Source organism: Engystomops pustulosus, chromosome 2, assembly GCF_040894005.1.
Source record: "Engystomops pustulosus chromosome 2, aEngPut4.maternal, whole genome shotgun sequence".
Taxonomy (NCBI): domain Eukaryota; kingdom Metazoa; phylum Chordata; class Amphibia; order Anura; family Leptodactylidae; genus Engystomops; species Engystomops pustulosus.
The window spans coordinates 171,892,811-171,964,899 of NC_092412.1; the positions used below are offsets into that span (position 1 = coordinate 171,892,811).

The 72,089-nt window shown below is 41.6% G+C and overlaps 1 protein-coding gene and 2 long non-coding RNA genes across 3 annotated transcripts in view; 1 reads left to right on the top strand and 2 right to left on the bottom strand.

Moving 5' to 3' along the window:
• Positions 1-9,798, bottom strand: part of LOC140118879 (uncharacterized) — a 10,575-nt gene extending 777 nt beyond the window's left edge. The window contains exons 1-3 of the long non-coding RNA XR_011853278.1: positions 9,642-9,798; positions 8,452-8,597; positions 1-1,744 (exon numbers count right to left, since the gene is read on the bottom strand). The exon at positions 1-1,744 is cut by the window's left edge and continues 777 nt beyond it. This is a non-coding gene — a long non-coding RNA (uncharacterized lncRNA). The remainder of the gene's footprint in view (positions 1,745-8,451; positions 8,598-9,641) is intronic.
• Positions 9,799-16,197: 6,399 nt separating this feature from the next.
• On the bottom strand, positions 16,198-27,240 carry LOC140118880 (uncharacterized). The gene is made up of 3 exons (XR_011853279.1): positions 26,977-27,240; positions 16,487-16,614; positions 16,198-16,399 (listed from the first exon to the last, which is right to left on the bottom strand). It is a non-coding gene; the product is annotated as an uncharacterized lncRNA (long non-coding RNA).
• TMEM167B (transmembrane protein 167B) lies at positions 26,953-53,936 on the top strand. Its single transcript, XM_072137290.1, has 3 exons — positions 26,953-27,101; positions 36,017-36,148; positions 53,636-53,936. Exons 1-3 carry the CDS (start codon positions 27,092-27,094, stop codon positions 53,716-53,718), a joined length of 225 nt encoding a protein of 74 aa, XP_071993391.1. The 5' UTR covers positions 26,953-27,091; the 3' UTR covers positions 53,719-53,936.
• Positions 53,937-72,089: the final 18,153 nt, after the last annotated feature.

Sequence of the window (72,089 nt, forward strand, 5' to 3'; positions counted from 1 at the left end):
GATAACAATTAAGCCCTCGGATAAGGGTGGCAACACGGTGGTTATGGACACATTTTAATGCAGAGATATGTGCCTGGATCTGCTGAGAGACAGGGAAGCTTATGAAATCCTTCAAAGTAATCTAACGGAAGGATATCTAAAAGAACTAAAATCTCTATTGTTACAAGCCAAATCTGAGGGACTAATAGATGACTCTGAATACAAATAGTTGCTACTGCAGAATCCAGTGGTGGCAACATTTTACAGTCTCCCCAAGATTCCCAAGGGGAGGACCCCTTTAAAGGGTCGCCCAATTGTATCAGGAGTGGGTAATATAACCCAGAATCTGGGGATATATTTGGAAAAGGTCCTACGGGACTTTGTAGAGGCACTTCCCTCCTATACACGTGATACTCTTGATCTTTTGTCTAAACTAAAAGGAATTACCCTCGATAAAGAACATATATTGGGGTGTATAGATGTCGAGGCCCTGTATTCCTCAATCCCCCACAAGATGGGTCTGCATGCAGTAGCCCACTTCTTAAGATCAAGAGGTATACAGCAGGAGAGGCATAACCAATTCATTTTGAAGTCACTAGAATTCTGTCTGACACAGAATTTCTTTGTGTTTAATGGCAGATTCTTCCACCAGCTCAGTGGCACTGCGATCTGTTGGCCTTGTGCTCCAACCTACGCCAATTTTCTCCTGGGCTGGTGGGAGGAAACATGTGTCTTTTCAGAAACAAATTCACAAAATACCCTAAGCATCGATGCCTGGTATAGGTACATCGATGATGTCCTAGTCATATGGCCCGCCATGTGAACACGGTCCACAATGGTAATGCAGATAAAATTCGCTTCCATGGCATTCAAGTGATCAAAAGACCTTTAAAGGGAGGCAACTCGGAAAAATTGGTCCTACAGGTGGATTTTCCTGTTAGATACCGTAACCCCCCCCCCCCCCACCAAGGGACTGAATGGGATGCAAAACTTTGGGTGTTTTTTGTAAGAAACTCTGGATTGACTTAAAAACAAGCTTGCCTAAATTCTTGAGTAAGCATGAGTATACTATATAGGCTGTAGGTGTTCTATAACTCTATATCTGTAAAAAGAGCCTTGTATACCCCTACATGCAGGGCCAGATTAAGGGTCCCAGCGGTATGGAGCACCTCATTTAAGATGGGGCCCCCCAGCTCGGCAGCCAACGCGGGGCCCCCTTCCACAACAATATAAGTGAAAAAAAGATACCACATAGTTATCCTATTACAAATATCAGCGCCATACTACTACCAGATAATGATACCACAATACTGTTACAAATTAAAACTATCATAAAACCAATATTCCAAACTATTCCAAACAATGCCTCGAAACTGCAACCCACAGCATCACCACAACATAAATAAAATACCAACATCCTGATACTGAGCACAAGACTCTATACACAGACCGGTATTACCAATAATTTACCACATAGAAACTCCATTTATTGATGAACTTGATGAACACCACCGAGCAAAGGGCAATATCACTAATGACACCTCTGTACCAGGCCCAAATAATAACATTACATCCTGATTATCACCACTACATAATGACTGGATAATACTGCAATACTATATGATAACCTATACAGACAGACCAGTATGTACCAGCTTATAGTAACTATATAGTAGTAGATCCCAGTCCTCAGGTGACGCCCCTGATGTTGTCTCTTCCCTCCTGTCTAATCTTCAGGGAGACTTCTTGCAGCCAAGACTCATCTCTGCAGGTTTATAAAACAGAACTGGTTGGCATCATCCTATATACATATATTTAATACCCCTTACACTACAACTGACCACACTGTGCCCCCACATATATCATATATACCCCTCACACTACAACTGACCACACTATACCCCCACATATATATCATATATACCCCTCACACCACAACTGACCACACTGTGCCCCCACATATATCATATATACCCCTCACACCACAACTGACCACACGGTGCCCCCACATATATCATATATACCCCTCACACCACAACTGACCACACTGTGCCCCCACATATATCATATATACCCCTCACACTACAACTGACCACACTATACCCCCACATATATATCATATATACCCCTCACACCACAACTGACCACACTGTGCCCCCACATATATCATATATACCCCTCACACTACAACTGACCACACTGTGCCCCCACATATATCATATATACCCCTCACACTACAACTGACCACACTATACCCCCACATATATATCATATATATACCCCTCACACCACAACTGACCACACTGTGCCCCCACATATTTCATATATACCCCTCACACCATAAATGACCACACTGAGCCCCCACATATTTCATATATACCCCTCACACCATAAATGACCACACTGAGCCCCCCATATATATCATATATACCACTTACACCACAACTGACCACACTGTACCCCACATATATATCATATATACCACTTACACCACAACTGACCACACTGTACCCCACATATATATCATACATACCGATCACACTACAACTGACCACAATGTGCCCCCACATATTTCATATATACCCCTCACACCACAACTGACCACACTGTGCCCCCACATATTTCATATATACCCCTCACACTACAACTGACCACACTGTATCCCCCACATATATCATATATACCCCTCACACCACAACTGACCACACTGTACCCCCACATATATCATATATCCCCCTCATACCACAACTGACCACACTGTACAACCACATATATCATATATATCCTCACACCACAACTGTCCACACTGTGCCCCCACATATATCATATATACCCCTCACACTACAACTGACCACACTGTGCCCCCACATATATATCATACATACCCCTCACACTACAACTGACCACGCTGTGCCCCCACATATTTCATATATACCCCTCACACCATAAATGACCACACTGAGCCCCCCATATATATCATATATACCACTTACACCACAACTGACCACACTGTACCCCACATATATATCATACATACCCCTCACACTACAACTGACCACAATGTGCCCCCACATATATCATATATACCCCTCACACTACAACTGACCACACTGAGCCCCCCATATATCATATATACCCCTCACACTACAACTGACCACACTGTGCCGCCACATTTATCATATATACCCCTCACACTACAACTGACCACACTGTGCCCCCACATATATATCATACATACCCCTCACACTACAACTGACCACACTGTGCCCCCACATATTTCATATATACCCCTCACACTACAACTGACCACACTGAGCCCCCCATATATCATATATACCCCTCACACTACACTGACCACAATGTACCCCACATATATCATATATACCCCTCACACCAGAACTGATCACACTGTGCCCCCACATATTTCATATATACCCCTCACACCATAAATGACCACACTGTGCCCCCCATATATCATATATACCCCTCACACTACAACTGACCACAATGTACCCCCACATATATATCATACATACCCCTCACACTACAACTGACCACACTGTGCCCCCACATATATCATATATACCCCTCACACTACAACTGACCACAATGTACCCCACATATATCATATATACCCCTCACACCATAAATGACCACACTGTGCCCCCACACCACTACCATTACCACTGCATCATGTCTGAATAATACAGCCCCACCACTACCATTACCACTGCATCATGTCTGAATAATACCGCCCCACCGCTACCATTACCACTGCATCATGACTGAATAATATGACCACAACACTACCATTACCACTGCATCATGACTGAATAGTACCACCACACCACTACCATTACCCCTGCATCATGTCTGAATAATACCACCACACCACTACTATTACCACGGCATCATGTCTGAATAATACCACCACAACACTACCCTTACCACTGCATCATGTCTGAATAATACCACCACACCACTACCATTACCTCTGCATCATGTCTGAATAATACCACCACACCACTACCATTACCACTGCATCATGACTGAATAATATGACCACACCACTACCATTACCACTGCATCATGTCTGAATAATACCGCCACACCACTACCATTACCACTGCATCATGGCGGAATAATACCACCACACCGCTACCATTACCACTGCATCATGTCTGAATAATACCACCACACCACTACCATTACCACTGCATCATGACTGACTAATACCACCACACCACTACCATTACCACTGCATCATGACTGAATAATACCACCACACCACTACCATCACCACTGCATCATGACTGACTAACACCACACATCACTACCATCACCACTGCATCATGACTGAATAATATGACAACACCGCTACCATTACCACTGCATCATGTCTGAAAAATACCACCACAACACTACCATTACCACTGCATCATGTCTGAATAATACCACCACACCACTACCATTACCACTGCATCATGTCTGAATAATACCACCACACCACTACCATTACCACTGCATCATGTCTGAATAATACCACCACACCACTACCATTACCACGGCATCATGTCTGAATAATACCACCACAACACTACCCTTACCACTGCATCATGTCTGAATAATATGACCACACCACTACCATTACCACTGCATCATGTCTGAATAATACCACCACACCACTACCATTACCACTGCATCATGACTGAATAACACCACCACACCACTACCACTGCATCATGTCTGAATAATACCACCACACCACTACCATTACCACTGCATCATGACTGAATAACACCACCACACCACTACCACTGCATCATGTCTGAATAATACCACCACACCACTACCATTACTACTGCAGCATGTCTGAATAATACCACCACACCACTACCATTACCACTGCATCATGTCTGAATAATACCACCACACCGCTACCATTACCACTGCATCATGACTGAATAATACCACCACACCACTACCATTACCACTGCATCATGACTGAATAATACCACCACACCACTACCATTACCACTGCATCATGACTGAATAATATCACCACACCACTACCATCACCACTGCTTCATGACTGACTAACACCACACACCACTACCATTACCACTGCATCATGACTGAATAATACCACCACACCACTACCATCACCACTGCATCATGACTGAATAATACCACCACACCACTACCATTACCACTGCATCATGACTGAATAATACCACCACACCACTACCATTACCACTGCATCATGACTGAATAATACCACCACAACACTACCATTACCACTGCATCATGTCTGAATAATACCACCACACCACTACCATTACCACGGCATCATGTCTGAATAATACCACCACAACACTACCCTTACCACTGCATCATGTCTGAATAATATGACCACACCACTACCATTACCACGGCATCATGACTGAATAATATGACAACACAGCTACCATTACCACTGCATCATGTCTGAAAAATACCACCACAACACTACCATTACCACTGCATCATGTCTGAATAATACCACCACACCACTACCATTACCACGGCATCATGTCTGAATAATACCACCACAACACTACCCTTACCACTGCATCATGACTGAATAATATGACAACACAGCTACCATTACCACTGCATCATGTCTGAAAAATACCACCACAACACTACCATTACCACTGCATCATGTCTGAATAATACCACCACACCACTACCATTACCACTGCATCATGTCTGAATAATACCACCACACCACTACCATTACCACGGCATCATGTCTGAATAATACCACCACAACACTACCCTTACCACTGCATCATGTCTGAATAATATGACCACACCACTACCATTACCACTGCATCATGTCTGAATAATACCACCACACCACTACCACTGCATCATGTCTGAATAATACCACCACACCACTACCATTACCACTGCATCATGACTGAATAACACCACCACACCACTACCACTGCATCATGTCTGAATAATACCACCACACCACTACCATTACCACTGCATCATGTCTGAATAATACCACCACACCGCTACCATTACCACTGCATCATGACTGAATAATACCACCACACCACTACCATCACCACTGCATCATGACTGAATAATACCACCACACCACTACCATTACCACTGCATCATGACTGAATAATATCACCACACCACTACCATCACCACTGCTTCATGACTGACTAACACCACACACCACTACCATTACCACTGCATCATGACTGAATAATATGACAACACAGCTACCATTACCACTGCATCATGACTGAATAATACCACCACACCACTACCATTACCACTGCATCATGTCTGAATAATACCACCACACCACTACCATTACCACTGCATCATGACTGAATAACACCACCACACCACTACCATTACCACTGCATCATGACTGACTAACACCACCACACCACTACCACTGCATCATGTCTGAATAATACCACCACACCACTACCATTACCACTGCATCATGACTGAATAACACCACCACACCACTACCATTACTACTGCAGCATGTCTGAATAATACCACCACACCACTACCATTACCACTGCATCATGTCTGAATAATACCACCACACCGCTACCATTACCACTGCATCATGACTGAATAATACCACCACACCACTACCATCACCACTGCATCATGACTGAATAATACCACCACACCACTACCATTACCACTGCATCATGACTGAATAATACCACCACACCACTACCATTACCACTGCATCATGACTGACTAATACCACCACACCACTACCATTACCACTGCATCATGACTGAATAACACCACCACACCGCTACCATTACCACTGCATCATGACTGAATAACACCACCACACCACTACCATTACCACTGCATCATGACTGAATAACACCACCACACCACTACCATTACTACTGCAGCATGTCTGAATAATACCACCACACCACTACCATTACCACTGCATCATGTCTGAATAATACCACCACACCGCTACCATTACCACTGCATCATGTCTGAAAAATACCACCACAACACTACCATTACCACTGCATCATGTCTGAATAATACCAGCACACCACTACCATTACCACTGCATCATGTCTGAATAATACCACCACACCACTACCATTACCACTGCATCATGTCTTAATAATACCACCACACCACTACCATTACCACTGCATCATGTCTGAATAATACCACCACACCACTACCATTACCACTGCATCATGACTGAATAACACCACCACACCACTACCACTGCATCATGTCTGAATAATACCACCACACCGCTACCATTACCACTGCATCATGACTGAATAATACCACCACACCACTACCATCACCACTGCATCATGACTGAATAATACCACCACACCACTACCATTACCACTGCATCATGACTGAATAATATGACCACACCACTACCATTACCACTGCATCATGACTGAATAATATCACCACACCACTACCATCACCACTGCTTCATGACTGACTAACACCACACACCACTACCATCACCACTGCATCATGACTGAATAATATGACAACACCGCTACCATTACCACTGCATCATGACTGAATAATACCACCACACCACTACCATTACCACTGCATCATGACTGAATAATATCACCACACCACTACCATCACCACTGCTTCATGACTGACTAACACCACACACCACTACCATCACCACTGCATCATGACTGAATAATATGACAACACCGCTACCATTACCACTGCATCATGTCTGAAAAATACCACCACAACACTACCATTACCACTGCATCATGTCTGAATAATACCAGCACACCACTACCATTACCACTGCATCATGTCTGAATAATACCACCACACCACTACCATTACCACGGCATCATGTCTGAATAATACCACCACAACACTACCCTTACCACTGCATCATGTCTGAATAATACCACCACACCACTACCATTACCACTGCATCATGACTGAATAATACCACCACACCACTACCATTACCACTGCATCATGTCTGAATAATACCACCACACCGCTACCATTACCACTGCATCATGACTGAATAATACCACCACACCACTACCATTACCACTGCATCATGACTGAATAACACCACCACACCACTACCACTGCATCATGTCTGAATAATACCACCACACCGCTACCATTACCACTGCATCATGACTGAATAATACCACCACACCACTACCATTACCACTGCATCATGACTGAATAATATGACCACACCACTACCATTATCGCTGCGGTATGACTGAATAATACCACCAGACCGCTACCATTACCACTGCAAAATAATACCACCTAACACATACTCAATAAAAAAACATTACCAAAAAATGCATTAAAATTAAAAATGAAATGCTCTGCAGATAAACAAAAATATTAATATAATTATATCTGATTACTCACTGTTTACTGTCTTCTTCATTACAACCTCATTACAGCCTCTATAGCGCCCCCTGTAGACTGGGATCTCTTCTTCATCCGGTGTAACTCCTCCAGCTGTGATGAATTCGCCCCTAGATGTCTTCAGCTCTTGGCAGCACATCTGTGCCCTTAAAGATACCTCAATTACTGACAATATCATGGCACCTGGATATATATAGACAACACCTGCTTACTAAAGCTATATATGGCACCCCCATGTATGAATGAACAGTACCCCTGCTATAGGCCACTCACTGTACACTGCCATTTACATTCATTTATATAAAGCTGCCCCTGCTATACAGCAACCACCACTTAACAACTAAACCCAAAACATATAAATGACACCTACTCCCTTATACAGTGGCTCCTCTATATATAAATGACACCTCCTCCTGTCCCCTATACAGTGGCTCCTCTATATATAAATTACACCCCCCTCGTCCCCTATACAGTGGCTTCCCTATATATAAATTACACCCCCTCGTCCCCTATACAGTGGCTTCCCTATATATAAAAATTACACCCCCTCGTCCCCTATACAGTGGCTTCCCTATATATAAAAATTACACCCCCTCGTCCCCTATACAGTGGCTTCCCTATATATAAAAATTACACCCCCTCGTCCCCTATACAGTGGCTTCCCTATATATAAAAATTACACCCCCTCGTCCCCTATACAGTGGCTTCCCTATATATAAAAATTACACCCCCTCGTCCCCTATACAGTGGCTTCCCTACTTATAAATTACACCCCCTCGTCCCCCATACAATGGCTTCCCTATTTATAAATTACCCCCTCCTGTCCCCTATACAGTTCCTTCTCTCTCTCTATATATATATATATATTACACCCTCTTCCGTCCCCTATACAATGGCTCCTCTCTATATAAATTACACCCCCCACTCCCCATACAGTGGCTCCTCTATATAAATAACCCCCCTCCACTATACATTTGCTCCTCAACATATATAAAATACACCCCCCATATACAGTGACTTCCCCCTCTGTCTCCTATACAGTGGCTTCCCCCCTCTGTCTCCTATACAGTGCCTCCTCCATATATAAATACCCCCCTCCACTATACATTTGCCCCTTAATATATATAAATTATCTTCTATCTTCCTTTCTGGGCCCCTGTAAAACAATAAAATAATAAAAGTTCACTCACCTTTGCAGACGATCCCTCGCAGCGCTGACAGGATGATCTGCACCCAGGCTCTTCATCTCCCTGCAGTGTGGAGACACAGACGGCGCGATCTATGAGTCATAGATCGGCCGTCTGTGGAGGACTGAAAGTGCAGGCAGAGGTCGCTCTGCCTGCACTTCTGCCACTCTATGGTATCTGTGCATTAAAGGCACAGTACCATATAGTGTGTGCGTGTCAGTATGGGGCTGCTAATAGCGTTTAGCAGCCCCATACTTAGCAGCTGATACCTGCGGGGGCCCCTGTAGCATGTTCTTGTGTACAGGGCCGGATCTACAGCGCCAGATGCCGGGGCCCCATAGAGAGGGCTGATCCCGGGGCCCGGCGCAAGTGCTCCAGGAGCGCCAATGTAGATCCGGCTCTGCCTACATGTTTCTGTTCGGGAACCTGCATGTTACCGCTCAGCTAAAAAACAATTGTACATTCATCCTTCTATATATGTTACAATCCATGGGCAGTTTAAACACTGAGCACTTACAGACATTGCTTGGCATAGACATTCAGTATGTTAAGAGCCGGCTAATGCATTAGCATCTCCTTGGTGATTGTAAACAGCACACTCCCCCTCCCGCTGCAATGACACATTCACAACAAGTCCAATAGCTAGGTGCTGAAGGGAGCATGATAGGTGCACCCCTTGTGACGACATGGGGAAGAACTGCCCCTTCTCACGGAGCCCATCCTCAGTGTGACTCCTCCCACTTTATGACGAGATCGCGATCCCGGCCAAGCAGGATCCTGAGGGAGGATGATATCGGCTTTAAATACTTGAGCACACCAAACATAGCGCCCACGCCATATGATCTAGTTACCACACTGGACCGCTATTGAATATAGGAGCCACTGCCCCTATATATTCTTATGTATTTTTTTTCATCAAGCACATGAGCCACAGCTCGCGTATATCCCCACTTAGATTCCTGCTAAGTATAGCAGGAACAGCTACAGTAGCAGATAGGGATCAATCAGTTATGTAATTCCCCTGATGATTGTATCCTATGGTACATGAAACGCGTAAGGAGTGTTTGACATTTAGCAATTAGGGATTAATAGTTGCTGCTAGGGACAGTTTTGGGACTGTCCTTGTCAGGACAGGAGCATCTGGGTCACCAGGTAATGAGCTGATTGTAGGGTACAATAGGTCCTACGCACCTGGATTGTCTCCCACTGGATCAAGAACCATCACACAGAAGACTGGTGAGATCCAATCTATTTTTCTCTTGCTGTTCCCAATTGATGAATTTGATATTGGAGTCATGAATTTTGAATATTGGAGTTTGCGAGTACCAGGCTTTGCAACGAATGGTATTTTTTTCACTGATTTTTAATGTGCACATCCTGCTAAAAAAAAAATTCTATGAACTGTGGATGCATCGATGGTTTGGTGATTGCATTTTTGTCAAAATAGAAAACCAAAATCGGAAAGGTAGATACTAATTATATCCCAGTATCTTCCAAGCCACTAGGAATATCACCTAAATAGTATAAACAAATACCAACACCTACCGATGGACTTCGTTGATCCGGTACAGGGTACAGGTCCTGGGGAGACGCCAATATCCACCTCAACGTGTTTCACCCTTTCTAACTTTTCCAGGAGGTATTGTGTTTTCCCCAGCCCAGGTTCAAATACCAAGTATGAAAATACCAAACAACAGAGCTGCAAGAACCTTTTTTTATGTAAAAATATAATATCCTTTATTGAAAGTAAATACAAATATTATACATATATATCCCTCGAAAGGGAAAATCCAATACAATACATAGGGGACACAAGTAGCCCCGGATGGAGATAGGGCAAACACAGAGTCAAAAAAGTGTCAACAGTATTTTTAAATAGTCAAAAGGTAAGACCAGTAGGGGTAAAGTGGCAGTATTGCACTGAAACGAATAATAAATAAACCGGAGGTACCTTCTGGTATTTAAAAATTCCATATTACTATAGCACAGTTACCGCAAACACGTTTCGCACTGATGCTTCGTCAAGAGATGGTGTATCAGTGCCATGTCTAACCTTTTATATTCTCTACCGGCGTCTCTGCTTCAAAACGCACCCACCATGTGACGTGCCCATGCACTAAGGTTGCGCACCGGAAATGCGCCACCAGGAATTGCCACCCCGAATCACGTGATCGGAGAGACGTTACCATGGAGACGTATCCCGTGACCGTGCACTTCCCCATGCACGTTCGCGGCGAATGCGCATAGGCGCGTCGTCTGAACGCCGCTAGATCATACTGCACAAATGTACGGTAGAAATATATGTATCTTGGCCCAACATATTTAATACAGAAATGAATGAAGAATATTAAAAAAACACATACGGACCGCTTATATTTGATATTAACATTTGATATTAACATAATCAACAGAGTTGATATATCATACTTCATATATTCAATAAACCCCTAAAATCCTCATCAATGCATCATATGAAAAGACACACAAGATGGAAATTTCACAAGGTGGTAACAATATTAATAAATAATTAATAAATACCCAGGATAACATACATAACTGACTACAAATAAATAGATAGATAAATACTGTATATATTACACTATACCCATGAAGCATATATTCACATGTATCCACATGGACACATACATATCCTAGTGATATAGAAAAGTTATACGCGACTGAGATTTATATTGTGCTGACCGGATAATCCAAGTGCTACTAGTACATTGGTATCAAGTACATAAATATCAATAAAAAACAGCAATGACTGATTTATATTATATTAACCTTAACAGATGATCAAAACTTAAGGTGCTACTAGTGCATAGATATCAAGTGCATGGATGTCAGTAGAAAAAGCACCAATAACAACAGTAAAGTGCATGTGCAAAATACTAAGAACCACTTCGATGTTAACCCTAAATAATAAAAACATATATAAGATTGGAGTGCATGTGCTGCTATCAGTGTAATGAAAAATGACAATGACAAAGTGTAATTAAATGCACCTCAGTAAACCTCAATAGTGAGTGGTCATTAAACCACAACATTATACTTTGTACAATATAGATTAAAATAAAATGAGACAACATATGCACATGCAATGTGAATACCCTGAATGATGACAAAAAGGAGGGGGAAGAAAGAATAAAAAGAAAGGAAATAGAACACCACAAAGCATTAAAACCCACATAAAAAAATGTTAATAAAAATTGCTCAAAAAGAAGAAAAAAAGGAGACTTGTCTCCTTTTTTTCTTTTTTTTTTTTTTGAACAATTTTTATTTATTTAAATTTTTTATGTGGGTTTTAATGTTTTGTGGTGTTCTATGTGGATGTGTTCTATGTCAATTTAAATAAATAAGAATTGCTCAAAAAGAAGAAAAAAGGAGACAAGATATATCTTGTCTCCTGATTTTCTTTTTTTTTCCTTCTTTTTGAACAATTTTTATTTTAATTTTTTTTATGTGGGTTTTAATTCTTTGTGATCTATTTCCTTTCTTTTTATTCTTTCTTCCCCCTCCTTTTTGTCATCACTCAGGGTATTTACATTGTATGTGCATATGTTGTCTCATTTTAATCTATATTGTACAAAGTATAATGTTGTTGTTTAACGACCACTCACTCTTGAGGTTATATCCTTTACTTACTTTCGATAAAGGATATATATTTTTCCTTAAAAAAAGTTTTTTGCAGCTCTGTTTTTTGGTATTTTCTGACTTTTGTAGTTAGAGAGGCGTCATAGATTATGGGGGTTGATTTGGTTTTCAATAGTGACAATGTGGCAGAACTTTGGCTAGGGCACTACGGACCCAACGAGCCAGAACTTTTGTACCAAAAATAAGGACTACAGCTGGGGAGACCTGACTTTTGAACTCTGACATAGCAGCCACATTCAAAGACTATTACCAATCCTTGTATAATCTTGAGAATTCAATACCACAACTAAAGCCAGGCTGAATAACATTAGATCTAACATTGCAGATTCAGGCCTTCCAACACTAACTTGGGAAGAAACAGATTTAGAATTTCAACAAGCTATCAAAGAAACACAGTCAGGTAAAGTCCCGGGACCCAATGCTACTCCTTGCCGTACTATAAAAAGTTCAGGGCTCCTCGAGCCTCATTGGACATTTAATGCAGTAGCTTCAGGCTCAACGCTTCCCAGAGATGCTCCTCTGGCTACTATTGTGGTGATACCCAAACCCGGGAAAGACACAACCCAGTGTTCAAACTACTGACCTATATCCCTATTGAATCAGCATCTCAAATTGTTTGCTAATGTGATAGCAATGCCATTAGCCCCTCTCCTGCTTGGTGTCATTCACTCGGACCAAGCGGGGTTTCTTTTGGGCATGGAATCTAGAGACAACACCACCAAAACAATGAACTACAAAGCCCAGATAAACCACCTACCACTCATGCTCTTTTCAACTGATGCCGAAAAGGCTAAATCTGCCATTGGAGCTAAAAGGTTTCACTGGATTATGTCGCCCCTCTGCGATCATCCGCCCTTTCTGCGTCCGTCCGAGTGAATGGCACACTCTGACAGCTTTGGTATCCAAAATAGGATGAGATAAGGGTGTCTCCCCTCCTATGCGTGCTCTCGTTGGAGCCCTTCCTACGGCAGGTCCGTGGTAATAACAATATCACAGGGGTTGAGGTCAGGGGCTCTACGTATAATATAGCCGCATACGCTGAAGATCTCCTCTTCTTTCTGACAAATCCACAGGTATCCCTTCCCAACCTAATGCAGGAAATTAAATGCTTTACTCAGCTATTTAATTTTCAAATGATTTGGTCCAAATCGGAGGCCTTAAACGTTTCCCTGCTTGAGCAGCTTGGGGTGACACTGGAAGCCTCCTTTTATTACAAATGGGCACCCCAAAGCATTAAATACCTGGGGATCCAATTACTAGCTGATCTCTCGAAGCTCTACACCTAAAACTTCCTTCCCATGCTTAAAAGCCGTGGGGAGGACGGTGCCAGGTGGACCAAGGGACTCTTTTCATTCGGGCGCTGTGCCATACTTAAAAGGAACATTTTACCACGTTTACTCTACTTTTTCCAAGCCACCCCAATGAAGATACAGAAAGCTTTTTTTGCAGTCTCTAAATGCCATGTAACATAAATTTGTGTGGGCCGGTAAACCGGCCAGAATTAAACGATCCACACTGTTTAGATCCAAAGCCACTGGGCGGTAGGACTCCCAGATTTCAAAAACTAGTACAAGGTCGCACACTTGTCTAGAGTTTTAAATTGGTGTCTTTCACAGTCTTTCCCCACGCTACCACTTCAGTGTGTACCTTGGTTAGACCCAGTTGACACCTTGGCTTTGAAATATTATCCTACAGCAGGCCCGACTGCCCAGAGTTGCTAGACGGAGTTAGTTAGAGAGCGACTACTACCCAAGCAGTCCCCTATGACCCCAATCTTAGGCCATCCAAACTTCCTCCCAGGTTGTGAAGACCCTGTCTTTAAGCAATGGAGAGCGACAGGCAAATTCTGTGCTGAGCAATTCCTGGTAGACTCCAATTGGCTGTCCTTGCAGGAATTACAAAATACCACAGACCCTGTGCCGCTGGGACCATGGAGGGCTCAGCAGCTACAGCATTACTTAACTTCTCTGTCCCCAAGTTCTCACTTTGCGGGGACCAAAACATCTTTTGAGTGCTTATGTTCCACCACAGGAAATTTACGCCACACACTATCATCCGCATATATTCATGCCTGACGTCTCTCCCATAGGACCCAGGGCCGTAATTCATCAAGCATTGAGAATCTGACTTAAACCTTTCCCTAACTATGGAACAAAAAATTAGGATTTTTGATTATTCACAGCTCCTTGATCGGCTCTAGGTATCAAGAGGCAGGCTACAAACTTTTGGCCAGGTGGTATAGGGCCCACACCAGATTACAAACGATATTCCCACAGATCCCTGCCTTGTGCTGGAGGTGTGGAGAAGATGAGGGATCCTTCCATCATGTATTCTGGTCTTGCCGAATTCTCACTTCTTTTTGAAAAGATTACAGTGTCTTGCTGATTTGTGGTGACTCTATTATATTGGACCCTCCTCTTCTTCTCCTCTACCACTGAGACATATCCACTACGACCTACAAACGCTCCTTACTTCACTTTTTGATCATTGCTGCACGCTCCTGTATACCGATTCTGTGGAAACAGACTAGTCCCCCCATGATAGCCATGTGGATACCGAACGTGAAAGATATCATGCACTTGGAGGATCTAACCTCGTGTAAATTTCAAAAGATCTGGCAGCCATGGATGCTGTTCTGGCAGTCTACAGACTACAGGCGTTCTTTATGAACCTCGTAAACAGAAATAGCTCTTTCCCGGGGACAGGCATTCCATCCCCCCTCTCCCTGTGCTTACCGACCTGCCCTACTTTACCCTCTTATATACCCAGTCTTAGACTGCCTTCTACCTCCTCTCATCTGTTTCTAATCTTTTTGGAAGTCAGGATGTAGGCCCCTGGAGCCGCTGGACTTCCCCTCACAATATTTAATATTGGAAAAAGACAGGAGGCAGATGAGACCGGTTTACATGCCTTTTACTAAATATGAGCAAGCTTACACTATTTTCTCAATGTTACATTATATTTGCACTTCTATTGAAACTTCTAATGGATATAATGAGGACTGTGTTCTGTGTTCTGGATATTTCTTATCCCTCTCCTCCTGGTGTCGTCTTCTCAACCACGCAGCCAGGGACCTTAAGAAGTAGGCTGACACTCCTAATGCACTGCAATACATGGTTATTGCAAATTCAAAACAGATGTCAGTGCTCTACTCCGTATATTAGATGTAATACATTGATGGGTGATCTCACTACTTGCTGTTGGGTTAAAAATGGAAGATATCACCAGCTTCCTGCATCATATTCCGTTATCCTCCACACGGTCCAGCGTTTATTCTTTTGTCGCCTCCACACCCGTGGTGCCCAACTGGTTCAATAGCCTGCGTCGGAAATTGTAAACAGATGCAGGATGCCAGGATAAAGGAAAACTGCTTTAATTGTCTCTACTTAAAAGAGCAAAGAATAAAATGCGCATATCATAAAACCATATCATAAAACCATAAAATCTGTAAACGCCAAAGAAACCACCCCGCCCGACCTAGGTTTCTCCTCTACAGGGTTCTTCCGGGGCATGGTCTTTGACGCCATCTCCGGTGTTTTAAACACATAAAATTTGCATAATTATAAAAGTTTACACATTTAAAACAAAGAGAAATTAAAAGGTGATAACAATTACAGGTGTCCCGCGAATAGCGCTCAGCGCAGTACAGCTACTGCGCAGAGACGATGCCAGTTCAGCTCTGCACAGGAGCCGAGCCGGCATCGGGGGTCGCAGGATATCAGCGGTAATCTAGCGCCATAGCGCCGATCGCTGCTATGGCACCTCTGGGGTCCGATTGGGACCCCAGAGAAGCCTGAAGGCAGTGCCTTTAAGATGTGACATCATCTTAAAGGCAAAGTGTCAGCCTATGCATGTGCATAGGCGGACACTGCTAATACCCTGCAATACATAAGTATTGCAGAGTATTATCATGAACAAGCAATCAGATGATTGCTTGTTCATGTCCCATGGTGGATCAAGTAAAAAATGTAAAAAAAAAAATGTTTTTCAATAAAAAATAACTTTATAAATCCCAAAAAATGTCCATAAGCCCCAAAACATATAAAGAGACATAACACTCAAAAAAGTCTAAATCATAACAAAAACCCCACATATATAGCATCTGTAACAATCCATAGAATAAAACTAAATAACTATTGAATACGCACGATGAAGACCGTAAAAAAAAAAAACTTTAAAAACCCTTCAAAAATTATGATTTTTACCTATTATACAATAAATACAATAAAAAGTGATCAATGATACTGTTGCAAAGTACAACATGTCCCGCAAAAAACCAACCATCAACCAGCTCTGTAGCCAAAAAGGTAACAATGTTATGCCACTTGGAAGACGGCGATGCAAAAATGATTTTTCCCCTCATTAAGGGGTTTATTTGGCAAATTTAGTAAAACATAAGAAAAAAATCTTCATGTCTGGTATCCCCGTAATCGTATCGACCCATAGAATAAAGATAACATGATTATTAGGCTATACGGTGAACACGAAAAAAAAAAAAAAAAGTAAAAAATCCAGTACAGAATTGATGCTTTTCTACTCATGACCTCAAAAAAAGTTCCAAAATTTTCAACAATAGGTGATACCAACCCCAAAATGGTGACACTGGAAAAAACATCTCATCCCGCAAAAAAAATGGCGTCACATGGCCCAAATAACGAAAATTTTATAGCCTTCAAAAGGGGGCAAAGAGAAAACTAAAATCCTGGCAGCTGCAGGCTGCTCCTTCCCTTTTGCGCCTCGCTGTGCGCCCATAACACAAGTAATGTCCATATGTGGGGGGTCGCTGCACTCAGGAGAAATTTTAGAACAAATTTTATGGTGGGTTTTCTCTTTTTATCTTTTGGAAATGTGTAAATTTGAGGGCTAAATGAATGTATAACCGACAAAATTTGACCATTCTAAATTTCCCTGCCATTTTGATTCAATTACTATGAAGATCTCAAGGGGTTAACAATCTTCGTAAATGCTGTTTCTGTTAGCTTGAGGGGTGCAGATTTGAAAATGGGTTGATTATATACGGGGGTTTAATGCTAAATATTTAAAATTTCATTCAAAACAGTATTTATCCCCAAAATAGTGAATTCTGAAAATACGGAAAATCGCTATTCGATTTGTAAGCTGCGTGACATCAAAATAAATTATCCAAAAATTTCAAAAATTATGAAACTGTAAAGTAGACATATGAGAAATGTTATTCGGCAAGTTATTTAGGTGGTAAATCGATCTGCCTGAAATTGCGGTGATTTCGAATTTCGAAAATGGCAAATTTTTCCAAAAATGCATCATTTTTTTCTTTTTTTTGTAAATAAACGCAAAACTTATCAGCCTTAAGCTACAAAATGGCTGCGTCCTTAAGGGGTTAATGTCTTAACAAAGAAAACAATGTCGTTGTTAAAACTAAATCGACATACTCACATTAGTTCATACACTTTTCTGTTGTTAAGATTCAAAATCTTATATTAATCCCAAAAACTACCTTCCATGTAAGAGTAACCAATCCTAAGATCAGACTCTAATAGCCAATCATCGGTCAGAGGCAGTACACACCTCCCACCCACCCCTACCTCTCCTCCAATCGGAGTGTTTCTAACAAAGTTAGTTTACCCATCTTTTTATCTTGGGCTTCCTCGTTCGGACACAATTCCCACACCGTTACAGGCAGGTATTTATCATCTATACTTGTCTCTACCTACTCCCCCAAGGGAAGATCGGGAGGCGCCGCACACAGAGGTTCAAAACTAGGCTTACTAATACACCCATTACACTTCATATTGCATTTGTTAACCATCTACTGCTCTGAGACACTAGATGGTTACAACCCTCCGTCGCAACCCACCGAGTCTCATAATAAACAATTTAATTCCTATCGCACTCACGTTACATCACGTAAGAAAGCTTGTCAATTCAAAATCTATGTTCAGACCATGCGGTTGCAAGGTCTCTAGCCCCTTAAGGACGCAGCCTGTTTGCACGTTAAGGCTCGCTACTTTTTTTTAAAATTTGACCAGTGTCTCTTCCTGTGGTAATAACTTTTCAACGATTTAAGATATCTCTGTGATTTTGAGATTGTTTTCTCGTGAGACATTGTAGTTTATGTAAGTAGTGTCATTTCGGTGATCCGTTCCTTTTTTGGGGGGTAAAAATTCAAAAATTTAGGAAAAATTTGAAAAAAATGACTATTTTCAAAGTTTCAAATGTTATACTTTTTAGACAAAAAGTGATACCACAAATTTTTTTTGATAGAAACCTTTTGCCATTGGTCTTCTTTTTATATCCATTATTTGTTTTACGTTTCCATTTTTTTGATGGATTTGAGAAGGTTTGAAGTTTTAGTAGCAACTTCTCAGATTTTCTTGAAATCTGAAAAATGCGAACTTTTTGGTGATCAATTCAGTTTGGAAGTGCCCTATAAAGGCTTATGTACTATATACCCCCACAAGTAACACCATTTTATGAACCTAACATCTCAACCTATTCAAATCAGCATTTAAGAAGTCTGTTAACCCTTTAATTATTTTTCCGGAAGCATATGAAAATGGATTGGAAATTTTGAAATTTCAATTTTTGATTTCAATCTTTCTAATTTAGCCCTAAAATGGATACATTCAGAAGGAATTTGAGGTAAATATATATTCCTAATTTTTTGCCCTGCTTCTTCCGAGTACGGCAATACCAGACTTGTGGATGTCAGCTGCTATTTCACCGCACAGTGATGTCCAGAACAGAGTTAGCGATACTGGGAATTTAGAAGGCCAATTTGGCTGCAAATATTTTGTGGTGCCACAGTGTAATTGAAGAGCCCCTGAAGTAAAAGAACAATAGAAAACCCCCAAAATGTCACCATTTCGGAAACTAGACCCCTCAAAGAATTTAGCGGTGGTTGTGCTGAGCATTTTAACCCCCAACACGCTGGTCAAAATTGAATGCAAAGTAAATGGTGCAGAGTAAAAATTGCGTTTTTATCTCAAAAATTTCATTTTAGTGCCTCATATACTTTGCTCAACCCATGCCACTTTAGACAAACACCCCAAAAATCATTCTGCGGATTGTCCCGAGTACATCAATACCACACATGTGCCAATAATTTACAGACTGGGCACACAGAAGGGATGAGAACGGAAGGAGTGAAATTTTGATTTTCTAGCTTCGTTTTCACACGTTTGGATTTGGAGTGCCATGTCCTGTTGGCAGGGCCCGTGAGGTGCCAGTGCAATAGAAACCCCCAATAAATGATACCATTACGGAAACTAGACCCCTCAAAGAATTTATCAGTGGTTGTGGTGAGCATTTTAACCCCCAACACGCTGGTCAAAATTGAATGCAAAGTAAATGGTGCAGAGTAAAAATTGCATTTTTATCTCAAAAATTTCATTTTAGTGCCTCATATACTGTGCCCAACCCATGCCACTTTAGACAAACACCCCAAAAATCATTCTGCGGGTTGTCCCGAGTACGGCAATACCACACATGTGCCAATAATTTACAGGCTGGGCACACGGCAGGGGTCAGGAAGAAAGAAGCACAATTTAGGTTTTCAAGCTTCGTTTTAACTAGATTGGTAATGGGGGGGTACCCCCGAGGTACCAGTACAATAGAAACCCCCAAGTAGTGAACCAATTTTGGAAAGGGCACCCCCCAAAGAATGTATGTAGGCTTGTATGAGCATTTTAACCCCCAACACGCTGGCCAAAATTGAATGCAAAGTAAATGGTGCAGAATAAAAATTGCGTTTTTATCTCAAAAATGTCATTTTAGTGCCTCATGTACTGTGCCCAACCCATGCCACTTTAGACAAACACCCCAAAAATCATTCTGCGGGTTGTCCCGAGTACGGCAATACCACACATGTGCCAATAATTTACAGGCTGGGCACACGGCAGGGGTCAGGAAGAAAGAAGCACAATTTAGGTTTTCAAGCTTCGTTTTAACTAGATTGGTAATGGGGGGGGTACCCCCGAGGTACCAGTACAATAGAAACCCCCAAGTAGTGAACCCATTTTGGAAAGGGCACCCCTCAAAGAATGTATGCAGGCTTGTATGAGCATTTTAACCTCTAAGGTGCTGGCTCAAATGTAATACAAAGTGAGTAGTGCAGAGAAACAATTGTATTGCAATTTATCAAATATGCCATTGAAGTGACAAAAGTATTTTGCCCAACTCATGCCACTGGGGAAAAACACATCAAAAATCATTCTGCGGGTTACCCCGGTTAGGGCAATACCCCATAGGAGGCAATAATCTGTAGGATGGAGACACAGCAGGGCTCAAAAGGGAATAACTTGTTGGAGCACAGACATTGTACATTTTTTTTTCTTTTTGGCATCATGAAAGATTTGTAGATGCCAATAGGGGCCAGTACAGTAGAAACCCCTAAGAACTGACCCTATTTTGGAAACTACACCCCTCCATGAATTAATCTAGGGGTATAGTTAGCATTTTAACTAGCTGCTGCCATGGGAGACAAACACCCTAAAAATCATGATGCATGTTTTCCCGGGTAAAGCATACAGGGCAGTAATCTACAGGCTGGGCACATGGCAGGGCTTAGAAGAGAAGGTGTGGCATGATGTATAAGCTGTGCATCAGGGTAACAACAGGGTACTCTAAAAATCCAGGGATGTATGATAAATTCGGAAGCAATCTTTCATACATAACCCTGGTTTTTCTGGGCATGTCTCACAGTGATGAATGGTGTCCTTCCGAATGCCATTTTTGGAGCACACCCTGCACCTCTTGTGACCTTCCCTTGCTGGCTGTTTGGGGAACTACTCCTGGAAAGTGCTGCCCTGGTACAATACGTGATGTGGCCTCACTTCCAGATGTGCTAGCACTCCCCCCTTCCTGGTCTCCAAAAAGAAAGTACTTTATTACCACCTCTTGAAATTCCAGGAAAGTTCCCCTCTGGCCGGCATATCGATGCAGCACATAAGCATTATACAATGCCATCTGCATGATGTGCACGGCCAGCTTCTTGTACCACACCTTCGACTTCCGCATGGCATTGTACGGCTGAAGCACCTGGTCAGACAAGTCCACCCCTCCCATGTATTTGTTATAATCTAAAATACAGTCTGGCTTGGGGGTCTCTGTACTGGCACCTCGTACTGGGACAGGGGTGGTGGTGTGCTCATGTATTGTGGTTAATACAAGGACCTCTCTCTTGTCCTTGTACTTAACACACAATACAGAGTCGCTGCATAGTGCCCTGCTTTCGTGCCTTTTAAGTTTTTGCCCAAGCAGCGACTTAGGGAGACCACTCTGATTTCTGCGTACAGTGCCGCATGCCGCAGTATTTCTGGAAGTGAGGCACTTGAACAGGTGGTGCTGGTGTAGAAATTGTCCAGGTAGAGGTGGTAGCCCTGGTCCAGCAGTGGGTGCACTAAATCCCACACTATCTTCCCTGTAACACCCGGGAAGGGGGGGCATTCTGGGGGCACTATAGTGGAGTCCTTCCCTTCATATACCCTGAACTTGTATGTGTACCCTGATGAACTTTCGCACAGCTTATACATTTTCACACCATACCTTGCCCTCTTATTGGGCAGGTACTGGCGGAATTGAAGTCTCCCTTTGAATTGTACCAGGGACTCGTCTATGCTCACATGTTTGGCGGGGGTATATGCCTGGGCAAACTTGGCACTAAAATGATCTAATATGGGCCTGACCTTAAATAACCGATCATAACTGGGGTCACCTCTGGGTGGGCACTGTGTGTTGTCAGTGTAGTGCAAAAACTTATGGATGGCTTCAAAGCGCATCCTGCTCATTGCCATGCGGAACATGGGGGTGTGGTACAGTATATCTGTGCTCCAGTAGTCCCTGATTGAAGGCTTCTTTACTATCCCCATAAGGAGTATTATGCCCCAATACTTGTGCATCTCTGCTGCAGTGACAGGGGTCCACCTGTAGGGTTGTGCATAAAAGGAAGTGGGATTTTGGGCAATATGCTGTGCAGCGTAGAGATTTGTCTGAAATATAATAACATTCAGCAGCTCCTCATCAAAAAAAAAACTTAAAGAAGTCCACAGCTCTGAGCCCTGCCGTGTCAAAGTTAATTCCAGGATGGCCCAAAAAGTCAGGGACCTGAGGGGTATAATTATCTGGGGCTACCCATGTGTTGTCAGTGGAAGCCCAAGACGCTTCTCCTGCAGAAGTCCCAGGCACATCTCCTGCAGAAGTCCCAGGCACTTCTCCTGCAGAAGCCTCCGGCACTTCAATCGCAGAAGTCCCTGGAACCCTACGGCGCCTTCTTGGGGGTCCTTCCAGGTCACTGGAAGATGAGCAGGAGGATGATGATAGGTAAAAGGGGACATCATCCCCACTAGCTGACTCGGTCAGAGGCAAGTATGTTATATGCCTCCAACATGGTGTACGTATTCTGAGACATTGCACACAAAAAAAATAGAGAACTAGAAAAATTAGATAATGTGCACCAAACTACACGGATAAACCGTCTAGCAGGCACACAAAAAAAAAAAATATAATGCACAGATGGCACACACAAAAAATAATGTGCACTAAACTACACGGACAAGCCGCACAGATAGCACACACAAAAAAAAGATAATGCGCACCAAACTACACGGACAAGCCGCACAGATGGCACACACAAAAAATAATGCGCACTAAACTACACGGACAAGCCGCACGGATAGCACACAAAAAAAATAATGCGCACTAAACTACATGGACAAGCCGCACAGATAGCACACAAAAAAAAGGTAATGCACACCAAACTACACGGACAAGCCGCACAGATGGCACACACAAAAAATAATGCGCACTAAACTACACGGACAAGCCGCACAGATAACACACAAAAAAATAATGCGCACTAAACTACATGGACAAGCCGCACAGATAGCACACAAAAAAAAGGTAATGCACACCAAACTACACGGACAAGCCGCACAGATGGCACACACAAAAAATAATGCGCACTAAACTACACGGACAAGCCGCACGGATAGCACACAAAAAAAATAATGCGCACTAAACTACATGGACAAGCCGCACAGATAGCACACAAAAAAAAGGTAATGCACACCAAACTACACGGACAAGCCGCACAGATGGCACACACAAAAAATAATGCGCACTAAACTACACGGACAAGCCGCACAGATAACACACAAAAAAATAATGCGCACTAAACTACATGGACAAGCCGCACAGATAGCACACAAAAAAAAAGGTAATGCACACCAAACTACACGGACAAGCCGCACAGATGGCACACACAAAAAATAATGCGCACTAAACTACACGGACCAGACGCACAGATGGCACACACAAAAAATAGCTAAGTATGGGTACACCTACGGCGCTCTGGAAAAAAATATTACCAGGCACCGAAAAAAAACCTATGTGCACCGCGCAAAAAGGCGCTACAAATGCACCTAGCTTGCCCTAAGACAAACTAACTACCGCTAAGACTGCTAAAGATTCTGTGCAGCACTATTCACACGGCGCACTGAAAAGTGCGTCCAGTGCAGAACAACGCTAACACAGCGCACTGAAAAGTGCGTTTGGGTTCAGAAGGGACAGACAGGGAAAAACGGAAGACACATGGGATCACACAAGGCGATCACACAGGGAACACACAGGACACAGGAAAAAACAGATAGGGATAGGGATTTGTAGGGAACAATAGAGATCAGATAAGGATCAGAACACTATTTATAGTGTAAAAGTGTATTTTGGTGCACACAGTAACGCTCTTTCCTCTCTCCAGCGATACCAAACCAAAATGGTGCCGCTGGAGGAAGAGGAAAGGGCTAAAACCACGTTTTTAGCCTAAAATCGCTGTAATTGGCCAGTCAGGTTTGACTGGCCAATCACGGCGATCGGCGGGCGGGACCGATTTGATTGGTCGGGTGACGGAGACAGGAACTCCTCCTGCCTCTGTCACCCAAATCTCATCCCGATGTCACCACGTCGCGCAGTAGCTGTACTGCGCTGAGCGCCAATAGTGGGAAGCTGCGCAGTACAGCTACGGCGCGGAGCACTAAGGGGCTAGATGGTAAATCCAGAAGGCTTCTCTGGTGTTAAGTTTTTTGTTTAAATCCTCACTCCTCCAATTAACCGTAACATGTTCAAGACCAAAGAAACGCATCCCTTTTGGGATCAGATTATGCTTCTCGCTAAAGGCTGTGTGTTTTCAAACCTTTTTTTAGATTTCTAGTGTGTTCACCAATCCTTATTTTGAGCTTCCTTCCCGTCCTCCCTACATATTTTAGTCCACACGGGCAGATAATTAAATAAATGACCGCACAAGTGTCACGACAAATAAAATCCTTAATTTTATATGTGGAGGTTTTTTATTTCCCTTCAAACTCCCTTACCACTTCCTTATCTATCCAGTCCCTATACTTGCATCCCTGACATTTTTTGCAACTATAGAAGCCCTTAATACCTGTGTTCGTAGTGGGCCCTTCCTTAACGTATCTAGATGTGACCATATCCCTAATATTATATGGTCTCTTAAAAACCGTAGTGGGTTTATTTGTGACTATTGTACCTAAAACTGGGTCGCTAGTTATGAGGTGCCAGTGCCACTCTATAATTTTCTTCACTCCCAAAGCCTCCTTGCAGTAGTTGGTGATAAAACCTGGATTTTTCAAGTTGCCCTCCTCTTCTCTATTGTATGTTTTAGCCCATTGGTCACTTTTTTTGAGCGCTTTTTCCAAAATCTCTTCTGTATAGTGTCTTTTTCTGAACCTATTCATTATGATCTCGGCTTGATTTTCAAAATCCTCGTATTTACTACCCAGCACCGTGACCACCGAGGAGCACTAGGCTGCGCTCTGCCAGCCACACAAGTACTTAGGACTCTAGCTATCGCCAAGTCATGTAAATGCTAGGCCCTGGTGGGAGGATGTTGCATACCTCACACCGATCAGATCACAATAGTGGAACTCAAAATCTGGGAGAGTCCCAACAGGTCCTAATTCGACACAGTTCTAATGGACAAAGTGACAAAGTCCATGTCCTTTAGCCAACTAGGATTTAGCTTGCTACATTTAAAGTAGACAAAATTCAAGTGTTGTAGGCAAAATTTCAGGGGAAACCAAATTCACAATTTGTGGCAAATGGCCATAAAAATTCAACTTTATGCCAGTTTTTTTTTTTAAAAAAGCCAGCTTGAGGCAGGCCAGACAAAGTTTCTATAGCGTGAGAAAAAATACTGTAACATTTAATAAATTAAATCAATGACAGCTTGGATTTAGGCAAGTGCTGATTCAGGTAATCCTGAATCATATCCAATTCCTAAGCAGACGTAATAAGACTGGCACACTATGCCCCACTCTTTTTAAATCATTCATAATACTTTTGGATTAGTTTTTATATCAGTAGAATTGCCTTAAGATCAAACAAAAAAAAATCTATTCTTAAATACATTATATTCTATAAACAATAAAAATATTTTAGTCATCTGGGATTTAGTTTTCCTATTTTAAAAACCCCACGCAAAGGGACTTTAACCCATTAGGATTTAGCAACTTCTATAATGGGCAAGCTAAATAAGTTGGGAAAGTGACTTGGTCCCTCAGCCCACTAGATTTTAGCTTCCTTATATAGAGCAAGCCACATAATGAGTATAATGAGCACGTCCTTTAGACCATTTCGATTTAGACAAGTGGCACAAGTACCATAGATAAAACGCGAATGTACAACTAACTTTGAACTCCCCGCCCTTCCGTAGTTTTCCTTCTCTTCACGTGATTTCTGTCTGTTTATCGTTCTGATGTCATCGCTGTGTGTTGAGGCAAAACAGGAAGAGAAGACGGTGCACGATGACTAACGGTAAACCGGTTGTTTTACTTTGGTAAAAGAGAAGACAGATGCAGGGTCTGGTGTAGGGGCTCGCGTCACTGCTCGGTAATGCTGACCTGCTGTCCTTTGTTTTGAAAAGGTGTTTGTGTAGACGTGGCCGAGCAAAGCACTGTGTGCATGCCCCGAGGTGCAGCCAGTTTGAACAGTAGACTTGTGTAGACAAGTAATTAACATATAAACCACACGATAAAGAGATATCTAGCCATTAAAATAATTCTTGTATCATTTGCAGTCAAATCTCAGCTTCGTCTGTACCTTTTGTAATTGGTTGTGAGTTAGTTGTCTGCCCTTTGAATATCTGAAAGGAAATCTTCCACTTAAAGGGGTTCTCTAGTGACAACCAAGTTAACTCCTATCCACAGAAACTTGCTAATCACTGCGGGTCTCATCAATGGGACCTCCACTGATCACCAGTACAGAGGTCTGTTGTACCCTAGTCGTACCCCAAGATGAAGATGGCAGCCAGCGCTGAGCTTTCTCCGTCACCTCCATAGAGATGTGCTATCAGCACATTGTAATGAATGAGGAGGAAAATCCCTATATACTGCCATACTGTAGTATGGCAGTATATGATAGGATCCATCAGACAACCTAGGGTTAAAGTACCCTAGGGAGTCTGAAAAATAGTAAAAATAAAAAGTTAAAAAAACAATTATAATTAAAAAAAAAAAAAAAAAATTCAACTCGCCCTCCTTTTCCCTAGAACTGATAAAAATAAACAGTAAAAATCATAAACACATAGGTATCGCCGCGTCCAAAAATGCAATTTTATCAAAATATAATAACCGTATTTACCCCGTAATGGAAATTAGCCCCCAAAGTTGAAAATGGCACTTTTTTGATCTTTTTAAACAAAAATATAAAAAAATTATATAACAAGTGATCGAAAGGTTGTACATGCCTAAAAATGGTAGGTTGAAATTGTCATCAAAAGTCGCAAAAAATGACACCACCCACAATTCCGTACACCGAAGTATGAAAAAGTAATTAGTGCCAGAAGATGGCAAAATCAAAAAAAAAAATTTTGTGGAGCTTTTAATTTTTGTAAATGTATGAAAACATTATAAAACCTATGCAAATCTGTTATCCCTGTGATCGCACCGACCCAAAGAATAAAGGAGACATGTCATTTGGGGTGCACAGTTAAATCTGTAAAATCCAAGCCCACAAAAATACAATGCAAATGTGTTTTCACCATTTTCACTGTATTTGGAATTTTTTTCCCCGCTTCCCAGTACACGACATGGAAAATTTAAATACCATCCCTATGAAGTGCAATTTGTTATGCAGAAAACAAGCCCTCAAACGGCTCTTTAAGTAGGAAGATAAAAAAAGTTAGATTTTTGAAGGTGGGGAGTGAAAAAACTAAAAAGGGCCAGGTCGTTAAGGGGTTAAAAGTTTATTGCCAGCATACTTTAGGCCAGTGGTGGCAAACAAATGGCACGGGTGCCAGAGGTGGCACTCTGAGCCCTTTCTGTGGGCACCCAGGCCTTCACCCTAACACAGAGTTTGCCAGATAGAACTCAAGGCTTTCTCCTATGGTCCCAAGACAGCCCAGGATGCTCCATGCTCAGTGCTATTTTAAAGCCAGGACAACAGGAGGAGCGGGAAGGTGTGGATAGAGATGGATTGTCATTGGAGCTCCTGCTCTGGGTCCCCTGATTCTCCCTCTTCAGGGGACCATGGAGGGAAGCTACAATACAAATTTATCCATCTTTCTATTGTTTCGGTGAACTAAGGACACCAATACAATTAAAACCTGTGATACAGCAGGGATAAATAAGTTACTGCTTAAATTGTCATAATGGCACTTTGCAACATACAAGTGGGTTTTGGTTGTAGCTTGGTTACTCTGTCTCCAAAAGGTTGGCCATCACTGCTTTAGGCCCTCAGTTAATTGTAACTGGTCCACTTCCTCCCCTGGCCCTCTCCACCGGGAGATTAGCGGCTAGCTGGTTAGAACTTCATGCCAAAATGGCATCTGCTGTGGTTTTGCACACATAATAGTTTGTTATTGCATCGCCTTAGGCCTCATGCTCATATCATGGCGCCCATAGAGATTGCTGTGAGTGTCTCACCCACTGTGACTGAGCTTGACATTCTATGGAGAGGAGAGGGGTAAAGAACGCTCACCCCTCCTTCACCCAGCCTTGTTCACACCTTGATTATGGCCCAGTCGAGCACAGCACGCCTTAGGTTGACAGCCTTCAAGAAAATCTACCACTTATTTCATGGTAGATTAACCTTTACCCCTTCCGCCGACACCCTTTTTCGTTTTTGCGTTTTAATTTTTCACAAATTGTTCTTCATAGTGATGGTATTTAATATTTCATGCCATGGACTGGAAAGCAGGAGAAAAATTCCAAAATGCAAGAAATATTTTTTTTGTGGGTGTGAAGGAAACCGCGACGTTCCGGACCCCTGGAGGGTACGTAAGGTCACTCAGTTATCCTTTTACAGACACTCCCAGAACGCACGGGTTCTGAGAGGCGCAGGAAGTGATTTAAAGTTGTCCACACAACTTCCGGATATGGCACAACCCTAAATCAAATCCCTGAATGGCTATAAGATCCCTCTCACTAGCCGCAGTGAGACAGAATATTATCAGCCTTATGCTGCCACCAGTTCTCCTTTAATATAAGCCCGGTCCGTAACGGGATTATATAGGGTGAGGAACCAACCCGGTAGCATGTATATAAGCGAGAAACCCGGACGTAAGATTCATGATCGAGATAAAAGAGCAACACAGATTAGATTTAATTGCCTTAAGGGTACACTAGACAATACAGTACACACAATAGATATATACAGTAAACAGAGTACAGATTACACGGGCAGCACTACAAGTCTAAGCAGTTTGGTTAGTTAGTTAGTTACCTTTGTGTGTGGCCTAATGGGGATGGATAGTCCACACTTTTAGATCTTCCCTGCGCTTAGTTGATGTTAGTTTCCCCCAGGACAAAGACACCGGCCCCTTCAAGGGCGCCCGATTATATCAGGTGTGGACACACCTCTGTCCACCCTAAGGGGGGTCAATGGTCCCTCCTACCTGATATTACATCCAGAGCCCTGGAGAAGCCACAGCTACCCCATGGGAAGGTCCTGATTGCGGACAGGAAAAAAAAAAAAAATCACCCTTCACCTTTCACCCTAATTTGTGCTCCATGACTAAAAATCCCCACCCTACCCTTTATGTCAGTGAGAGATAGGCCTAAAGTTAGCGTAAGGACTGCCGTCGCTTTCCGGCTTGGGAAAACCACTATATGGGCCGGCATGGACTGTGGGTAAAATCTGTTTCCCCTAGTTATGGCATTGAACAAAGATAACATTGGGGCTTGCAAGAGCGCCCCCAAAAATCTTAAAAAATCTTTCCATCAACCCATTGGGATAGCTCCTGCTCAGTGAAGTGACCTTCCAACTCTGTTGCTACTTGAGTGGGGATAGAAGGTGGCCCAAACTCCCTCAGGTACACCTGAATCTCAGGGTCCTTCCCAGAGCCAGAGGCGTAACTAGCAAAGGCTGGGCTACATAGCAAAATTCTGAATGGGGCCCCCTACATCTTAACCATGACATTCACCACTGTAACCGAATTTATTAAAACCGTACCTGCTGAGTTCTTAGTCTCTCCCTCACCCCAATGTACCAATATAAGGTTTTTGCATGTTGCTGCGAAACCTTAAAATATACACTCACCGGCCACTTTATTAGGTACACCATGCTAGTAACGGGTTGGACCCCCTTTTGCCTTCAGAACTGCCTCAATTCTTCGTGGCATAGATTCAACAAGGTGCTGGAAGCATTCCTCAGAGATTTTGGTCCATATTGACATGATGGCATCACACAGTTGCCGCAGATTTGTCGGCTGCACATCCATGATGCGAATCTCCCGTTCCACCACATCCCAAAGATGCTCTATTGGATTGAGATCTGGTGACTGTGGAGGCCATTTGAGTACAGTGAACTCATTGTCATGTTCAAGAAACCAGTCTGAGATGATTCCAGCTTTATGACATGGCGCATTATCCTGCTGAAAGTAGCCATCAGATGTTGGGTACATTGTGGTCATAAAGGGATGGACATGGTCAGCAACAATACTCAGGTAGGCTGTGGCGTTGCAACGATGCTCAATTGGTACCAAGGGGCCCAAAGAGTGCCAAGAAAATATTCCCCACACCATGACACCACCACCACCAGCCTGAACCGTTGATACAAGCCAGGATGGATCCATGCTTTCATGTTGTTGACGCCAAATTCTGACCCTACCATCCGAATGTCGCAGCAGAAATCGAGACTCATCAGACCAGGCAACGTTTTTCCAATCTTCTACTGTCCAATTTCGATGAGCTTGTGCAAATTGTAGCCTCAGTTTCCTGTTCTTAGCTGAAAGGAGTGGCACCCGGTGTGGTCTTCTGCTGCTGTAGCCCATCTGCCTCAAAGTTCGACGTACTGTGCGTTCAGAGATGCTCTTCTGCCTACCTTGGTTGTAACGGGTGTCGATTTGAGTCACTGTTGCCTTTCTATCAGCTCGAACCAGTCTGCCCATTCTCCTCTGACCTCTGGCATCAACAAGGCATTTCCACCCACAGAACTGCCGCTCACTGGATGTTTTTTCTTTTTCGGACCATTCTCTGTAAACCCTAGAGATGGTTGTGCGTGAAAATCCCAGTAGATCAGCACTTTCTGAAATACTCAGACCAGCCCTTCTGGCACCAACAACCATGCCACGTTCAAAGGCACTCAAATCACCTTCCCCATACTGATGTTCGATTTGAACTGCAGGAGATTGTCTTGACCATGTCTACATGCCTAAATGCACTGAGTTGCCGCCATGTGATTGGCCGATTAGAAATTAGTGTTAATGAGCAGTTGGACAGGTGTACCTAATAAAGTGGCCGGTGAGTGTATGTTTAGTAAAGTTTTTGCATCCACAAAATATTAACAGTCTTTGTAGTAATACCTGGAACCACTGATCAGAGGAGAGCAGCAGCTTTACTACATAAAGGACCGAGAGAGAAACAGATGTCCATTGCGTAGTGGTGGTGCAGGGATACTAGAGAAGCTGAGTCTGTTGCCGCCCTGAACCACCACTATACAATAACAAGCGCTGCATGATTACCTTTACTACAGAAAGGTTGCCAATGCTATGTAACTGGAAAAAGAAACATTTAAACAAGACTCCAAAAAAACATTTTAAGGTTTTAAAGAAACATGTTAGATATGTGTATGTTGTGTTATGTTTATATTTCTGGGTTGTTTCCCTTTAATTTATATACACATTTCATACACATATATTCATACAGTCACATATGTATGCACTTTTATACATACTCTTATTTATATACACATATAAACAATCATACACACATGTACACACACACTGCTATATACACACACATGCACACACTGCTATATATACACACACATGCACACACTGCTATATATACACACACATGCACACACTGCTATATATATATACACACACACACACACACACACACATTTCTACACCCTGCATATTTGCATACACTGACTTTCCTTGTAAGCTCTGTCCAGCATTCTTCTTATTGCAGCTCTTCTTAATTGTGCCTCTTCTCTCCCATGAGGAAAAATTCCACATAAATAAGAATACAGCAGACTAGCAGCTAGGCTCTCCCATGAGGCAGGCAGAGAAAGCTTTCTGGTCCTGCTGAGCTGCCGTACTCTGCCCCGCCCCCTCCCTCCCTCGCATCCCTGCACTCAACCCCACTGCTCAGAAAGTTTGTAAGGGACCCGGCCAGGCTCTGGCTTCTGAAATAATATTAAAAGAATGGAGGTTGTGCTGTGCCGTATCACATATTATGCAGCACAGCACATCTTTCAATCTTTTGATTTGTGTGGAACCTTGGGTGCCTCAGCCTGATCGGGCCCATGGAGCCACTGGGCCCCGTAGCAGCTGCTATGGCTGCTACGGTGGTAGTTACGCCACTGCCCAGAGCGTAGCAGCAGGAGAGAACAAGGAGTAGTACAGTACAGCTGATAAGTACTTACTGCTCCTGGGTATTCTCCTGCGGGCTCTTGGTCCTGACCTCAATGCATACAACCAGAGTCAGGATGCAGAAGAGGACCCGGGAGCAGCGAGAACTTCTCAGCTGCTCCTGCACCAATTAACCCTTTTGCGCACCAGGACGTACTAGATGGTCCTGGTGCTGTGGGGGGGTGTATGGAGAGAGCTCACGGGCTGAGCTATCTGCATACATGGTGGGTGTCAGCTGTAGAAAAAGAAAAATGTCCGAATTGCTTTTTCAACATTTTTCCATCCAGGAATATTTGAATAAAAAAATATTAAACAGTCATATAGGTCCCAAATTAGGACATAAATTAAAACACCAGCACGTACCGCAAAAATGACACCTTGCATAGGTCAGTAGACCAAAGTGTAAAACAGTTATTGGCAAAATAGCAAATATTTTTGTTAAAATCTAATAAAACCCTATAAAAATTTGGTATCCCTGTGATTGTATTGGCCCGAAGAATAAAGCGGAAGTGTCAGTTGGAGCACAGAATCAAACCTGTATATTGCAATGTTGGAATATTAAATGGCGGCACTAAAAAGGACAATTTGTCTCACAGATTAAAAAAAAAACCACACACAGCCCTGTAAATGTAAAAATTGAAATGACAGGAGTAAAAAAGAAAAACACAAGAACAAAAAAGTGCAGAGTCCAGTAAGGGTTAAAGCTTCCATCAGTTTTATTACATCAGTTATGGAAGTGCTTATTGCACTACGACTGTCAGCAGGGTGCGGACTGCAACTCATGGCTTGACAGGCTGCATGTGCACCCCTGAACCCCCTTTTAGTTGAGATGAATGTGTGGTGCACTATGAACATACTCAGTAGTCATGCTCCTCTGCTATAGATTTGATGAATAAGGCACTTAGAAGGAATGATCAGTGATCAGAAAAACAGAGCCGTGGAGTCAGTCTGTGACCATTTTGGTGGCGCTGGCGTTGGAGCCGGACGTTTGGCTTATCAACTCTGCAAACCTGGCGCCAGAGTGTTAAAAAAATGAACAAGTGTATACATCACACAATTTATTTTAACCCATACAGGACTTGGCCCTTTTTCTTTTTTGCATTTGCTATTTACTCATTTCAAAAGCGATAATTTTTTTTCATTTCTTTTTATGTTTACGGAGATTGTGTGAGGGCTTGCGGGACTAATTGGCCAATAACTTTTTCACACTTTGGTGTACAGACTTATGCAAGATGCCATTTTTTGTGATACGTATTGACATTTTAACGTATATCAATTTGGAACCTATATGACCTTTTGATAATTTTTTAAATTCAAATATTCATGGATGGAAAAATGTCGAAAAAGGGACGATTTGGGCACCATTTTCCATCATGGCATTTTGGAATGCGGCGATAACTACCATGTTTATGATTTTTTCCATTTATTTTTATATGTTAAAAATATATTCTGACCGGAGCTCTCGATTTTCTCCCGTCAGTATATTTTTTTTTATCTTATAAACTTTGATCAGCCCTTTCACTGTTAGCTCCTAGAGAGAAGTGTGCAACACGGGGCTAGTACTATTGTATTTTTATGTTTTTCTAGGGAAGGGGAAGTGATTTAACCCCTTATTACCAACTCCAATTTTCAGCTTAGTGACCAGACTTGATTTTTTTCAAATCTGACATGACAAACTGACAAACTTCAGAACGTTTTAACATATCCAGGTTACTTTAAAACTGTTTTCTTGTGACACTTTGTACTTCAAATTAATTTTCAAAATTTGGCAAAAGTTTGTAAAAATTTTTCATATTCAAAGTTTGAAATGTTCTGCTTTCCAGACAGGAAGTAAAACTACCCAAAAAGCTAGATAATTAACATTTACGGAATGTCTGCTTTATGTTGAGCTGTTATTTTATGCGTCCTCTAATTTTTTTAGGATGTCATGAGGTGCAGAACTATGGTTGCGATTTTTCTCATTTTCATGAAAATCGCCAGAACTCACATTTTGAGGGACAACTCGGCTTTCAAGTGACTTTGAAAGGCCTAAATAATAAAACCCCATAACTTACCCCACTATAGAAACTTCACCCCTCAACATATGTAAAACAACTTCTATTAAGTCTATTTACCCTTTAAGTGTTTCACATGAGTTAAAACAATATGGACCTGCTAATTTTATTATGAATAAAATCAGAAATGCTCTGCAAAGTTTGATAACCCATATGTTGTGGTAAACTGCTGTATGGGCACAAGGCTGAGCATAGGATGGGCGCAGCGCCATTCACAACAGATTTGTATTGTCACGTTGTACAAGCTATAAATTTAAATTTTTTTGGTAACGCGAACATATGAGGGGTTATTATTACAATGTATATATAATTCATTTGGGGGGGGGGTCTATAGCTGAGATTTTATTAACTATTTCCAGTGGGACACAAACAAAATCATCAATTTTTATTTTGGATTTGGAGGTCTCTCCATGCACTTCATGCAGCACCAGAACGGAATAGTACAAAGTGGAAACTTTGATAATGACGCCATTAGCCAGCCACCAATTTTTAATGCACTGTAAAAACTGATGTCACAACTACTTTGTGACCAAGTGCTTGAGACACGGAAGAAACTGTTGACACTCAGACAGCAAATACAGTCAGTAACACCATATTTTAGGCTACAGGAAAAATGTTTGTGTGCAGGAGGACTTCCAAACAGGCACAATAGTAGTGATGAAAAGGAGGTGTGGTTGTGTATTGTAGCCATTGTCCCACGGGTGCATAGAGCCTCAGGGGTAAAGCAGTTTTGGGGCTGGAGCATTACTGTGGAAATATAAAGGTTTTGTTTGGTTGTAAAAGTTTTATTGATAATCTTATGTTCTTCTTATTCTTAGCGTACACCTTGGATGGACTTCTGGTCTTTGCTCTACTTTTTGTTTGTACCTGTGCTTATTTCAGGAAAGTTCCACGTTTACGTTCTTGGCTTCTGTCTGAGAAGAAAGGGGTATGGGGAGTTTTCTATAAGGGTAAGCATGTGCATTTTTTATTACTGCTAAATTGTACTGTCAGGGATGTTTCCCCCTTAAAAAACAATTCCACATTGGAACATATTTATTCATCTGTTTAAGACAGAATTCTGCTGGTATTTGTATTACAGTGTAGTATATTTGAACAACCTTGTTCAAGTACAAATGATGTGCCTGTAAAGTGAAACCTCCTGAGTTTTGACCCCATTTTTACTAGTGCATGTGATCTGCGGGGGATAGGGCCTAACTCGCCTTCGTGGGAAAATCCCTTTAACCCCTTACCGACATGTGACGTAATAGTACGTCACATGCCGGGTCCCGGTGCATGGAGAGGGCTCGGCCTGCCTCCATAGCCGGTAAGTCTTTGCTGCATATTGCAGCAAAGGCTTACCGGTAACACCCGCGATCGATGGGCGTTTTCCTGCGGATCGGCGTCTTCAAAAAGATGGCGGCGCATGGGCTACTTCGGGTTAACCCATTCATTACAATGTGCTATCAGCACATTGTAATGTATGAAGAGTAAAATCCGCATATATACTGCCATACTGTAGTATGGCAGTATATGATAGGATCGTACAGGCACCATAGGGGTAAAGTACCCTAGGGAGTCTGAAAAATAGTAAAAAAAAAAATTATAATAAAAAAACCCTAAAAATTCATATCACCCCCTTTCCCTAGAACTGATAGAAATATAAATAACAGTAAAAATCATAAACACATTAGGTATCGCCGCGTCCTAAAATGCCTGATCTATCAAAATAACGATAACGGTTTTTCACTGCGTTTAACCCCACAACAGAAAATCGCGGCCAAAGTCGAAAATGGTACTTTTTTGCCATTTTTAAAAAAATTTAAAATTCTATAAAAAGTGATCGGAAGGTCAGACAGTCCTAAAAATGATAACATTTTAAACGTCATAAAAATCCGCAAAAAACGGCACCACCCACAGCCCATACACCAAAGTATAAAAAAGTTATTAGTGCCAGAAATTGGCAAACCCCCCCCCCCCCCCCCCCCAAAAAAAAACATTTTGTACAGGAGGTTTTAATTTTTTAAAATGTATTTAAACATTATAAAACCTATATAAATTTGTTATCCCCGTAATCGTACCGACCCAAAAAATAAAGTAGACATGTCATTTGGGGCGTACAATGAAATCCGTAAAATCGAAGCCCACAAGAATACGACACAAATGTTTTTTTTTTACCAATTTCACTGCATTTGGAATTTTTTTCCCGCTTCCCAGTACACGGCATGGAATATTAAATATCACCTTTTTGAAGTGTAATTTGTTACGCAGAAAATAAGCCAGCACACAGCTCTGTACATGGAAAAATAAAAAAGTTACAGATTTTTGAATGTGGGGAGTGAAAAATGAAAACGCAAAAACGAAAAAGGGCTGCGGTGGGAAGGGGTTAAGGACAGAAGCCTTTTTCTGGTTAAGAACAGAGCCACATTTTCCAAATCTGATATGCATCACTTTAATGTTCTTTAATTATATATCGTTTTTTCGTTACATATTTTACTTTTTTATAGTTGTAAATTTTGAACTCTAAGCAATCATAAAAAATGTGTAATTTATCAAAAATTTTAAAAGAATTGCATTTTTTAATGATTGAAATATTCTGCCTTGCAGCCAAATAGTCAAGCCATCCAAATGAATTACTAAATAACATTTACCATATGTTCCCTTTATGTTGGTATGTTTTTTTTTAAACATCCTTTTATTATTTTAGGATGTTAGGTTAACATTTAATAGCACATTTACAAATCTTTTGGAACATTTTACATATAATTTTATAGAGATATGAAAATACTTATATATTAGATACCTAAAATCCCCCTATTTTGTCAAACTACCCCCTTAAATTATGCAAAATAACTCTTAGGTTGTTTGTCAACCCTTTATGTGCTTTGTAGTACAGTAGAAGAAATTATGTAGGGAGGTGTGTGGGTTTGCTGAGTTTTACCTGTGATGGGCACAAAACACTTCAGACAAGCTCTCATTTCTGATCTCCTGGCAGACATGAGGAGATAAGAGCTGCTGAGGCAAGATACTTTCTTTATTTTAACTTTTTAGCTATGATTGGACAGTCAGATTTGGCAAATATGGCAGGGACAGCTGTGAGAGGTCTTGTGTAATGACCCTACACATGGTGACAATGTAACAATTATATAGATCTCATACAGTTTGCCTTTATCTGCATTTATCTGTCCTCTGTCTTCAAGTAGTTAACAGAGTGCAGTGCAGTCTAGTGCAGAGTAACAAACACATCAAAACAGTGCTTGTCTAAAGATGGGAATCTGTTCCTTTTGGAAATGATATACTGGTTCGACTTTTATGCTGCTTTGTGTCATTTACTTGCTGCATATTGCCTCCTGGAATAAATATTTGCAAATTTCACAGAATCTGACACTGGAGGATCAATGGCTGCAAGTCAGCCTTAATCAAAGTCTCTGTAAGGAGTGTTCATACTTCCCTACCCTAATTCAGAGAAAAGCAATGGAGATAGGCAGTAAAGAATGACTAGCTTCATGTCTTTGTGTCTGCCTCTTTATTACCTCCTCCTCCTCATAGACTGTTTATGTTGCAGGTGCTTAGCTTCACTGATGAAAAATTTGAGCAGGAAATTTAGAGGGAGTGTAGAGGACAGTGGGGAAAAAATATTTATCTGTTAGAAGAACCTCTTTGAGGAAATGGCTCTATTATTCTCTCCAGTGTATCTTGTTTTTCAGACTGAGGAAGAAAATTTTGTGCAACAGTGTTGTACTTAATGGATACCTCCTAAATTGTGTAGCATAGGAAGAGCGACCAAAAATGTATTATTCCCTGCCCTAAGCCACGCCTTTTGCTCCACCCCTTACACAGTATAATTTTTCCCTTTAGTGCCCTCCATCTCTCCCCTTCATTTTGTGATCACAGCCCCCCCACGTTTGAAAGCTCTCTCATATTATGCCTCCAGCAGTTTCCACTTATATTGTGCCCCAGCATCTCCTTTTCGTATTGCACCAACTCTAACTCCACATACATATAATAAATAATACAATTTTCCTTTTAATATCTGTTCTATTCTTCAACATGTATTGGTCCAAGGACCTCATTGTCATAATACTCAACTTTAAAGGACACCTACCATCAGTTTAGTGACGGTAGTTGTGTAAGTTGTTCCTCAGGACTTCTTTCATTATAACTCTAAATCCCACGGTTGTGAGAATATAAAGTTATAAATCTTATGCAAATTATACTTGTTTATCAGGGCATCAACTTTAATCAAGATTTAATCAAGATTAATTAGTGTCTTTGGCTTTGTAGGGGGCAGCTATTAACTAACAACTTCGTAGCCTCAGCAACTACAAGGATCTTTCAGAGGTTTCCCTCCACTTTCAGACAAAGGATCATAAAAATCTCATGTTTGACTAATATGTCAATTAGGGACAGTTATGGAGTTATGATCCATCTCGGCTCAAGGCCAAATACATATTTGGAATTGGGATAGCCGGGGTATGGCATGTGTCTAAATTGGTTTTAGCATTCTTGGACACCGAGATATAAATATCTCTGAATGGGTGCATAGTAATTATGTCATGTCTGGTATCCGTGTACTCCAGGGATTCATCCGGATCCAAAGAGAATAGAACCCTGACCCTATAACGTCCCATTAAGAATCTAGAACTACTCCAAGTTCCTGGAACTGATACCAGATAGGAGGGTTCCTAGAGCACTCGCATGTTTGTGAAGGACCTGTACCTAATATAATGAGTGAACCCCTTGTGTTCATTGTTCTTTTCCATGGGGATATTACCATCACAAGTTCAGGCAGAAAGAATCGTCAAGAGTGAACAATTTTTTTTTATGTATTATTTTTTATTTTTTTCCCTGTAGGTTCTGCACAAGGTAAAACAATTGTTTGTATTTGTAATCCTACACTTGTAACCTCCACTGAGTTAAACTGTACATACACTACAGCTCAAAAGTTTGGGGTCACCCAGAAAATTTTGTGTTTTTCCATATTTTTTTTAATTTGAAATAACTTTCTACTTGAAACTTTACTTTCATCAAAGAATGCTCCTTTTTCTGCAATTACAGCATTGCAGACCTTTGGCATTATAGCTGTTTATTTTCTGAGGTCATCTGGAGAAATTTAACCCCATTCTTCCAGAAGACCCTCCCACAAGTTGAGTTGGCTTGATGGGCTCTTTTTGCATACCATACGTTTAAGCTGCTCTCACAACAGGTCAATGGAGTTGAGATCTGGTTACTGGGCTGGCCACTCCATTGCAGATAGAATACCAGCTGCCTGCTTCTTCCCTAAATAGTTTATGCAAAATTTGGAGTATGAAATTGGCTCCAATCAAGCGCTGTCCAAAGGGAATGGCATCGTTTTGCAAAATAGAGTGATAGTGTTCCTTATTCAAATTCCCTTCAACCCCACACCATCACATTACCACCACAAACCTTGACAGATGGCGCCTGGCACCTTTTCAGATGTTCTTCGTCTCAGAAATGTTCTTCTGTGTGATCTGACTGTGGGGTTGACTCCCTACCTGATATCATCCCGCAACGGACTGGGCTTCTATCAAGCGAGGAGTTGGTGGGGGCCTACTGGGCTGATAATGTTCTGTTTCACTGAGGCTAGTGAAAGAGGGCTTTCAGCCGCTTAGTTGTGGGCAAACCCAGGTTATGTGGGCACCCCAAACTCATTTCCAGTTTCTCCCAGACTCTGTGCTTTCAGGGAGTGTCTATAAAAACAATAATTAACCCCTTCCCGACATTTGATGTAATAGTACTGCATCGCGGGAGGTGCGTTCCCGCAAAATGCAGTACTATGAAGTCATGCTTCTGGCACCGGCTCCTGAACGGAGCCGGCGCCAGAAGCTGCGGGTGTCGGCTATATATTATATCCCCCGTGTCAGGTGCATTTAAGAAGAATCTGACCCCCTCCCCCCCCCCCCCCGTGGCGCTTACCGGGGGGGTCCGCTGCTCCGATCGCAGCCCGGGACTGCGCGATCCTCCTCTGTGAGCCGGGTCCATGCCTTCTGGCAGGACCCGGCTGTAACACACTGAGCATGTGCTCAGTGTGAATAGTGGATCGCTTGTTCAAGCTAACCGGTAAAAGTTAATAAAAAAAAAGGTAAAAAACATTAAATAAAATCATTTATTAATAAAAAGAATTAATTAAATAAAGTTAGAGTCCCCTAAACACAAATATTCCCTATACACATGCAATAAATTGAAAAAAACCACAAAATCGCCAAAAAACCCCACGGATTTGGTATCTCTGCGTCCGTAACAAACCGTACAATAACTCAGAAACTCTATTGGACCCGCTCGGTGAACGCCGTAAAACACGCCAAAAATGTACATTTTCCATAAAATCTGTACACAAAAATGTTCTAAAAAGTGATCAGAAAAAGTTATGTGCGCCAAAATGGTCCCACTTAAAAGGACAACTCAACACGTAAAAAATAAGCCCTAAACTAGTTCTGTCAACCAAAAAAATATTAGTTACGTCTCCGAAAGATGGCGATGCAAAAACAAATGAGATTTCCTCTATATTAGTTTTTATCCAGTAAAATTGTAAAAATAAATGAAAAACGATATAAATGAGGTATCACCGTAATCCTAGTGACCTATAGAAAAAAGATAATATAGTATTTTTAGTGTACGGTGTACGACCCCAAAAGAATACTGAAAGAAAGTAAACCAAAATTGACAATTTTCTTTTCACCCATACATTTAATAGTTAATAAAATCTCATCAATAAGCTAATGACCAACTAAAATGAAGTATTTGTAAAGTGCATCTCATGTCGCAAAAAATAAGCCAAAAAATTACCAAAAAAATAAAGATTGTATAGCCAATAAAAAGTGACAATGCATAATCTGCTCTGAATGGCGCAGCTTCCCTTCGATGCCCTGGCGTGTGCCCATACAGCAAGTTACCACCACCTATGGGGTAGTGTTATACGCGGGAGAGATTGGGTATCAAATTTTGTGGAGCGTTTTGGTATTTTATCCACTGAGAATTTGTACATTTTTTGAAAAACACATTCATTTAGCCAAAAAAAAAATTTTCTTTCAAAATTGCATCAGATTTGGTTTTAACCCCTGTAAAACAATTAAAGGGTTAACAAACTTCATAAAATTTGTTTCACGTACGTTGAGGGGTGTAGTTTCTATAATGGGGTAATTTATGGGGTTTTACTTTTATTTAGGCCTCTCAGTTTTTTTGAGAGGCCTAAATAAGAAAAAGAAAAAAGAAACAACCCCCCCCCCCAAAAAAAAAGAGAGAAAAGCGAGAAGAACAAAACAAAGAGAGGCCCATAACATGGGAGAGAACCAGACTGCCCTCGAGAGCTCGAGTTCTTAAACCTTCCACTTTTTCCATATTTCAGCTTCCTTACCATCTATTCTATTGCTAGATTCTTACCGACTAACTATCCCCACTAGATTTCTCCAATTGTTAACCTCTGGTTTTTTGGCCCCCTTCCAGTCCTTGATGATAATCAGACGACCCAGAAATAATAGTTTTGAGACTAATGTTTTAAAGTTTTTGGTCGTAGCTATTTCTGCAGTATATCCCAGGATTCCCAAAATGGGGTCAAACGGCAGGGCGTTGTCTAAGCCTGTATATTGCCGGCAGCCTCAAAAAGATAGCGGCGCATGGGCGCCGTCATCTTACCTGGGATCGCCGCTCCCCGCGACGTCATCGGGGGCGTCGATCCGTCTCCATGGTAGCCTCGGGTCTTCTGAAGACCCGAGGCTATTTCGTTTTAACTCCTTTATTACAATGTACTGATAGCACATTGTAATGAATGAGGAAAATCCCCATATACTGCTATACTGTAGTATGGCAGTATATGGTAGGATCGATCAGACAACCTAGGGTTAAAGTACCCTAGGGAGTGTGAAAAATAGTATAAATAAAAATAAAAAAAGTAAAAAAAAAAAAAAATTATAATAAAAAAACCTAAAATTTCAAATCACCCCCCTTTCCCTAGAACTGACATAAATATAAATAAACAGTAAAATTAATTTGCAAACCTGACATTTTTGAAAATTGGTCTATCAAATGCATAACTTTGGGGACTGTTGAAAAGGAGTCACTCAGGGTTAACAAGATGTCGTCTGCGTAGAGCAGGATTTTGTCCTCTCAAAGTGATTTGAAACCTGAGCAGGTCCCTCAATAGCAGGATTTTGCGTTTTTTATGAAAATGTGAAAATTCGCACCTAACGTTCAAAGCCCCATAACATCCTACAAATATGAGGGTATGCATAAAAAACCATGTCCACATAAATGAGACATTCGGTGAATGTTAGTTATTACGTTTTTTTGTGGTTATGACTATGTATGGAAAAAGTAGAACATTTTGAAGTTCGAAAATCAAGAATTTTTCCACATTTTCACCAAATATCTGATTTTCTCATAAATAAATGCAAAACATACCACCAAAATTTTTCAACTAACATGAAGTACAAAGTGTCACGAGAAAACAATTTTAAAATCACTTGGCTATTTTAAATCGTTCCGAAGTTATAACCACTTGTAGTGACACAGGGCAGATTTGAAAAAATTGGCCGTGTCAGGAAGGTGAAAAGTGGCTTCGGCGTTAAGGGGTTAATTGACCTTGCGTACCCTTCCGGTGTTCTAAAAGTGTCACACCTATAATCTTACTCCTTTGTTTTAGCAGAAAGAGGAGAATTTGTATAGAGTAATATTCCATGTCCTACGTCAGATTAAAAAAAAATGTTTCATGCTACAATTTCCAGCATTAAATAAACAAAAAATAGTGCCGTGTCCTGAAAACCTGAATAGGCCTTTTTTAAATGGGGAACATTAGTAAACAAAAAGATTTTTTACCAATTCTGGTGAGATCTTGTAATTAAAAAATATTGTTATCCTTTAGGCCAGCCTATTAAGTTATGTGTATTGGGGGTTTTGATAGGGAATAATGGGAGTGATGGAGGGGTATTTATTAGTGAGGAAGATGTTCTTTGTGGTTAAATTCTGCATAGTCAAAAAGTGGGTAAGGAGGCCCCAACTATTGAGATATGAAGGAGATTAAGTAACTCCACTATTTTTGCTAAAGAAGAGTGGGAATATGAATTTTATTCTTTGATTCAAAAATGTGAATCAAACTCTTGATCTCTTTGGAAGAAAAGGTTCTCCCGGTAACTAGGGGCGCTTAGAAGCGGTAGGTGGGAGTGTGAGGAGGAAGGGAATTTTGTTGTTTTTTTCGGGGTGACATTATTGGGGTATGAGGGATAGGGCTAAGAAAATTAGTGTAATTTAATAAGCTGGTATTGCTGAGATAAAAGGTTTCAATGTGATTACCATTGTTACAGATTTTTAAAAAAATGATTAGTATGTGATTTTTAGATTTATACCTGTAATGCTCTTAAAGGTTATCCAATCTTATTAAAATTGGACTGTATGTTGAGACGGATTAATATGAGGCTGAAAGGGCAGAAGTGTTAAGCCCTCCTCCTTTTATACTGAATGCTAAAAATAATTTTTTTTGTCACTGTGGTGATTTACAGTAAAGCCACATAAATGAAACAGTGCTGTGGGACTCTGAATCAGGCACACTGAAATAATTGGCAGGGTTAAGGGCTCTTTCACATTGGCGTTTATTATGCTCATCCGTTGCATTTCCATTGTGTTTTGTCTGTGCACCTGCATAGTTAACAATGTTAACATTGCTTTGAAAACATAACACTTGGTTTCTCATCCTCATCAGTGAACAAAACTGACCTGTCATAATTTTTTTGTGGACCAATAGACTTCTATTGCCTTGAAAATGAACAAACAGGTTTAAAAAATTTTTCCACGGACAACGGATCTGTGTAAATGAAAGCCTATGTGAAAACACATATAGAAATCAATGGCTCAGTGAATTAATTTGAATGGAAGCTAAACTGCTGTGTGCAGTTCATCCACTTTACCAAGAACATAGCTGTCGGCTTATCAGCTTCTAGAAAGAGTTCATCTTCGGGCCTTCACAAATCTGAAATGTTAAACCCCTGTAATATAGAGCTCCTGCTTATTGATTTATACATGTGCTTTTTGTCACATGGCACCCACTGACCTGAGTGAAGTTGGCCCCCCGACCTTGTTAAAATCAAACAAAATTGGTGTCAAACGTTTGTGCTATGTTTGTGCAGCAAAAAAATTTGTTTGTGCTGTATTATGGTTTTTTTTTCCTGTGGATATACAGTAGAGCTGAATGCTTTCACAAATGGAGCATCATGTGAACTAAGTAACATACAACACACAGTGCCTTGTTATTCCACAGCTGCCTTCCTGAATGTGAAGAAATTATTGTGGGAAGTTACATTTCCAGTTTTTCTGGCTTTACTTCATTCTTGTAGAGGTTTAATTAGTAAAGAGATACTTGGAATAAACACAAGTTTTGATTGAAGGGGTGCTATCCAAGTGCTTGTTTAAATGCAGCCAAGGAGGCTAATGTTTTGAAAAAAATATTTCAGTATTTGCCATTGGGGTGAGACAGGAGGTGTTCTCCTTATGAAGAGATTGACAATTAAGGCCACCTTAAAGGCATGTGGAGACCTAAAGCCATAGATGCTGCACTAGGGAATACTGGGAAGTATGCAAATACATTTTCCAAGGTGTTAAATCGAAAAGGACGCCTCCTTTTGTTACCCTTGTTTTCCCACACACCCCTGGACTGTATGCTTCCTTGATTTTCTTATACTGAATCTAGTGAACTTGAAATTCTCTCCATATTTCTGTAACTATCCTTTCAATTCACTTTAGCTAATAAATGATGCTATAAATGTACATTAAGTTCTGTGTAACAAGAGAAAGTCTTATTGCTCTAATCAGTCAGTAAACAGAAAGCAGTCCTGTCACTTTCTTAACTCCTCCTGGACGCAGCCTGTTTGTAAGTTAACGATCAGTCCTTTTTCTTTTTTTTTTTTATAAATCTGACCAACGCTCTCAAAGATCACTATTTTGTGATTGATGATGTTGGAGAGAGTTGTGCTAGTGATCTGTCCCTTTACTGTACCCCAAAACATACATTTACCCCCCCCCATTGTCTGTTTTCCTTATCCCCCACAACCACACTTTTAAGTGTGATCTGTTAGGAGCAGTAGGAGTAGCACGGAGGAGCAGGCGTTGTTCTGTGTTGTACCAGTACAGAAGCTCCCAAGCTGGACTTTATTTTGGATTATAATGGGTACATCGGTGGATTTGTCGGACTAGGTACTTCAGCCATATAACGCCATGTGGAAGATGGTGTGGTACAAGAGGGGAACTTTCCTGGAATTTCAAAATGTGGGAGTCGAGCAGTTGATTTTTAGAGACCAGGAAGGGGGGTGGGGGTGCTAGTTTGTCTGGAAGTGAGGCCGCACATATTGCCAGCAAGGGAAGGACACAGAAGAGATGCAGGGTGTGCTCCAAAAAGGGGCAAAAAAAACAAACCATATACCAGTATAACACATGCCCCGAGAAACAAGGGTTATGCATGAAAGATTGTGTATATTATTGCCACATATATACTGGGTATTGTCCATACCCGAGAGAACCTGCATCGTGTTTTTTGAAGTCTTTGTCTCCCAAGGCAGGAGCTGGGCACAAGATGACATAATGGATATTTTGTACTATGCACTATCCATTATACATCATCCTTGGGGTCCACTTGTGGGGTTAAAATGCTCACTACACACCTAGATTTATTCATGGAGGTATGTAGTTTTCAAATAGGATCTTTTCTCAGGGGTTTCTACTGTTCTGATTCCTAAGGGCATCTACAATTGTTTTATGATGTCTTAATATTTTTTTTTTAAACATCTGTGTTCCAAATGCCATTCTCTTCCGAGCCCTGCTGTGTCTGTCTTGTAGATTATTGCCACGTACCCGGGAGACTTATGGGGTGTTTGTCTCCAGTGGCATGAATTGGGCAACCAATACCTTTGACACTACAATGACAAATTTTGAGAAATTGCAAAGCAAATTTTACTCTACACTCTACACATTTGAGCCAGGATCTTATGATTTAAAATGCCAATACGACCCTAAATGATTTCTTTGAAGGTTGCCCTTTCCTAAAATAGGGTCACTACTTTGGGGTTTCTATTGTACACGGGGGCACCCCAACATCAGTCTAGTGAAAAGGGTGCTCCAAAAACTAAATTTAGTTTGTCCCTTCTCAGGCCTGCCATGTCCCCTGCCTTTAGACTATTGCCACACATGGGTTATTGCCACATCAGTAATTACCCACAGAAGGATTTTTGGGGTGTTTATCCACAGTGGCACAAGTTGTTCCTACTATGACACATTTTAGAAAACAATCCAATTTTTACACTGCACTCTTCACTTTGTATTACATTGTATTACATTGTATATTGTATTACTTTGTATTACCTAAAGGCCAGCATCACAGGGGTTAAAATTTTCATAAACTTTAGATAAATTCTTTGAGGGGTGTCCTTTCATAAAATGGGGCCATTACTTGGGGTTTCTATTGCACTGGTACCTCAGGGGTGTCCCAACGCCAGTCTAGTGACAAGGGTTCTCCAAAAGCTAAATTTTGCATCTTCCCTTCTTAGTCCTGCTGTGTGCTTAGGCTGTCAATTATTTTCACATGTGTGGTATTGCTGTACTCGGGACAACCCGCAGAATGATTTTTGGGGTGTTTGTCTAAAGTGGCATGGGTTGGGCACAATATATTTGGCACAAAAATGACATTTTTGAAATAAAAACTGAATTTTTGCTGTGCACTATTTACTTTGCATAATATTTTGACCAGCATGTTGGGGGTTAGCATGCTAGATAAATTCTTTGAGGCGTCTAGTTACCCAAATGGTGACATCTTTGGGGGTTTTCTGTTGTACTGTTATTTCAGGGGCTCTTCAAGTACAGTGTGGCCCCACAAAACATTTGGAGCCAAATTGGCCGCCAAAAATCCAATAGCACTAATTCAGTTCTTAACAGCAGTTGACATCCACATATCGGTACTGGTATTGCCGTACTCGAAAGAAGCAAGGCAAACATTTTGGGATGTATATTTACCTCAAATACCTTCTGAATGTGTCCATTTTAGGGCTAAATGAGAATAATCTTATTCAATAATTGAAATTTCAAAAATTTCAATCCATTTTTGTTTTTTTCCAGAGAAAGAATTAAAGGATTAACAGACTTCTCAACTGCTGATTTGAATAATTTGAGATGTTGGGTTCATAAAATGGTGCTACTTGTGGGGGTGTATAGTACACATATAGTATAATCCTTTATAGGGCAATTCCAAACTGAATTGGCCACCAAAAATTTTTAGCATTTTTTCAATCTCTTGAAAATCTGAGAAGTTGCTACTAAAACTTGAAACCTTCTCACAGCAGTAAAAAAAATGGAAAAGTAAAACAAATTATGGAGATAAAAAGATCAATGGCAAAAGGTTTCTACAAAAAAAAAGTGTGGTATGACTTTTTTTCTAAAAAGTAGAACATTTGGAACTTTGAAAATTGTCATTTTTTGTTTTCAAATTTTACCTAAATTATTGAATTTTACCCCCCCCCCCCCCAAAAAAAATAAATTGATCACCGAATTGATACTACTAACATAAACTACAATGTCACACGAGAAGTCTCAAAATCACAAGGATATCTTAGTGTTGACACTGGTCAGATTAAAAAAAAAAAAAGGACTGATCCTTAACTTACAAACAGGCTACATCCAGAAGGAGTTAAGAAAGTGACAGGACTGCTTTCTGTTTACTGACTGATTAGAGCAATAAGACTTTCTCTTGTTACACAGAACTTTATATACATCTATAGCGTCATTTATTTGCTAAAGTGCATTGAATGGATTGTTAGAAAAATATACTGAAGCTAGTGAAGAAAATCAAGGAAGCGCACAGTGCAGGGGTGTGCGTACATAACAAAAACAGTCAATCATCGTTTTTTTTTTTTTTTTCACAACATTTACGTGATACCTCCTTGGTTGCATTTAAACAATCTTTATTTATATAGCACCATCAAATTCCGTAGCTTTTTGCAAATCGTATCTCTTTACTAATTAAACTGGAAAACTGGAAATGTAATTTCCCACAATAATTTCTACACATTCAGGAAGGACGTCTGTGGACTAACAAGGCACTGTGTGTTGAATGTTACTCAATTCACATGATGCACTATTTGTGAAAGCATACAACTCAGCTTTGTATACATAACAAAAAATTTTAATGTAGCTGAATGGAAAAAACTGTGGGCAAGCTAATTGGGCTCAGCTTGAGGGCCTATACAGACATTCTCTGCCCACTTCACCTCTGGTGAGAAAGATTTTTGTCAAACACTTTCAGAACAGAAAATGCCATAACTTTGGAAAGAAAAGGAGGCGTAGCACAAAGTAGTCATCATTCTGTTTGGTTTTTAAAGTAGCAGTCACATATTAATTTGGTAATATCACTATAGCTTCACAGTTACACTTTAATGACCAGGCTTATTTTTTGAGAATCTGCCACGGGTCACAACGATAATTGGTTTTAACTTCGGAACCCTTTAACTTTTCCAGGCGATTTCAAAATTGTTCTGTAACACATTGTACTTCATGTTAGCTGTAAAATTTTAAGTGATATGTTTTACGTTTTGGTTCTGCAAAAAAAGAAAAATTTGTCAGAAGTTCGGAAAATTCTTCATTTTAAAAGTTTGAAATGTTCTGCTTTCCATGCAGATTGAACTACCCAAAAAGCTTGATAACTAACATTTCCCGAAAGTCTGCTTTATGTTGGAATTATATTTTCTGGGTCCTCTAATTTCTAGGATGTAATGAGGCTTGGAGGCCTAAAAAAATATTACAACCCCATAAATTCCCTGACTATAGAAACCACACACTTCTATGTATGTAACACAACTTCTATAAAGTCTATTAACCCTTTAAGTGTATCACATGGGTTAAAATAAAATGGAAGTTTGATTTAGAGACCTTTTAATTTTCTTGGAAAATTCCTTCATTTAGGCCAAAAATAACACTTTAATTTCTCTCGAGTGTTACGATACCCCATATGTGATGGTAACTTCTGTATGGGCACATGGCCAGGCATAGAATGAAAGCAGCGCCATTCAGTGCAGATTTTTATTGTCACATTGTACAGGCTATAAAATTATTACTTTTTTGGTAATGGGTTTTGGATTTTATATGTGACTGGGGTGATAAGGTGATTGATTATTTAATTATTATTCTAAAATTATTTTTACTTTTTTTTAAAACTTGGGCTTGAGCATGTGTTCATCTGATCTCTTGTTGAAGCCTTTATACTGCAATACACTTTTTTTTGCAGTGTATAATGTAAGTAACTGAGCATGCTCAGTTAGTTACAGCCGGTCTTGGCAGCAAACATCTACCATGAAGCTGAGACCATGAAGGACTGTAATCCACTTAACCTCCATTAGGACACAACAATCACAATCCTCAGAGACTGAGAATCCTTTTTCAATCCCTTCAGTGAAACTGTGTCTTTTCAGTATGTTAGTTCTGCCACTAGCCTCTTGTGTTTGATGTTGATGTTATGTGGAAATATTTACCCAGAAGAGAACAATGGCCACAGGTCTTTGTGTGGTTTTAAGGGCTGTGTAGACACACAACCTTACCCCTAGGAGGTTGCAAGACACCCACCTATCCAGCTTGTAATTAAGATGAGACTTGGGAGGGGGAACTGGTGTTTTTTGTAGAAACCTAGCATGACCTTTGCTATATTCATCAAAATGGACATGTATGGTTTGCTGTTTTCTCCCTTTTGTGTATTGAATGGCATGTTTAATACGTATATACTCGAGTTTTTAAGCACATAAAATGTACTGTATATATACTCCAGGGGGGCTGGCAGGCTATATACTGCAGGGGGCTGGCAGGCTATATACTGCAGGGGGCTATGACCAATGCATTTCCCACCCTTGGCTTATACTCGAGTCAATAGGTTTTCCCAGTTTTTTGTGTTAAAATTTGGGGTCTCTGATTATACTAGAGTATATACGGTATTTATTTTCATGGTTCAATGTCGGCAGAAAAGTTATGCCACTGCTGCAGCTTGTCCTACACTTATATCATGAAAAAAAAATTGGATGCGGCTGGGTTATACATGTGAGTATATACACATGTCACTGCTGCAGATATATGAGCCAATTCCGGCAGGGAGGACTATACCTATTAGATCCTCTTTTCGTATTGACCCCTGCTTTCTAAATACTCTGCGGAAGGACAGGGAGTATCACCAGGAGTCCCTGGGGTGACCTCTATGTCTACCAATTAGGTCAACCTGTTGAACAACCCCCTACCCCCCCCCCTGCCTCATTCAGATGAAGTGTCTGATTAACTACTGCAAACTAACTTACTGTAATATGCTGCAATAGAAAGTAATGCCATTTATTATGCATTTAATTAAAGAGAACCTGTCACCATTGACCCTCCCCCACAAACCTTACACAGTACCTTTTTAGATGTCTTTATACATTGAAAATGGAAGCAGCAGGAGCTCCAGCATACAGCAAAACTGCTACGCCTCCCAAATGACACTGCTAACCTGGCCCCCCTTAGGAATGAGGAAGGTGAGAGTGACTAGCTGAGTGTGACTCGCTAAAGAGAATTCTTGACAGAGGGTTGAATTAGGGGATTGAGAAACAGGGGCAATGGCTGTGTGTGACTTGCTGAAGAGAATTCCTTAAAGGGAACCTACCACCACGAATCTACCTATAAAGGTAGATCGGGTGGTAGGTGGATGTAAGGGACGTGAGGATAGCTCTTTTTAGAGCTAATCCTCACGTCCCCGCTAACTTTTGGTACACTTTATTGACCAAAAGTGCGGCGCGCCCTTGTCCGCCGGCTGAGCAGTCCCAGCTCCGAGGCCGGAGCTACTGCGCATGCGCAGTAGCCGACTTGTCGGACGAGGGCACGCAGCTACGAGGAGCTGCATGCCGCACACAACAGGGTAGGAGGAGTAATGTGGCTACTGTGGCGTGGAGTAGCTGCGCTGTGTAGCCTCGTGCCGGCTACTCCACGCCCCAGTAGACGCATAACGAAATTTACATATTAGGTCAATAAAGTGTATCAAAAGTTAGCGGGGACGTGAGGATTAGCTCTAAAAAGAGCTATCCTCACGTCCCTTACATCCACCTACCACCCAATCTACCTTTATAGGTAGATTCGTGGTGGTAGGTTCTCTTTAAGGAAGGGCAATGAGGGAGCTGATTTCTCTTCAGCGAGTCACACACAACCAGTCTCTCTGTCCACTCCCTTATTCCTCAGCGGGGTCTGGGCCAGTGCAGTCGGGGACTGAGAGTCTTAGCTGGTTCCTTTTAATTAAATGCTTTTGGAAGCCCAAGGGTGGGGACTGAAAAATGTAATTAAAATTATGACAGTGTAAAAACCAAATTCTTTCCCTATTCAAAATATATATTTTTTTACATTAGAAAAGAAATTACACAGTAGGTTTCACTCTGCAGGAATTCCAGAAAGAGATAAAGGAAATGGGGTATTATCCACTCCCTATTTTCTGGCTGTATAATTACAAAAACATCATTCCCTGTGTAAGGTTACAGGGAGGATAGACAGGGTTGTTTCTGCTGAGAAGACCACAGCTGTTCAGCTTCTGTTGACATTTCGTCTGGCTTCAGTGTGACTGATACCTGACCATATACATGTACATATAGAGACTCATGCACAATAGCATCTATATATCTACTCCAATACACGTGCAGGGCACAGATCCACGTGTGAATGTGATATGGCTACAGGATGTACATGTAGTTACACTAATATATACACACTCACTGTAAGCACTTAGTTATGTATATATATGGTAAAACACATAACACCTGGAATATCTATAGGTACACGTATAAAGTCTACTATATTATAATAAGTACTATGTTATAATTACTCTTATAAAGTTATATACATACACAGAAAGCACACACAACATATGACCTGGTTCCTTGTTAAGTGCTGTTCGTCCGGGGGGGCCAGGAGGCAAGAGACAGAAGAGGGTGATTTCTGTTTTTACCATGCTTAAATATCCTTGTGTGTAGTCCCTTCCCACCCCCTTATAACTCCACCCTAAGACCCTCTCAGGATAGACCCCAGTGTGTGCAGGGAATCTCACACCTGGTTCATGGTGGCTTCTTACTGTTCAAAGCCTTTTGATATGTTAATGACCCAATGGCTTCAGTACACACTGACATCTCACCACAGAATATCAGTGCCTGCTATCAGTATATACTGTATCCATTTACACAGTGACACTGAAAAATTCTAAAATATTTGTTTTTGCTGTAATTATATCGCCCACAGGAATAGTTTTTTTTATCTGTAGTTTATTTCACTCAGATGGTATTACTTGTTTTTCTCATCTCTCACCATATAAAATGAATTTTAATCATTGCAATTTATGAAGATGTTGAAATGAAATGATTTTTTTGATCGTATGACAAATTGGTATATTCTGATGCTATATATTCTCTCTTTTTCTTTAGCTGCTGTGATCGGATCTCGCCTGCACTTACCGGTGGCTTTATCCTGTTTTGCCATGGCCTTCTATGTCTTGTTTATAAAATGAAGTGGTGACTCCTTCAATTTCACTTTGTTATATCCCTAGGAAAGGATATATTGAAAGTTAAAAAGAAAATGAGACTACATAATTCTGAAAACATTTGGTTGGGGCCTGTTAATATGCAAGACTGAAGTGAATTAACAGTTACTGATTATGTCAAAAGAGCAACATCTTGACAATTCTCAAAACTGCTTTTCTTTATAAAACTGACTTTTAAAACATTATGACTTTGAACACTATTCTTTAGAAATACTTAAAACCAGTACATTATTTGTCTATAGTGTTATTAAGTTCATTCCTATGTGAGTAAATTGAAATACCAGAAGGAGAAGTATCCAAAAGAAATGCTTGGCACTTTTTCTAATAAATAATGAAAAAAAATTAGTGAGCATGGTTATAACAATAAAGTGATTTCAGAACAAAAGGTGTCTAAAATCTATATGCAAACCATTTAATGTTATCTTTACGCTATTCAGGGTGCGGTTGCACTTGGCGTTTTGTGATCCGTTTTTAAACGCATTGCTACATGTTAACATGCGTTTCTGGAAGTGTAAGCAGTTGTCTTAAAATGTAGCAATGATGAAAGACTCTTTTAAACCAGCCAAACGCAGTGTAATATGTAAAATTAAATATGTTCCTGCGATGTGTTTAAAAATTCATTACAAACTCCACATGTGACCCTCCCCCCCCCCCCCCCCCTTCACCGTGGCAGCTAGCTTGCACTTAAATAGCTTGTTAACCTGTTAGGGTTGGGTGACACAGAAGACAGGGGATAGTGTGCCCTGAGCTTGCCCCAACCTCTGTCCCTTCCTATAGCTCCCCCATGCTAAACCGTGGGGCGACTACTTGAAGACTCGAAATACAATGGATAAGTGTGGGAAGGGAAACACAAACAGACTGACAAACATAAAACACAAAAGAATGGTAAACTAGCCGGAGTCACAACGAGAGGGTACGTCAAGAACAAAGTCAAAGGCAAAAAGTCAATGTCAAAAACTAGCCGAGGTCACAACAACACAGATACAGATACTGAGCAAGACAACCTAATGCAGCGAGCGAGTGCTGAAGGGATTTCAAACACTGGCACAGGTGACTAGAGAAGCTGCAATTTATGCAGCCAGAACTCCACCTCCAGAACCTGATAGGAGCTGGACAGCTTCTTGGAATTAACCCCTCATGGTGCAGAACAACCAGGCACCATGCAGAGAGGTACCACCAGTTCCGAACACAACTCCTAGACAGCGTGAGATCTTAGCAGCCGCTGCCCGGGACGAGAGGTGGAGTTTGCGCAAATACGCGCCGGGGGTCGGAGAACGCTGCTGGCACCACCAGAAGAACCAGAAGTCCCAGCATTCTCCCTAGCGAACCTGACAGTGCCCCCCCCCCCCCCGACGGGGGACCTTCGGACCCCTAGATCTTAAAGATGGCTTCCGAGGATAGGCCTGATGAAATAACCTGAGTAACCGTGGAACATGAACATCTCTAGCCGGAACCCAAGACCTATCCTCAGGACCAAAACCTTTCCAATGGACCAGGTACTGCAGGGAGTTACCTACCCATCTGGAATTCATAACTTTTTCCACCTCAAATTCCAGATTCCCCTCCACAATAGATGGAGAAGGAGGGTCAGGAAGAGGCAAAACAGGCTCAACATACCGCTTCAGAAGACTCTTATGGAAGGTGTTATGAACCCGCCACCCTGCTGGAAGTGTAATCTTGAAGGAAACCGGGTTAACAATTTGAGTAACAACAAACGGACCTACAAACCTGGGCGCAAACTTCACAGAGGGGACCTTCAGTTTAAGGTTTTTTGTGGATAACCACACTTTATCCCCCACCACAAACGTATCGGAGTTAGTTTGCCTACTTTGTCTGTTGGACCATAGAATTTTGAGCCCTCTGAATATTCTCCCAAAATTGTGACCAGAGCGTGCGCAACTTGGATGTAATAGCTTCCGCCCGAGGAATATTAGAGACAGGCACAGATGAAAAGGAGAAACGAGGATGAAAACCATAATTGCAGAAAAAACGGAGAAACCTGAGTGGACGAACTACAGTGATTATTAATAGAAAATTCTGCCAACGGAAGGAATTTCACCCACTGGTCCTGACTGTCTGAGACAAAGAGTCGCAGATATTGAATCATCTCCTGATTCATTCTCTCGGACTGACCATTAGACTCAGGGTGAAACGCGGACGAGAACGACAAATTAACTTCCAGTCTAGAACAAAATGCTCGCCAAAATTTGGAAACAAATTGTACGCCCCTATCTGACACAATATCATCTGGTATACCATGGAGGCGTACAATATTCTGTATAAACAATTCAACCAATTCTTCAGCTGAAGGTAACTTTTTTACTGGAACAAAGTGTCCCATTTTAGAGAAACGGTCCACTACCACCCAAATCACTGTATAGCCTTGAGATGCTGGCAGATCAGTGACAAAATCCATAGATACTTTAGACCATGGCGTGGTGGGAACTGGAAGTGGAAGAAGAGGCCCCTCAGGACGTCTCCTGGGAGTCTTTCCTAGCGCACAGACCTGACAGGCTTGGACAAATGCGTGCACATCATTAGTCATGTGAGGCCACCAGTAACTTCTCTTTAAGAGATCCAAGGTACTCCGCATTCCCGGATGACCTGCCAATACCGAGCAATGCGTCTCCTCCAACACTCTCAAACGACAAGAAAGAGGAACAAATAATTCTGGAAGGTCTTTAGGTGCAGAGGTGGGAGGACACAGCTGCCAGCACAACACCTGGAGACAAAATATTACTGTCAGTAGCCTCTGGAAGCTCAGGAGTCCCGAAGCTACGGGACAAGGCATCAGCCTTCACATTTTTTGACCCAGGTCAGTAGGTGACCACAAAATTAAAGCGAGAGAAAAACAAGGCCCACCTACACTGATGTGAGTTCAAGCGCTTAGCAGTAGCACAGTTATTGGATGAAGAGCTCCCTCCAAAAAGTGTCGCCAGACTTCAAATGCCCACTTAATGGCAAGGAGCTCTCGATTACCAATATCATAATTCCTCTCACAAGAAGAAAACTTTCTAGAGAAATATGCACAGGGCCTAAGTCTGGTGAGAGTGGAGGACCCCTGAGACAACACTGCACCTACTCCAACCTCGGAGGTATCTACCTCCACAACAAACGGTAGAGAGAGGTCAGGTTGAACCAAAACTGGGGCTGATGAGAATGCCGCTTTTCAAGTTTCAAACGCAGAGCAAGCAGGAGGGGAACAATTGTTCGGATCAGCACCCTTACGGGTTAGATCCGTGAGTGGTTTGGCGATCTCGGAAAAGTTCTTAATAAAGTTCCAATAATAGTTAGCGAAACCTAAAAAACGTTGTAAGGCCTTAAGATTGGTAGGCCGAATCCAGTCCGTGAACGTCTGAACCTTACTCGGATCCATCTGTACATCAGAGGGAGTAACAACATAACCTAAGAAGGAAACCTTCTGGACGCAAAAAAAACGCACTTTTCCAACTTAGCGAAGAGGTGGTTTTTGCGCTACCTGGTAAGTACTTGGCGGAGACGTTGCTGGTGAGAAACTATATCAGGAGAGAAAATCAAAATATCGTCTAGATACACCACCATAAACACACCGCTGTAATCATGAAAGATGGAGTTCATAAACCCTTGAAAAACCGCTGGGGCATTACTCAAACCAAAGGGCATAACCAGGTATTCAAAGTGTCCCAAAGGTGTATTAAATGCGGTCTTCCACTCATCCCCTTCCTGGATCCGAATCAGGTTATAAGCCCCTCTGAGATCTAATTTAGAGAAAACTTGGGCCCCAGAAACCTGATTTAAGAGATCCGGGATCAAGGGGAGAGGACCTGAGTTTTTTACCGTTATCTTATTTAATTCTCTATAATCAATGCACGGCCGTAAACCACCATCTTTTTTCTCAACAAAAAAGAAGCCGGCCCCAGTGGGCGACTCAGAAGGACGGATATGTCCGATTGCCAAACTCATCAATATAACTCTTCAGTGACTCCCGATCTGGTACTGACAGTTTATATATACGACCCTTTGGCAATCTAGCATCAGGAAGAAGGTCAATTCAAATCCACACCCGACATCTGGATAGGAGTGGACAATGGAATCAATGACATACAAAACTGAGAGACAAAATTATAATTAAATTAGTTGCAGCACCTGAATCTAAGAAGGCGCGACCAGTACAGGAAGCAGATTGAAACTTAACCGTACAAGGTAAATACATTCTAGACACAACTGGGAGTACCTGAGTTTCTAAGCAGTTTCCTCGATTACTGCTTAGGAGTGGAAGTTTTTCCCGCTGCTGCCTCTTGGAACAGGTGTGTATCTGATGATCAGGACTTCCACAGCAGAAACAAAGATGGCGTCTTATTCGTTGTTGCTTCCGCTGTGCAGGAGAGATGCTATTCAGCTCCATGGATTCCAATTCTTGACAGCCTGGAGACAGACTGGCCACTGGCTGACAGTAGGGGGACACCCGAGGTGATCGCCTGGATCTTAAGCGACGATCAACTCGGACGACCAGAGTCATAGCTACATCTAATGTTTGAGGCTCGGCATAAGCTAAGACTAAGTCCTGTACTCGGTCTGACAGTCCGGACAAAAATTGGTCTTTTAGGGCACAGTCGTTCCATTGTGAGTCAGTCACATACTGTCTGAATTGGGCACAATAATCTTCCGCCGTCAGTTTTCCCTGACACAGAGATCTAAGGTGGGAAACTGCCAGTGCTCGGCGGTCAGGTTCGTCATAAATTTGGCCTAAAGCAGAAAACAAAGCGTCAAGAGAAGAGTGGGATGGAGAGTCAGGTGGGAGAGAAAAGGCCCAATTTTGCGGATCACTGCGCAAAAGAGAAATGACCACGCCCACCCTTTGTGTCTCGGTGCCCGATGAGTGAGGGCGTAAAGAAAAATAAAGTTTATATCCCTCCCTAAATGAAAAAAATTTCTTACGGTCACCAAAAAACAAGTCAGGGAGAGGAACCTTAGGTTCTGGTGCAGGTGGCGGTGGGGCCTGCAGTGTTGTCTTCCCCGAAACCTGCATTTGAAGACGGGCTGACAGACTCAGACTGAACATGCGCAGTTAAGGTCTGGACCTGAGCGACCACAGCTGACAAAGGCTCCATGGAAGGAGTGAATGTAGCAGGTCGGATACAGGATGCAAACCTATGTGTGGGCCAGTGTTTCTGTTACTGACACAGAAGACAGGGGATAATGTGCCCTGAGCTTGCCCCAACCCCTGTCCCTTCCTATAGCCCCCCACACTAAACCGTGGGGCGACTACTTGAAGACTCGAAATACACTGGATAAGTGTGGGAAGGGAAACACAAACAGACTGACAAACTTACAACACAAAAGAATGGTAAACTAGCCAGAGTCACAACAAAGTCAGAAGGCAAAAGTCAATGTCAAAAACTAGCCAAGGTCACAACGATACAGATAAAGAGCGAGGCACACCTAATGCAGCGAGTGAGTGCTGAAGGGATTTCAAACACTGGCACAGGTGACTAGTGAAGCTGCAATTTATGCAGCCAGAACTCCACCTCCAGAACCTGATAGGAGCTGGACAGCTTCTGGGAATTAACCCCTCATGGTGCAGAACAACCAGGCACCATGCAGAGGTACCACAAGTCCCAGCAGTTCCAAACACAACTCCTAGACAGCGCGAGATCTTAGCAGCCGCTGCCCGGGACGAGAGGTGGAGTTTGCGCGGATACGCGCCGGGGGTCGGAGAATGCTCCCTAGCTAACCTGACATAACCCCTTCCCGACGCGCACCGAGCCCTCTTTATAGCCAGTAAGTCTTTGCTACATATTGCAGCAAAGGCATACCAGTAACACCCGCGATCGATGCTAGCATCAATCACCGCCGGCAGCGCATAGACGCCGCCATCTTGCTGTAGATTGTCGCTCCCCGATGAAGTCACAGGGAGCGGCGATCCGTCGCCATGGTAGCCTCGGTTGTTCCGAATACCCGAGGCTACTTCGTTTTAACCAATTCATTACAATGTGCTAATTGCACATTGTAATGCATGGGCAGTAAAATCCCCATATACTGCCATACTGCAGTATGGCAGTATATGGTAGGATCGATCAGACAACCTAGGGTTAAAGTACCCTAGGGAGTCTGGAAAATAGTAAAAGTAAAAATAAAAAAAAGTTTAAAAAAACCCATTATAATAAAAAAAACTAAAAATTCTAATCGCCCCCCTTTCCCTAGAAGTGATATAAATAAACAGTAAAAATCATAAACACATTAGGTATCGCTGCATCCGAAAATGTCCGTTCTATCAAAATATAATAACGGTTTTTCACTGCGTTTAACCCCGTAACGGAAAATAGCAAAGTCGAAAATGGCATTTTTTTTTTGCCATTTTGAAAAATATAAAAAAATTAATAAAAAGTGATCAAAAGGTTGCACAGTCCCATAAATTATAGCCATGAAAACGTCATCAAAATTCGCAAAAAATTACACTACCCACAGCTCCGTACACCAAAGTATGAAAAAGTTATTGGCGCCAGAAGATGGCAAAATCCCCCAAAAAAATGTTGTACAGGAGGTTTTAATTTTTTTAAATGTATGAAACATTATAAAACCTATACAAATTTGGTATCCACGTGATCGTATCGACGCAAAGAATAAAGTAGACATGTCATTTGGGGCGTACAGTGAAAGCTGTAAAATCCAAGCCCACAAGAAAACATCGCAAATGTGTTTTTTCACCATTTTCACTGCATTTGGAATTTTTTTCCCGCTTCCCAGTACACGCCATGGAATATTAAATACCGTCACTATGAAGTGCAATTTGTTACGCAGAAAATAAGCCCTCCCACAGCTCTGTACATGGAAAAATTAAAAAGTTATAGATTTTTGAAGGTGGTGAGTAAAAAATGGAAGTGAAAAAAACTAAAAAAGGTCAAGTCGTTAGGGGGTTAAAGGGGTTTTCCCATGAAAGAAAATTCTCAAATTGCAATCCCCTTGTGATGTTAACACAATAAAGATAATTTTTAACCCTTTACAATTTCTATCACTGTCTAGGCTGGTCAGTGCAAAATTCCAGGGTGTGGGCGGGGATTTTCTAAGCAGACACGTTATGATCATCTAGTTCTGTGAGCTGACAATGTGGTATGTATGCCCTTTCATTTACCTTACCTAACTTTGCTCTAGTATCTGACCCACCGATCAGAGATGATGAGATCTATTATATGCCTGTTATAATAGATATATGCCAACTTATCTTGTAGTTTGTAGTTGTCCCCATGTTGCTGCTGCCGCTTCAGGGACTCAGGTCCTGTTTCTCAGTGTGCATCAGTGAGTGAGCTACGTGCTGACTGCAGGGGGCGGAGCTACAGTTCAGAGACAAAAAAGCACGGCCATCACACATGAATCCAAGAAGTTACAGGGTCGTGTCTAGGGGTAACTGAAATTGTGTACACCTGGATTGATAGAGACAGGTTGGACTGTATTTTTGGCAATAACAGTGAATTAGAGAATGTTATTTTGTTATCCTGAGTACATATAAGAAACCTGTTTTCGTGGAAATACCCCCTTTAAGCCATTAAAAAGAAAATCTACCATAAAATCCTAATAAATCAAAGCCTCTTACTCAGATCCAGGCACTGTGACTGTGGTAATCTTTTATTTGTTATCCATGGCCTCTTTTCTTCTAAAGTCAACTTTTTAAGTTATGTTAATGAGCCTGAGGAGCTACCCTAGCCCCACTTTGATCTGGCTTTACAGATTGTTACTCTCTGGCCCTCCCCCTTGCTCCCTCACTGAAGAACGATGATTACTAGAATAACAGTGTCTTTATCTATTGGTAATTGTCAGAAGTTATTCATTGCTAGTAACATAATAACTGTGGGAGAAGTTGTGCGTCCACTAAATCCATTTGGGATTTTAATTAAGACATATCATGAGAGTGAATTTTTCCCTGTATGGGACTATAATAAGTATATTATACGGACCTGATATGTGTACCAACTAGACTTTGGTCCATTGTTGGTTGCCATTGGGTCTGTAGTTATTTGTGTATGCAGTCGATTTGTCATTGGTTGCTACAATGACACGTGTTCCTGAGGTTCTTGGGGTATCTAGCACTGTATATTGTGTCCCTATATTATACTTACCACCTGAAATAATTTAGGCATATTAAAATGATTGCCTTCCCCTTAATTAATATGGTGGTGATGACAGATGCGCACCTACTGTAGTGATCATGTGATCAAGATCATGCACAGGAGTCTAGGTAGTACGCTGACTGATAGACATCCCGACTCAGCTGATCTTTTGGTGAGCATTTGATCGATAATTTTCATATATGCACTTTATGAAGATAATGTAGATCATAATTGTTTGTATACACATGAGAATATCAGATTTCATGGTTTATAATCTAATATGGACACTAATAGATGAAATGGTGTGATGATTTATGTATGAATTTTTATAATGTTATATTGTGTATTGATGTTGTCAAGATTATATGAAATTTTGAAGTGATGTCACTTTCTCTAGACTTTGAGCACCTTTGCTTGAGAAATGCTAAAGGCATTGGAATAAACCAGTAGGTTTTATTTTACGCCAGAATCTCTGAATGCTGCCACTTTCTTTATTTTATATTTTTGCTTATTAAACAAGAAAAACTGAATTTCACTTGGTCATAAGTATTCATAAGTCATGATTATCCCTTTGCTCAGTATTGAGTAGTAGCACCCTTTTGAGCTAGTACAGCCATGAGTATTCTTGGTAATGATGCAGCAACAAGGTTCTTCACACCTGGATTTGGGGATTCTCCAGAGATGCTCTATTGGGTTTAGGTCAGGGCTCTGGCTGGGCCAGTCAAGAATAGTTACAGAATTGTTCTGAAACCACTTCTTTGTTATTTTAGCTGTGTGTTTAGGGTCCTTGTCTAGTTGGAAGGTGAACCTTCGGCCCAGCCCAGAGCACTGTGGAAGAGGTTTTCATCCAGGGTATTTCTGTACTTGGCTGCATTCATCTTTCCTTATATTGCAACCAGTCGTCCTGTCCCTGAAGCTGAAAAACACTTTCATAGTATGATGCAGCCACCACTGTTTCATTGTTTGGATTGTGTTTAGCAGGTGATGAGCAGTCCCTAGTTTTTTTCACACATACCGCCTATATTAACACCAAAAAGTTCAATCTTCCTCTTATCAGACCAGAGGACCAGAGAAACCTATTTCTCATAGTCTGGGAGTTATTTATTTATTTTTTTGCAGTAGAAGCTTCCATCAACACTGTATTGATAGTTGACTTTGTGGAACTTTTTCCCATCTCTGTCCTGCATCTCTGGAGCTCAGCCACAGTGATCTTGGGGTTCTTCTTTACTTCTCTTACCAAGGCTCTTCTTCCATGATGGCTTAGTATGGATGGATAGCCAGGTCGAGGAAGACTTATGGTAGTCCTAGAGGACTTCCATTTAAGGATAATGGAGGCCATAGTGCTCTTAGGAACTTTGAGTAAACTTTTGTAACCTTGGCCAGATCTGTGCCTCGCCACAATTCTGCCTCTGAGCTCTTTGGCCATTTCCTTGGCCTCATGATTCTCATTCAGGTCCAATCAGTTTAGGTCTGCTTGACACCATTGAAGGAGTTGAACCATCTCAATTAGGATCAGAATAAAATGGACAGCATGGGAGTTAAATATCAGTGTCACAGGAGAGGGTCTGAATACTTTTTTTTCAATAAATGTTTGCATTTCAAATAAACAAGAATTCAATCACATAATTTGTAAAAACAAAAAAACAACAACCATGCATGCATTACATACTTTATGGACTGAAAACGCATGCTTTAAAACGGTCCAAAAACGGGACATGTGGCATCACCCAAAGCGCTCATAAAAAGTCCAAGGCCCAAACTGACCTACAAAAGTTCACACACCATAGAAATAAAGTAAAAAGCTAAATTAATGCCCCAAGTGCAGTTATATGCTCATGGCGACAGAGGAGTCAAATTAATATCTTATTATACTTCTGTCTGACAGAAATGTGTTGCACACCCTATGTTAAAGGTGCACCAACAAAGGTTGGTGCAGTGCATAGGGCGCCAGATTGATGAAGAACTGGCACCATAAATCATGAATCTTGATAAATGTGCGAGGGGGCCTATGTAATATTTATGGGGGTAGCGTGTATAATGTAGGGGCTCATGTAAAATACATGGGGTGTGGGCAGTGTGTGTAATGATGTGGTCCAGTATAAAAAATAATGGGGGGGGGCAGTGTGTATAATTAATGAAACGACCCAGCATATAGAATTGATGGGGGGCATTGTTTATAATGTAAAATTCAGGGGGGGACAATGTGTATGAAGAGACTCAGTGGGGCAGATTTATCAAGCTGTCTGAAAGTCAGAATATTTCTAGTTGCCCATGACAACCAATCACAGCTTGGCTTTCGTTTTACCAGTGCTCATGAATATTTTAAAGGGGAACTGTGATCGCTTGCCTTGGGCAACTAGAAATATTCTGACTTTCAGACAGCTTGATAAATCTGCCCCAGTGTGTATAATTCCAGGGGGCCCAGTACTGAAATCCATGATGGGACCTAGTTTGGAAAATGCATAAAGGTGGCAGCATATAAAATACTTGGGGACAATATACAGAAATAACACAATTTATATGTAGCAGGAACGTGTCAGCTGGGAGTTTCCCAGTAACCAGGGGCTTGATCAGCATGTGATCCTGTTGCAGGGTTTAAAAAAGGAAAATTAAATCTGTCTGTTAACCCCTTCCCGACGCGCGCCGTACTAGTACTATGCCTCGTGGACCAGAGGGGTTTCGTCGCACCCCCCAGTTCACGATCAGTTCAGACCAGCCGATAGCGCTGGAATGGTGTATGTCACGGCTATTACCGATCGCCGTGTCTAGAGCCGTGTCTGACAGCCGACATCTTGCCTCGTGGTACAGAGGGGTTTCGCCCCCCCTCGTCCACGATCGCTGCTATTGGCTGGTCGATGCGACCAACCAATAGCAGCAGTATACGTCACCAGGGGGTCATGCAGGTTAACACAGGATGATGATTGCTGCTGTCTAGGACAGCACCAATCATCATCATTAGGGGGCATGTCTGGTGGCATCTGTACAGATCGGCAAATCGGATTTCAGGTGGGAAGTTCAAATTAGTGATCACTGTTCTGCACGTCTCATTCTAGTGTGAGACAGCGTGCAGAACATTGTATATCACCCCCCTGTGTTGCTGGACCTTCTAGAATTGCTGGCTGGCACCTTTCTGGGCACCAGCAGTGTGATCCTCAATTGCTGCTGTGACTGCTACAGTAAGATCTCACTTCTGTGTGATCTTATTTTTTTTTTTTTGTGTGATCCCTAATTTCCCTATATCAATCCCTGTTCCTGATCCCTTCCACCCCTTCCCTGTGTGCGTCCTGCGACGCCGAGCACGTGTGCTCATTTTTTGGTTGCCGTTTTTTTTTTCTCGTATTTTCCCCTGCACCACCTTTGTGGTTGCATCCTGTAAGCTGGCAGTGCATCCTGGCATCCTGTAAGCTGACTTGCATCACTGATCAGCTTTAGCTTCAGCTTCTTTTTTTATACAGGAGGGTTTTTTTTTGTTTTTTGCCCAGTTTTGTGTGTCCTGTGACCGCCAAGTGCAGATCGGTGACACACATCACTGGTTGGCACTTGTGCTTGCACAGTGCCAATTTTTTACTGCTTTTTTTTTTTTAAATAGTTTTTGCACTCACAATCCATCTTGTGAGTGCGCTGCGACAACCGAGCGCTGATCAGTAGCATCTTACTGTTCAACACTTGCTCCTTTTTTGACACTTTTTTTGGTTGTAAAAAGAGAGGGATTTTTTAATAGTTTTTGCGCACACAATCCATCTTGTGAGTGCGCTGCGGCAACCGAGCGCTGATCAGTAGCATCTTACTGTTCAGCACTTGCTCCTTTTTTTGTCGCTTTTTTTGGTTGTAAAAAAGAGTGTTGTTTTTTTAAAATAATTTTTGCGCCCACAATCCATCTTGTGAGTGCGCTGCGACAACTGAGCGCTGATCAGTAGTATCTTACTGTTCAGCACTTGCTCCTTTTTTTGTCGCTTTTTTTGATTGTAAAAAGAGGTGTTTTTTAAAATAATTTTTGCGCACACAATCCATCTTGTGAGTGCGCTGCGGCAACCGAGCGCTGATCAGTAGCATCTTACTGTTCAGCACTTGCTCCTTTTTTTGTCGCTTTTTTTGATTGTAAAAAAGAGGTGTTTTTTTAAATAATTTTTGCGCACACAATCCATCTTGTGAGTGCGCTGCGACAACCGAGCGCTGATCAGTAGCATCTTTTTTTTTTTTTTTTCGTATTACGTTTTTATTGAGAATTTTTCATAAACAAAACATAAATAAAAGTAGAAAATTTTTCTTTACAAACAGCGCTCTTAGGGAGCGACTAGGTGATAAAGACAATTCAATATACACAGAAATTATCTAATAAGCCACGAACATCTGTCTATAATATTAAACGGTAAGGCACGGTAATAACAACCAGTTTATGGATGAAAGAGGAAAAACCTGTGGGGAGGGGAGGATCAGAAAGGAAAGGGAGAGGAGAGGAGGGGAAGGGGAATTAAAGAGGCCAGAGGGGGAAGGAGTAGATTTCTCCCCCCCCCCCCACTCTAAACCAGCAACACCTTCAAGCTCAGATCTCCTCCGTCTCCTCCGGGGCGTCTCGTAGCAGGGCATTATATGCCGGTGATGACTTAAAGATGATCCAATGTTGCCAGGTCTTTTGGAAACGGGCCGCACTTCTAGGGTCCGAACTCAAGAGACTCTCCATCCGACTAACCTCCTCCACCCTCCTCAACCACTGAAATATAGTGGGTGGTTCAGTAGAGAGCCAACAGGCTGGTATACAAGATTTAGCCGTGTTCAGTAAGTGTCGGATCAGGGAGCGCCGGTATGTGGGAAGGGAAATCTCGTTATGGTGTAACAGCACCCAGGCCGGGTCGTTTTGCAAAGCTTTGCCTGTCACCTTGCGAACCACCTCCAGAACGGTATCCCAAAAAGGGGCTAGCTTGGAACACCCCCAGAATATATGTAAGATTGTCCCCTCCTCCATTCCACACCTCCAGCAACACGCGGGGGTCTCTGGGAACATTTTATGTAGGACATGAGGAACTCTGTACCACCTAGTGAGTATCTTATAGTTAGTTTCTTGGTAGAGAGAACTAATGGTTGTTTTGTGGGCCATGATAAATATTTTTTCGCGCTGCTCTTCAGTGAGGATAATGTCCAGGTCTCTCTCCCACTTTAGGATGTATGGTGGAATGTAGTCTTGTGGCGGGGCTGTCAGCAATTTATAAGAGAGTGAAAGTGCACCCCTAACCTGATTCTCTCGCATGCAAAGTCCCTCAAATCCAGTCCGCTGTCTTGCGAATAAAGAATAGGATGGTAGGGAGGTCAGAAAGTGTGTCAGTTGGGCGCCTTGCCAAGAGGATGCCTGAGGGAGGTCTGCTGGAGACGTTAGAATCTCCCCTTTGCACCATTCGCCATCCACAATGAAGTGGCACGCCCTAAAGCGGTCGGAGGTCAGCAATTGTTTAAAGACCGGAGAGGAGAGCCCCGGGGGAAATTCAGGGTTACCCAGGATTGGTGTGAGGGGAGAGTGTCTCGGTGAGATGTCCCAAGTTGATCAGTAGCATCTTACTGTTTAGCACTTGCTCCTTTTTTTGTTGCTTTTTTTGATTGTAAAAAAGAGGTGTTTTTTAAAATAATTTTTGCGCACACAATCCATCTTGTGAGTGCGCTGCGACAACCGAGCGCTGATCAGTAGCATCTTACTGTTCAGCACTTGCTCCTTTTTTTGTCGCTTTTTTTTGTTGTAAATTTTTTTTTCCCCTGTAGTAAAAGTTCTAGTTACAGTTACGGTCTATTCTTTCATCGCCCCACACGTGTTGAAGCACAACATACACACCCCCTTGAATAAAGTTTACACGTGTTAAAAGCACAACATTTATACACGCCCCCACCCCACCCCAATAAAAATGTCCAATACATCCCAAAGATCTTTTTCAGCAATGGAGGCTTATGCCTTCCTTGCCGAGACTGATTCAGAAGGGGAGGATGCCCCATTTCTTTATTTTTCATCCTCCTCCTCCTACTGCCCTTCCTCTTCCTCTGGTGATGAGGGGCCTTCAAGAAGGCGCCCCAGGACCACCGCCGAGCATGTTCCCCAGCCCGCAAGTGATTCATCATGGAACCCACCCCCTGAAAATTATGTGCCCCAAATTCCTGAGTTCGTGGGCAGCTCAGGAATTCATTTTGACACTGATGGCCTCACTGAAATTGATTTTTTCAAATTCTTTTTCTCTGAGGACCTCCTAAATCTCATGGTGTCACAGACAAATTTATATGCCCAACAATTTTTTGCACAAAACCCCACTTCATCATTTTCTAGGTGGACCCCTGTAGATGCAGTAGAGATGATGACGTTTTGGGGTCCTGTGCTCCACATGGGCATTGTTAAAAAAACAGAGGTTAGGCAGTATTGGAGTACTGTACTCCAATTTACCGCACCGTAATGACATGGCCACGCTTTGAGGAAATTCTTAAATTTTTGCATTACAACGATAATGCATAATGTCCACCTCAAAGTGTCCCATCATTTGACCGTCCATATAAAATTCGGCCAATCTGCCGAGGCATACACCCCTTTACAAAACATCTGTGTAGACGAGTCACTGGTACATTTCAAAGGCAGGTTAAAATTCCGCCAGTACCTGCCCAGCAAGAGGGCCAGGTACGGAATTAAAATGTACAAGTTGTGTGAGAGTACCACAGGGTGCTACAGTGGGTGAGGTGCACCCACTTCTGGATAAAGGTTACCACCTCTACGTGGATAACTTTTATACCAGCATTCCACTTTTCCAATCCCTAAACTCCAGAGGTACTGTAGCATGCAGCACTGTACGCAAAAACCAGAGAGGCCTCCCGGGATCCCTTGTTAGGCAGCCACTTAGAAAGGGGGACATAAAGGCACTCTGCAATCAGAACATGATGTTGGTAAAGTATAAGGACAAAAGGGATGTCCTTGTTCTGACCACCATTCATGGGAACTCCAGCACCCTCACCCCTGTACGAGGTACCACCACCACTACCCCTAAACCAGACTGCATCCTGGCTTACAATAAATACATGGTTGGGGTTGATCTGTCAGATCAAGCCCACAAGCCGTACAGTGCTCTATGGAAAACGAAGATATGGTACAAAAAGCTGGCTGTGTACATTGTAAAGAATCATTCCTCCATTTTCAAGAGGTGGTGATTAAGGCACTAATATTTGGACAGGAAGGACAGGTCCCCAGTACCTCTGGATTAGATGTCCCCCGTGTTGTGCCAGGGCAACATTTTCCCGGTGAAGTGCCCCAGACTGCATCTAAAGGAAGGACTCAGAAAAGATGCAGAGTCTGTTCCAAAAGAGGGGTTAGGAAAGACACTATATACCATTGCGAAACCTGCCCTGAGAAACCTGGCCTCTGCATGAAGGAGTGTTTTAGGATATACCATACAACTCCTGAGTAATAAAATTTTAATAAAAATTCTTGGGCATCCATAGTACATTACATTGGGAAAGCCACCTGTATGTTCAAAATGCTCACTACACCACTTGTATTACACTACACCACATATTACACCTTGCTCAATTCTTCAAGGAGTCACTTTTTAGGTTTTACTCTGTTTTGTACCACTAGGGATCTCCAAATGCATCTTGACACATGTAAAGGATTTCTGGGTTCTAAAAGACAAACATCACTCTTTTCCTCTACTGTGCACCCAAATCACATTTGATATGCACATGTGGGGCAATTCTACATTTGGGAGAAATAGTCTTACAAATGTTGGGGTATTGTTTCATCTTTTATCCCTTGTAGCTTAAAATAATTTGGGGTAAATATGACTTTTTGGGGGAAAATTTTCACCTTTTTCCTTTTGGGGTCTAATTGGATCATACACCTTTAGGGGTACATACACATATTACACCTTGAAAAATTTTCCAAGGGTGTACTTTCCAAAATTGGGGTCACTTGTTGGGGTTCTCTTCTGTTTTGGTAACACTAGGGCTCTCCAAATGCACTCTGACCCATGTATAAGATTTCTTGGTTCTAAAAGACACACATCCCCCATTCCCTCTACATCATACCCATACCTTTTATCTGCACATGTGTGGCGATTCTATATCCAGGAGAAATATGGTTACACATTTTGTGGGATTGTTTCATCTTTTGATACTCGTGGCTTAGAATAATTTGGGGTAAAAGTGACTTTTTGGGGAAAATGTTCACCTTTTTCCTTTTTGGGGTCTGATTGGATCATACACCTTTAGGGGTACATACACATATTACACCTTGCTAAATTCTCCAAGGGGTGTACTTTCCAAAATGGTGTCACTTGTTGGGGTTCCCTTCTGTTTTATACCACTAGGGCTCTCCAAATGCACCCTAACCCATGTATAAGATTTCTGTCAAATTTGGCTTCTAAAAGACACACATCCCTCTTTCCCTTCTGAGCCCTACTATGTACCCATACAACATTTTATCTGTACATATGGGGCAATTCTACATCCAGGAGAAATAGTTGTACACATTTTGTGGGATTGTTTCATCTTTTGACACTTTTGGCTTAGAATAATTTGGGGTAAAAGTGACTTTTTGGGGAAAATTTTCACCTTTTTCCTTTTTGGGGTCTGATCTTCTCATACACCTTTAGGGGTACATACACATATTACACCTTGCTAAATTCTCCAAGGGGTGTACTTTCCAAAATTGTGTCACTTGTTGGGGTTCCCCTCTGTATTGTACCACTAGGGCTCTCCAATTGTATCCTGACACATGGAAAGTATTTCAACAAAATTTGTCCTCTAAAAACTGAACAGCGCTGTTTCCCTACCAAGTGCCACCCTGTGCCTGTACAGCTGTGTACATTGACACAGTGGGTATTGGAATACTCAGGAGGAATTGCACCAAACATTTTGAGATGCATTTTCCTTTTTAACCCCCTTGTGAAGGCGCAAAATTTAGTGTTCAATGAATATATTGTTAAAAAAAAAATTAGATTTCCGTAATTTCACGTTTATTTATTTTTCACGCTCGTGAAATGCTCAAAGGGTTAACTAACTTTCCAAAGGTTGTTTTGAATAATTTGAGGGGTGCAGTTTCACTTGTGGGGGGAGTACTATCATAAAGTCCTTAAAAAGTGACTTCTAACTAACTTGGTCACTGCAAAAATAGGTTTTGACGATTTTTGTGAAAATCTGAAAAATAGCACCTAACGTTATAAGCCTCCTCACATCCAAAAAAAAAGGAAATAATGTTTGAAAAATGATGCCAAGTTATAGCAGATATATGGAAAATGTTTGTTATCAAGTTATTTTGGTGATATTACTAACTTTCCAAAAAGTGTACATTTTTGAAATTGGAAAACTGAAATGTTTGAAATGTTCCAAAGTTATTACCACATAAACTGACACATGTCAGATTTCAAAAAAGGGCCGTGTCAGGAAGGTGCAAAATGGCCAAGTCGTTAAGGGGTTAAGGAGCACCGCATAGTTAGGGAGACGGGAGCTGAACACCAAAGTCAGGATCTACACCCCTCTCCATTGTGACTAACTTTTCTACTTTCAAACTGTCCTGCATTTATGATGTGTTTTGCGCATGTATTATGTACCCTGGATTCCTGCGCATGCACAGTTTACACACTACAACCAGAATGTATAACATGCAGTGGCTTTTTTTTAAAGCAGCCCCTTCCCCACCACATATATAGGCGGTCCCCTAGTTAATGACACCCAACTTACAGACAATCCTTAGTTCTAGACAGACCCCTCTACCCACTCTGACCTCTGGTGAAGCTCTCTGAATGCTTTACTATAGTCCCAGACGGCAATGATCAGCTGTAAAGCATCATAATTGTCTGTAATGAATCTTTATTGATAATCCTTGGTCCAATTACAGCAAAAAAATTTGAAACCCCAATTGTCACTGGACAAAAATATTTTTTGGTCTGGATCTACAATTAGAAAATGTACAGTTTCGACTTACATACAGATTGAACTTAAGAACAAACCTATGGAACCTATCTTGTATGTAACCCGGGGACTGCCTGTAATTCTTTTTTTTTTTTTTTTTTTTTTTTTTTAGCTCTCGGACAACCCTTATAACTGTGGCAAGTAGTTATAAGGAAAACAGATTACATGCTGCACTTGGCACTGCTGCTGGTTCCCGGGGGAATCTGTGCCGACAAGATCCCTTTCATAATTTGGTGTCTTTATATAATAATATAATCAAATAATGTGTGGAAACTATGTGTAAATTAAGAAATAGAAGGCAAGTTCTATAAATGTATAATTAAAGGA

Coding starts and splice junctions, on each gene's coding strand:
- TMEM167B (XM_072137290.1), top strand. Junction 36,149..53,635: donor ATGGGGAGTTTTCTATAAGG/GTAAGCATGTGC, acceptor CTTTTTCTTTAG/CTGCTGTGATCGGATCTCGC.